This window comes from Mesitornis unicolor, unplaced genomic scaffold (genome assembly GCF_000695765.1).
Source record: "Mesitornis unicolor isolate BGI_N332 unplaced genomic scaffold, ASM69576v1 scaffold17796, whole genome shotgun sequence".
Lineage (NCBI taxonomy): Eukaryota > Metazoa > Chordata > Aves > Mesitornithiformes > Mesitornithidae > Mesitornis > Mesitornis unicolor.
This window is the reverse complement of record NW_010189075.1, coordinates 29,948-99,040: the sequence shown is the minus strand read 5'-3', so window position 1 is coordinate 99,040 and position 69,093 is coordinate 29,948. Positions and strand designations below refer to the sequence as shown.

At 37.7% G+C, this 69,093-nt stretch overlaps 1 protein-coding gene across 1 annotated transcript; it reads right to left on the bottom strand.

The window, feature by feature from the left end:
* Positions 1 to 32,599: 32,599 nt before the first annotated feature.
* On the bottom strand, positions 32,600 to 58,156 carry LCLAT1 (lysocardiolipin acyltransferase 1; the record flags this gene model as incomplete). The annotated part of the gene is made up of 4 exons (XM_010185956.1): positions 57,992 to 58,156; positions 55,198 to 55,396; positions 41,319 to 41,465; positions 32,600 to 32,716 (listed from the first exon to the last, which is right to left on the bottom strand). Coding segments are annotated over exons 1-4 (628 nt in total), but the record flags the coding sequence as incomplete, so codon positions are not given.
* Positions 58,157 to 69,093: the final 10,937 nt, after the last annotated feature.

Genomic DNA, 69,093 nt, shown 5'->3' with positions numbered 1-69,093 from the left:
GTTCTGTGATTCTGTGATTCTGTGAAATAACGTTGTAGGCAAGAGCCCCAAGATGGAAATGAATTGGCTACTGTCCAGCTGCCTTCGCTGACTTTCGGAAAACTTCTTCCTTGACACTAAGAGTGACAAAATAGGTACCAATGTGTTTTTAGACTCATTGGTAAATTATCTTACCTAATCTGAGATAGGAAACTGATGGAGATCTGGAAGGTTGTCTACTGCATTCACATCCATAAAGCTATTTTGGCTACTTCTCAGTTACAACTACAGGGCACATTTCTGTTTCACTCCCTGAGCTACACACCTTCAAGGGAAGTACCAGAGATGTACATGGTAGTGGCCTGATGCAGCTGCATCTACTGCTTTCCCAGCAGTTCCAGGGCAGACATGAGGCCAAATTAACTACCTGTTCCTAGTTATTTACCAGGAGCATCCTCCTGGGGCTAGCTGCAGGAAAATTCTGCTGGGATTCCCAGAGGGAAAACTTTAGATGTATCCAGTGCTTAGGAAAAAAAACTCCTTTATTTGCTGGATTGGAACTCGGTGGTCTTTGTCACCTCCAGCCAGGTTAACATCAGGCAGGGTACATACATTATCCAGGGTCCTTCACAGAAAGGCCTTGGTACCACCTGATCAGAGGGATTTGTACAGAACCTAAAGTGACAGTATCTGTCAGGGCAGAGCGAGAAGACCTAATGCTGACTCTTGTCAGTGGCCCAGACCCACAGGTGTCATCAGAGCCACCCGGCTGAGCACAGCACTCCTGAGTCAGGCAGCTTCAACAACAGTGGGTCCTGAGAAGGCCAGACCCTGAAATCTGGTTTTACCATATGCAATAGAGTATACATTACACCCATCTATAGATAGCATAGGCATACTAAAACATAACTAGAGTTTATAGAGCAGCTTGAAAAATACACTATAGTACTGAGTCTTAAAAAGATTTGTATACAGTAAAACAGGACAAGACTAGATGAACAATTACCTTCTTCTGTTTTCCTGTACTGAAGACACATTTCTACTACCAATGGTTGAACTTGATCTATGATGTACAATTTTGAAATATGCTATAAAACCAAAAACGTATTCCCTAAAGCAAGATGAAGATGACTAAATGCTGACGAAGTACATATTATCAAGGAAGGATTCTATAATTTATGAAAAGTCCATAATTTTGTCCTGACATCACCAGGACCTCAACTAAAAATGTTCATGCTACAGCTGAACTATGTAGCTGCTCCTCATTTACTACACATGATGCTTTTCCTTCATAATCTACTCTCTGAAAATGCTAGCCAGTAACAATACCTGTCTTCATTTTTGAATACTGAAAAAGGGAACAGCAGAGCAAAATATCACTAAATGCATGATGCCTTGAATTCCTGATTCTTAAGTATACATTCTCAAAGGGCTGTTTTAAGAAAATATTTACTTTTTGGTTGTTATGGTGATCATCCTCTCACAGCAGTTTATACAAATAGGAATGGCTAAAAATAAAAATCCAAAGGAACCTAAGGCACTAAAAAAGGAATATGGCATGCAGATCTTTCTGCTTCAGAATACATCTGCATATACTGTCCTGCAGCAGCACATTTTACAAAGGGAATTAAGCCATGAAATTAACATTTTAATGAAGTAGAAAGACCACTGACGTCAGGACTACTCACTGATTGTTGCTTCCAGGTGGCCTAATGAGATGAAAATGAAGTTTATATCTTCAGCTAGTCTAAGCCAGGCTTGTTTTGTGACTGTGATTGAATTTAAATGAGAAGATACTGCTGTGTGCAAACATGCCTAGGCTGGTAAGTAGCCTTATCAAATCGAGGCATAATAAATGCTTGATTTTAAATATTTTATGTGAAGAAAAGAGGTTTCAGCCTTCCTTTCACAATTCAACATAAATGCAAAGCCAAAGTTTTATCATTAATTGTATAGCATGCCACAGCTTTTGTACTGGTTGCTCCAGGAATTCCCACATAAAATTTTTACTGCAAGGTGTGCTCATTTATCTATCAAGACACAGAAAACATTCTGGATTGCAAAGGTGAAGTAGGAAATCGTAAATCCAGTGTAGCCTGTGAATAACCCACAGTGTGATGTTTTGGCACCAGACGCATGTCAGACATTAAGGTACAGTGATGGAAATGTGACACCACAATATACTGTGAAACACCATACACAATAAACAAGGAACTGCAGCATAACATAAATTCCATATTCTCGAATGCCACTGAGAAAGCTGCATTTCATTTTCTGTCTGCCCTATACATAGTGAATAGGTATCTAAAAATATTCTTCATTATTTCTTATTAGAGGTATGAATCAATATTGGTTTTGCCTTAAATACCATATTTCTATCTAGAGAATGAGACAACCATCATGCTGGTTACATACCCTCAGAACTCCTGTGAATAAGTTTAGTACTGTTTCACTTTCTACCCCCTGTTACAATATAAAGAAAATAAAATAAAAAAAACCAAACAACAAAGCCAGGCTCAGTTCATAACACTATACATATTATTTAAGTCTAATTCTCACTTCATTCCTGGGTTCACACATCTGTGAAGTAGTCTTCCACAAGCCTAATTTCTCACTTCATAGAATGCCCTGACAGGCAATCTGCTGCTGCTGTTATAATTGATCAACACTAGAGATGGGAGCAGAGCTGGAGAAATACAGAAAATAAACTGACTGACCCTCCAACTCAGCTCTTCTCTTGAGTCTGTAATCTAAAGAACAGCAATGACAGGATTTGCTTTAGATATTGTCTGTTTTGTTCATTATAATTTACAAAATTTTAGGTCTATAACAAGAAAAAAGGTAGCCCATCAACAACTCTTTCCTCTCTAAAAACTTCACAGGAAACCACTGCTATGGAAAACCTCTTGTTTCTCTGCAAGATGAGGCCACTACTGTTTACTATCTTCAGCAGACTGCTTGAAAGCCCTTTATAGACATCAGCTTTCCAGGCAAAATGCATCTCTGGATACAATATCTTTTACTTTTTTCTTTTTTTCTTGTTCCTTTGGTCAAGGGCTTTTGCACATGGATTACATTTGAGGATTCAGTAACTAGGTTTAAAGAATGTCCACATTGGTAATGTAACAGAAATACCACGCTTGAAGCTATCCCCGACTCCTTCACAGCATGGTCAAGAGATCTTCTTGGCTGTTGAGGTGGAGGTTTCCAGAAACCTCTTTCTGTTTGAGATCTTACTAGGTATGAGGTACAGGGAGATTGCTTGGAAGGACTTCATGAAACATGCACCATGCCCTGCCATGGGAACTCAGACACAGGGAAAGCGAGTGGTCAAAGCAGGAGGAACAGCTGGCAGACGTATTCGAGATGCTCTTGTAACATCTGCAGAACAACCCACGTTCTCACAGGAAAATAATCATGTCTGAACTCAGGACTGCTCTCTGGCCCCTGGTACTACACTGAATATGGAGCCTTCTGATCCAGTGCTTTCACTAAAACAGTTGAAAGAACTGTCCTGGACAGAAGGCTAGTTATTAATGTGACTGTTTGGTATGCTACCAAAACAGAAATGTAGCCTGTTCACTGTGAGAGCAATCAGCTTTCTCTTCAAAAGGAGGTTTTAAGCCACTTCTATTCTTAGGATGCAGGTGACATAGCTAACCCAATCCAGAAATAACCCACCTTTGAAAGGAGTGATCTTGCTGTCTCCTGCCCCACACTGGATGCTCCCTTTGCTCCCCCTGATCCTGCAGCAGCAGATGGGGCCAGCAGAAGCTAACCCTGCCAAAGAGCCGTGCTGGTACTGGGGCTGCTGGGGAGCCTGAACCCCTGATGATTGATGGAAGTGAGACACAGGTTCCCATTGCCAGCTCATAGATTCAAGAAAGTTTGTCAGGCTGGACTGGATGCTACATGCACAGTATGTTTTCTTAGTAGAAACCTTTTCCTTCACCCACCAAAGAGGATAAGCACTCCCCATTTCCCCCACCCACCCAAGGTGTGGGTGCAGGCTTGTCTTCTCACGGCAGAGGACCCAACCTGCAGCTCACATCTGTTGTGCTGGTAAGATGCAAAAACAAGATTACACAGAACACAGTGTCCTCCTGTAATTCATACAAATTCTGGGCCAAGTGCTGGAACATTTTTTTCTTCATTATTCTACCATTGCCTAGAGTAGCATTTTCCTTTATTAGTTGCTATTGCCTAGAACAGCATCTGGAACAAGTTAGGTAGCCTGAGGAGAGCAACAGCCATGAGCTCAGTGTGTTCCCAAGACCTGATTTTAAGAGATACAACACACCTGCAGGTTTCAGCAAATTCATTACTGAGTTAGAGGGCTCAAAGCTATCTGAAAGATTCAAGTCCATGCTGATTAAATCCACTCAAGAAGCATGCTACTGCTTTCTACACACCAGCTAAATGCTCTAGAGGCTTATGAACATTTGCTCCAAGTATGGATTGCAGTATTTCAGCCGGGGAGGTGACAAAGACATGAATAACCTCAGCAAGATCCACATCCAAAAAGGATGTTCACAAATTCCTGGCTAGCAACAGATGGAAAAAACAAAGGCATGGAACCACAGCTGTTCCTTTTCTTAAATGGCAAAGGACCCCAAGAGGACCTCCAAGCTACAAACTCCAACACAAGCAAGTGGCACATCCTCCCACCTCCTCCCGGAAGTGTAGGCACGTACTCCATTCCCGCAGACAAACGCCCTCTGCCATTAGCTAGACATGACACTGCCGTTCAGACCCAAATTTTTTCACCACGGGCAAAACACAAAAGTATTTTGATTCCAGAATAGGAACATGCCTTGCATGCTTTATCAGAAGCATCTTCAAGCTAGGTGAGAAGAAAATAGCAATGTCGTACCCAAGTTGTGATAAAACTGTGGCTTCTAGCACTTTTGAATCCCTCTCCCTTATGCATTCCTTTATCTAGAGCAGCAACAGCTTCGGCAGATTCCTGAAATTAAAAATTTCCAGGGAGGAAGAAATCCCTACTAAATGTCAGCCTCTGCCATCAGTCAGCACTCAGCTCTGACACCTTCACACATACAAAACGCTTCCCGTTGTCAACAGGAGATACTCAAGAAAGGGTCAGTGCCTCATGGGAAGAACAGAACAAAGACATAGCCCTAAGCTCCTGATATCTGAATTTTGCAGAGCCCATCTGTAAAGTAAAAAAGACAAAACAAGTGGAATAGTTTCTTGGGTTTTTCATTCCTCTCAACTAGCAGACAAAAGTCATAACTGACTTCAGTTTAAAATTTTGGGGTTGAGGGCTTTCTGTGTTTCAGTACAGCAATTCCTACAAGGTGTTTCCTGCCTCCCATCAGTCACCCAGCTCTTTCATGATGATTTTAACTGCAGGGGGATTGACAAAACATGTATCTTCCTCATTCCAGGGTAAGATGCTTAAAGCTACTTATATGACATATGAAACTGATATTGTCTTTAGTAAACAGCACATTTCAGGCTTTCAGTGCTTTTCAGTTTCAAAATAAGAACTTCTACTGAATGCTTAATACATACATTTGTAAACTGACAGATCAAATAGTGCTAACACTTGATGCAACATAATTACTCCCGTTACAGAAAACACTGTTGAAAACAAGTAAACACATTTTTGAAAAAAATAAAATAACCCACAGTACATCAAATCTTGCACCTAAGACAAAACCCCAGCTTTGCCTCATCTTGCTTCCATGACTTTATACTGCCTTAAAATGGCAGAGTGCTTGACCAAAGAATTAATTGCAGAGACAGAAACAGTAACTTTGAATCCCACCTAGAGTTGTTTATAAGCAACCATATGATGCATGCACTTATTCAATAATAAAACTCTGAGTAAACCACCCTGAAAAGAATGTGGTTCAGCCAAAGAAAAAGAGAGATTTGCAATCCAAGGGGCACGAAAATGACAACCCTGAACCAGAGGCAGGCGCCCTCTTCTATGACTTTTGTTACAGCTATGACAAAGTATTTATAAATGATGGTTAATGCATTTTCTCAAAACAAGGTTGTATTTTGAGCACTTAATATTTGGAATTTACTTTTTTTTTTACGAGACAGGAGGACTATTTTCTCCATATACAATGTGTACAAAAAACCATGCATGTTTAAGCCTGTCTAATTAGCTTTTCTGCCTTTATGAAATGCATCTAGAATTTCCATCCTAAATTACAGATAGGATTCTTTATTATAAATGATGTGACTCACCCATGTAAATGCAACCTGCCAAGAACTGCTTACTGTAGTCAACTGCGCAGCAGGCACATTACTGGAATTCACTGCACGTGAATTACCTCAGTTGCTCCTCTCCCACCTGCTACTCTCACCTCCAAAGTGATAAAGCTCAAAGATGTTTCATGCTTCATTTTGGGAATCCTCCTACCATGTGCAAAGTAAGCAAAATTCTGTATGTAAACAATTTTCTTTTAGGAAGCACTAATATCTTTGTGTGTGTTTATCATGTATTCACTATGTCTGGCAGATATGAATCAAACATTCTGGTCCTGGTTGGGACCTGCAGAAGGTTATTATAATGCAACTCATTACAACAACTTTCAGTTCTATGGACGGATCTCAAAACAATCCAGTGGGTTCCAGGGAGGCTCTTAACAGGCCAGAGGACATGATTTATCTTTAAAAATACCCAGGCCGGTTACTGAAAAGTTTGGTTCAGATTTTTTAATAGTTTCTGTGATGTTTCACTGCCTACTTCTGAAAATTAGCTTCTAAGTGCAGTAGATCCACCTTTACTCTGTTGCTTAACTAAAGTAATCAACACTTTAAGGATGCCTTATTCAAACAGAACTTGAGTTTGTACTTTTCCATTTCTTAAGTGGAAACACAATCACACAACTAAATGATATGTTCATTTCTCGTTTCATGCACAGAATTGTTAACCTCATGCATTTGGAGAGGATATCAACCAAGGCTTCATAAAAGTTATTTTTATATTCCACTACAAATAGAAATGAAAGGGGCTATTTGGAAAAAAAAATAATGCAGCCATTCTGAAATGAAGATGGCTGAGTTGTATTTGGTTAGATCAAAGTCTGCATTCCTTAACCACATCATAGCACTGAAAGTCCTGTGTGTGAAAAAGACCCCAACCCAGCTACTACAGAAAAAGGTGGCTGATTTTGGTTTAGAGAGAAAAGCAATGACAAATATAATCTACTTTGACATTCTGGAAACACTTTTTCCATATACCAAAACCTACTAAATTAGCCCAAAAAAGAATGCAACTTGACTTTCTAAAATTTATTATTAAAAATATAAGCTGGAAAACTACATATATACATATACTATAGATATCTATATGTGTATATATATACACACACATAGTATATATATAATACAGTATATGTGTGTATATATATTTTTTATATATATCTGTTTATCTACATGTCTTTAAAAAGCAAGCTGAAGACTTTATTCCTGTAGTTTTAGAGCAAAAAATGATTCAAATTGGACAGAAAGTGACTACTGTCTGCATTCTATTAAATGTACAAAATACATTTGGAGGAAAAACACAATAAAACAAAAATCAAGGATTTCTTTCTGTTGACAGAGTAACTAATAAAAATATATTGTGTTTCAACATGTTTGAAAGAAGATGCCTGCAGAAGGTGAATTACATAAAGAATGGTGTTTGGGTTTCATATAAATGGCTTTATTTTTATTTTCAGAAACCTAATGTACTAACAGTGCTAAAATCAGATGAGCATAGCTTGCTCTGTGTATTTGCACAGTCCCTTGACCACAAATGAAATTGCTAGATTAGGATCTAAAATTTAAAGAACCTTTTTTAACCTCTTGTACCTGCTTATTCATATGTACAGACACCAGTGCCTTGAACAGTTTACAGTCCCTCTGTGTATGCTTATTAGTTTTCCCTGTGACAGCTGTATCTTTCACTTCTCCTTATTTCCTGCACTCCACAAGCCGTATTCTGTGCAAGCAGAGGAAGCCATGAAGGGGCCAAATGTGATGGTTGAGACAGCCAGTTTATAAGAGAAGCACCGCATTATACAGCAGAGCATTCTATAATGTGTTACTCTCTCCTCACTCGCATTATTTGATTTTCTCGGTCACACAGTTATTGAATGAGGAATACAGATCCAATGTCACTTTTTGTTTGCACATGCAGTCACTGTAATAGGACACAGAACAGGTGAGTGCATACACATAAAGTCATTTTAGAAACTACATTTGCATACGTCTACCTACAGAGTTTGCTGTAACCCCACCTATCTTTAGTGCTACACTTTTTAAAACCAGCACTAAAGGTTATTTTGATAGAATTGGCTTAGCTCATGATTAAAAGTATTACCTCTAACATTTACCAAAAAAGACTCCTAGATCTTTGTTTTTAAAAATCTGCCTGCAATGCTAGGAAAACCTTCGCTTTTTTACAGTTCTGAAATGAAAGTTGGGGTTTTTTTAAATAACACTTTTTAAGTTGCATCTCGCAGACCCTTAGTCCTTACTAAAAAGTGTTTATATATTTCCAAGCTATTCTACATTGATTTACGCATCCTGAATTTTACTGACGGAATTTAGCGTGATGAAAATCCCAGTAGGGTATGCTGACACCACTCTACCTCCAGCTGGTCTTCTCCATCTGAAACGTTCTCTAGTCCATAAACAGAAAAAACTACTAAAAAGCCGACAGCATCATATGCTGCAGACACATGCATCCCTGCAAATGTGCAGTTCACAATACTAACAGCTGTATGAGGAAAATAAAAACCCAAACCAAAACAAAAAGGAACATTTCATAAAAAGATTTCAAAAAAACCCCTTAACAATTAAGCAGTTTTTGGTTGAGGAGCTGAAGGTGGTTACAAATATCCACATATAAAAGTACCAGATTGCCCAGATGCAAAAACAAAGATAATACAGAAAGACAGATGTCACTCTGAAGATGGTGATGCATGCAAAAATGTCCATTTTTACATCTACCAAAACACAACAGAGGATGTGCAGGAGGTGTCATTCTTCTGCCAAATGGACAGAGGAGAAAAAGAATTTCAATATGGGATGTGTCCAGAGATAGAGGTCAGAGAGAAGAGAAAGGAGAAAAGGTCACATTCAAGCTTTTAATAGGCAATAACATTTTTTGGAGGATATAATTCCAAAACTATTTGGCAAAACTTCAGGACATCCATCAGCACAAGCAAAATGGGGGTCAGTTGGCTATTCTGTGAAATATTGAGCATTTTATGAGTCATAAATTTAATAAAATGTGGATGTGCTAAATTTACTTCACTCTCAAGTCACACCCTTTTTTGGTAACCTCTGTCCATGATATTCTTCAATGCATCAATAATGGGAACCCTCCAAAAAAACTAAACTCAAAGGAATTAAAACTGAATAAAAACAGACAATACATGAATACTGAAGTCCCATTTAAGGTAACAAAAGAATACAGCAAAAACTCCAGACACACAGAAAGGCAGATATGTAATTTTTGCTACAGGGTTGTAATTACCAATGGGAGAACCAACTTTTCATGAGACTCCCATAATTAAAGTATCTGGATCTTGTGAATAGTTTCGCTAGCCCCTGATAGACATTCCTCAGCTATTTTACTACAAACATCAATTGTTAAGTTGAGCTATTTCTCCACATACTCAGTACATAACACTACAGGGCTGCAGAATGTGTCCCTCCAGTCTATCTGCCCACAAACTCACTGCCACAGCTCAAAAGAGCAAATTTTGCTAAACACAGATCTGTAACATGTACAAATCTATGTCACTCTCTGTAGCAAACCAGTATTTATCTAGGCAGCTTATAGCAGCAGACTCCAAGCATTTAATTTTTTATATGTTTCGTAGTTTGGCTGGTTATCCCACAATTAATTTCTTGCATCTCTTCCTGTAGCAGCTGCTGAAGGAGTTTGGATACCCAGTGCACTGACCGTTGGATTTTGTCTAAGGAGTTACTTTCCTTTAAAAGACCCTCACCACTACTCTGCAGTGCCTTCTCAAATCCCATACTTTGCTTGGACTTCTGTATAAACCACAATTTCAGCAGTCAGTGCTCTGGTTGCCCAAGTCTACAGAGGGAGCAGAAGAGACTTGCTGTTACCACATCCCTTTACGCTCCTCTGCCTAATGTCCTTTGTCTTTTTATTTTGACTGTAAGCTCATCAGTTCAGTATTTAAAATTACAGTGGAATGGAGAAAGAACTACTGCCATATAAAAAAACCCAGAGTAATTTCCCCAAAATGAGCCAGACTTTTCATGAGTTACTAAGAGGTGGAATGTGAAGACCCAGCCCCAGTTTGCAGAGGGCCTCACAGATGCCTTCCATTAGAGTTTTAAATCACTCCTGGCAGAAAGTCAGTAGTGGCAAAGGGAGAATCTGTAGATCCCAATACTTTTACTATCGACAAATTAGCATGAGTCATGAAGAAAAAGCTGAGTGGAATGGGAGAGCAGGGGAAGCAAGATCTAACTCAAGAAACCACCAAATACGAGCTTAAACTCAACCAAACACTTCTATGTTCCCTTCTCAGGAAAACAAGGGAGACAAGAGGATGAGAGGTTAAACAGAACTGAAACTAGAGAAAAGTCAGTTTTCCAAACAAATCTTTATGTAATAAACTGTATCAAAACCTCTGCTGGATTAATGGACCTGTAAAGACAGTATTTTAAGCAAAACCTTCCCTGGCTGAGGCTTCGAATTTAAAGATCCAGCCAAGAAAGAAAAACAAAAAAGTGGAAATTCTTTTCTTTTTTTTTGGAAATTCAGAGGAAAATAAAGGTTATCGCTATTTTACAAGGATGACCTAGCCTGGCTGTTGTTGTCTTTCAAAACCACTTTTTTTTGTATATTCACTTACTACAACTGAATGCATATTTCCTCAGGAGTTTCAACTCATCAGATGATCTCAGCGAAGCTACAGCAGTCAGCACAAAATGAACGGATTTCTTAAATTTCTAGAACAACAATCACCACAGGTGAAAGACCTTGTGTTACAGATACTCTTTAAATCTTAAAAACAAACAATCCTCTGAAAATACTTCCTAGCTAAACTCTGGGGATGGTTGAGAAGAAAGGCACTTGCTCCTAAGACCATGCCTGCAGAGAGGTGGGCACCCAGTGTCCCTGTGAACTTGGCTGCATCCAGAGGTTCAGCTTTTGTAGTGTCCATTACACAAGCTCTTGGATAAACACCACTAAAACTGCAACTGCTGGTAAGGCTACCAAACAATCTCATTAAAGGACAAAAAGTTATTTTTTTTCTGTCTAAGGGGTTTTGTTTGTCTGGAGTGAGGAGGATGTTTCATCATTTTAGAATGATCCAGTCTCGCAGGAAGTCCAGCAGGCCATAAACCGTGTCATGATTTTACAAAAACCATTTCTTTATTATGGTCATTACAACATGCAAACCACTGCTAGCTTATTAATTTTAAATTAAGTAGTTTTAAATAGAGGATAACAGCTACATTTAGTTCCTTTTGTTCTGACTCCTGTCCTTTAAAAAGCAAAACAGGAATTAAATCATACAATATCTGTAATATTTGTATATGAAAGAGCACATACATAAAAGAAAAACAACTGATGAAGCTCTATAAATGCCAGTAAATCTCTTTTCTCTTTTAGTATTACTAACACATTCATTTTCAAAGAGAGACTAATCTGGAAGTGGAGACTACCAGTATTTTACTGAATTTTATTTATACCAAGCATACTGCTTTTGTTAAGCTTTAAAAACAAAACCAAAAACAACCCCCCAAAAAAACCTAAAAGATATCTTACAAAAGAAAAAATGTTTAAGTGGTCCTTGTTAAATATTTGTAATGAATTGTATCAACAAGACACAAGCAATTTAAAAACAGCACTGTCTGACTCCTAATATTCAACTTCTAATGAATTTGTGTTTTTTCCTCAATCAATACAAATAAACCATTAAACTCTCAGCAACTTCTGCCAACATACAGGAGGAGACAGCAAATACCAAATTTTAGGAGATGTTGGTCAACTGGAGAAAGAAAGAACCATATCACAGAAAATGGACAGCATGCCAGATTTACCAGTTTATTTTGTAGCCCAATGAACGCAGAAGTGCAAGGAGGAGGTTTTTGGAGACCTGGAATTGTCAGGTGCCCACCTCCTATGAAAGTAAAAAAGTTCAATATCCCATGGTCTTTTCAGATGCATTAAACTGAGTCAGGTGCCTATTTATATCAGTAAGAATCAATTATTTCCTTTTGCCAACTGGTCTGATTGCTCTGCTGCTTTAAGCTAAGCTGTGGCACTTGAGCTGGCATTGTCATCAAAATAAAACAGCTTCATCCACATCCCTTGCCCTCTGACTTTGGCTTCATTCCTTCCCCTCACGACCACTGCTATGACACAAGGATTTGCAGGCCAGATGGTGAATCACATAAGAAAAATTCTCCTGTTGAAAAACAATCTTTTTCCTGTATTTTCCCCCAGTGGCAGTTGCTGGTTTAATACATACACATACAATTTTCGGTTACAAAGCTTTTGGTGGACTAATAATCCCCCCATCCCCTCCGCCCCAGTTGTGCAACTTGTTGAGGAGCAAAGGAACTTAAGAACCGCTTCCTGGTTTATTTTTACTAAAGTTCAGCCAGGAAATAAAAACCTGAACTTTCAAGTGCAAACTCAAACATTCTAGTTAGAAGAAATGCAAACACTTGACTGGATGTACAGCGGCAAAGCTGTATATATTTCAACAGAGCTAAACCGATTCACCCCAGCTAAGGGTCCAGCAGAAAACCAGCAGATCCTCACTGAAATCGGTGAGAGCTGCATTCATCTTGGAAGGGAGCAAAATAACTTTACCCATAAAGGGTAAGACGTTATTAGTAACAAAATTCTTTGCATTCTTTTCAAGAAAAGACATTTCATGTTGCAGGAAGATATCCTAACAAACTAGCCTTAGATGGCTGGATTGAGTCTGCCAACAGATCATACATTCTCCTGATCAAGCAAAAAATCAAATTAGGACAAGTTGTCCAGTCCAGATTGGGTTATTTGGTCTAAAAATAAAGTTCCTGAAAACCAATTTTATGCCAGTATGAAACAACTCAGATGACAACAGTCAATTTCTTTTACTATAAAGCAGGCTTAGTACCTCCACATTATAATTTCCCAGCTCTTTCATTACAAGACCCTGCTGTAATTGCTATGTACAATGTCAAGTTTAAACCACTTGGACTGAAGCAGTTTAAATTTCCAGGCTCTTTCAGCCTCAGATTCTTTTTTTTTAAAAAGGAAGGAGCACCACAATCTCAGCTAAAGCAATTCAGCTATATGAAAGACTGAGGCTATGGAAAAAATGTTTTTGTTACTTAAAAGGTCACAAAAAAACTTCAGATGGTTTCTTCTTTGGAAAGGACTAACATCCCCAAGTCTTGGAACTGGGACTTGAAGTTTGGCAGGAAATAGTATTCGTATCAGTAATGTGCCTTTTGCCAACTTCCAAGAAAACATCCCAAATTTGGCCAACAACTATGAGCCTTTGAAGAATTTTAATTTTGCACATGCTCAGCAAACATTTTATAGAGTTTACAGCTGAAATTTAAGAAGAAACTGTCCTTATTGAGTATTTTCAACTTCTAGACTTCAGTTCATGCACCATCCCCTGTGAACAGAAGACCATGCTATGTCCCCTCAGCGCTCCAGCATGTGACCACCCATGCAGCATGGGGAAGGAAGCTGCCTGATTCAAATGCAAAGGGGACAACTATTTAACAGCTCTGGAAGAGACTTTGGCAACCAAAGCAGAAAACCAGCCTGGGAGGGATGGCGGCAGTATCTGTTGTGTGATCGGCTGCTGATTTAGTGTTTAAAAATATTCAGAATAACAAAACACATCAGTAGTAAAGAACATTAGGTTGTAAAGTTCAATACTCAGATGTGGGGAAATGCTAGATCTAAGGCTGCCTCTGCCTATATAATGGATATTATCTTTAGTTCCATGATGATATACTACTTTGCCCCAGGACCTGAACTTGCAGTGAATCAGGGTTGTGTAACAACAGAGTGTAGGAGCTTTGCTTCATTTGCTGCAGGACCAGAGAGGTCTGCAAGCAACAAAACAGAGTGAGGGGGGATGAAACAGGACAAGTTCAACTCTCAAACCAATCTTTATGCTAAATAAAACCCAAGAGAACTGTATGCTATTTCTGCCTATTTCATAAACAGACTTTAATTTCTCATCTTCTGGTTTGGCTGACTGGAAGTTCCTAGGGTCAGTTTTACAGCGCTGCTGAGCATCCCTTGCTGCAAGCTGCATGGAAGGTGCAGCAACTGAAAAATAAGCTCATAGATGTCTAAAGCCAGGCAGGAGACCTGACCTTCGTCTTGCTGCACTTCTGTTTCCCACATGCATGAGAAAAATAGAGACAGAGAGAAAATAAATTCTTACAAAATCAGGAAGCACTCTAGTACTAGGGCAGCAAGCAGCAGAGATGCTTATATGGAAATACCATTTTCAGAGAAGCGCTTGAAGAGTGCAGCGTAAGCCCTGGGGCTACATACTGAAGATGAGGAGAAAACAAAATATTTAAAAGTTGCTCCTTCAGTGAGTGCTCAATGAGGCAGAGGATGTGCGTGTGGGGAGAATGGCATGCAATCATTCAGCTAAAGACCAGATCATCTTATATATACATGTAAGAAAGCCAAATTGAGATTCCACAAACAGCTTTGTGATGTTTGCTGTCTTCCGAGTGTCAAATTTTCCAAGCATTATGGTTTTTTTACCTCTTTTTATTTTTGCCTTCATTGTTGGTTTCATCCAAATAAAATCACCAGTCCCCAACAAATGGAATAAACCTGTCCTTTAAGATTTAATGAGATTGGATGCTGAAAGGTGATAAAGAAATCTGGCTTCACCCTTAAGGAATACATTAGGCCTTCAAATATTCAGTTTGCATCAGCTTTTAAATTCCAAGCCCAAACCTGATCTGTGAAGGAAGATTCAAATTTTGTAACGTCAAGCACCAAGTCTTAGAGCTTTCCTTCTTTATAAAAGAAGTGCTCATTAGCAACTATAAAGCTAATTCACCATGATTTTTCTGATTCTGTTTCTCAGATATTTATAAAATAAGATTATTCATTCATTTCAGACTTGAACTGCATGTGAAAGTTGTAGATTTGGAAACAAGCTAAGGAAAAAAAATAGCATTTTGTCATTTTGAATTGCAGCTCAAGTGTTAAAGCCTCATCTCTAAACTTTGCACATGTAAACTGTTCACAATAAGAGTATATTCTTATTTTGGACATTATAATACAAACTCAGTTGATGCTGCTATTTTTTTCTTTTTTTACCTTTTTTTTTTAAATATCCCTAACATAAACACTTGTCCTCAGCCATTCCCAAGATACCCAAACCTTTGTAATACATGGCACTGTATAACATAGAGGTAAAAGATTGTGCCCTGCATAGCTCTGGTGGTACTTCTACCACAGATGAGGGATTCCTGTCTTACATGAAGCTGAGTGGTGGCTCAACTAATCAAATTCAGCAGTAGATTAGAAAGAAGGAATAGGACTGAATTTGCAGCTCCAAGCTGAACTCTGTCATGACAAACTATTTGACAGGCACTGATCTAAATACTTTGGGATCTGTATTTCAGAATTGAATAGCCATATGTTTACCACTGAAACATGCCAAAAGCATCTGTTCTTCAACAGTTTCTGAAGTTTATTTACCAGTGCATGTTAATATACATTTAATAATTGCTTTAATACCCTCCTCTCTCAATCTCAAAGACTAACAGCTCCAAGAGAGTTTTAACATAATCTAGATCTCAACTTTTTATGTAGCTATGAACAATGCTGGAATGAAGTAATACAAGCAACATAAACAAACCATGCCCAGAGTGTCAGGATTTGTCATCTATCAAGCAATCAGCAGCAGAAGACTAAAGATTAATGCTTCTTGTTTTCCAGCTTTTTCCTTCTCCTCACTCCTCCTCAGTTTTTCTTCTGCACTCAGTTTCAAGTGAGTTTCCTGTCTTCCAGCTAACAGGATGCCTCTCACCTGAAGTCATGCCTGCACTTAGAGCATCCTCACCTTTGTCAGGCCAGTCCACACCTGACATTATCACGCCCTGGTAGGGAGCACTTGCTTTTTGTTACTTCCAGGAAGTTTGGGAAATAAGCTAGTCCTTACACAATCTTGGCATTAACTATGCCTGCTTATCACCCTGATTCAACACTAGTCCCTTTAATCATTAAAAGAGGTAATGTAGACATGACACTCATTGAAGAATTAAATTTGCTTTTAAAAGGCTAACTTGTCTGATTGTTTCTAGACAAGACGATACCTATGAAGGCCACGTTTTTACTGTGAATAAAGCATACATAAAAATATATACCCAGGAAAAGACAAATTAAGAAGAAAGGCTCTATTTCAACTGTGAATATGCTGCTTTGTTCTATTCACATGCACAACAGTGTTGTTGCTTATTATATTGCCACTTTCAGTGTTGCTTAATTTACATAAAAATTAACTAGACTCTTCTTTCGCATACATCAAGTATTCATGGTTAGCTATCTATGTATATTTAATATATTTCCATGTCATCATCCACTGCTAGATAATTAGTTCCTGGAATACTTACTGTGTTTCAAATGGTGAAACATAAGGAGGTCTTATTTAACATCAAGTTTCCATTCAACAGATGAGTAGCAATTTCCCACTCATCTTCACCTCCTCTCTGTTTTGATACCTTTTTCCTGATGTTTTACACTTAAATGGAATGCACATTTCAGTTACTGAAGAGACACCTCATAGGTATCAAGACTAAGCAAGTAAAATAAGCATTCACTACAGACAGTCACATGCTGACCTTCTTTCACCTCCTTTTTAATATCTTTTCTCAAAGTCATACTACCTGTCCCAGCATACTGACATTGACAGTTATGTAGTGGAAGCCTGACTAAAACCTCACTGAGATTCTGAATAATCACATCAATATCTATTTGAAACACTGGGATTTAAAACATTTTTTGTATATAAACATTATAAAGTTTTTGTCTTGTGCAACAACACATCCAACCATCTTTCCAGTACATTCGGTATGAATTTTTCTACCAGATTCAACAAGTGAGGGATTCTGCCAGAGATCTGAAGGCCAAAACGGACACTTAAAGTTATCTTAACCTAACCCTGCACTAAAAGCCATTGAAATTCCTGCCAAGGAACTTCTACCTTGTTATGAAATAAGACAAAACTGTTATTTTTAAGAAAAAACTTGTAAGACATTTCTGTTCTCACAGTACACTAAGACTGGGCAATACTGAGCGAGGCATTGCAATAGCTAGGGCACAGGTTTGATAAAAACAACTTTGCCATTTCCCTCCCTGTTAAGCTACTTAAAGCAGTTTGCAGTTCTGGGATTAAGTTATGCTCACATCTGCTACCCTTAGGCGAGACACTTTGGACCAAATTTCGTCTTTGGTTAACAAGATGACTATCTGCTGTTTATTTGCTAGTAGGGGCTTATTCACTCTTCCTTTCCAGACTTGTTATTACAGTCATTTATTTTCAAACTCAGACAAAAATGCACAGAAAAGCCACAGCTGGACACCTGAGCCCAGGTCTCTGCACTCTGCCCAGCACACCATTGGAGGTTCTGGTATGGACCTTCGTGTCCTTCACTGAGTTGTACTCACACATCCTCTAGCAGCTTTACTCAACATGGATCTGCCTTCAAACCTGATAAAGATGATCATTCAAGCACATAACCCACTTGAAGCAAACTCCTTTGAGAGCGACCAGCTGGCCAGCTGTCATCCAGATGCAAGTTTGGCAGGGGAGAACTTATTATTCACGACTGTTTATAAAACAGAGAGCAGCAACCTGAAATTGCCTCTATTGTGTGACCTCCACCAGTCTCTGTAGGTAAACAAAGGGAAACTACTCAACTCCAACAATCTTAACTCATATTCCTGATAACTGAATTTCACTCAAAATATCTTATTTGGGGTGCATTATTTCTACTGGACAATGAGAGGGTAAAAAAAAAAATGAGCCAAAACTATCTGGTATGATAGTAAACTACTGTGGAGAGCAGCTGGGTAGGGAAGCTCTCAGAAACGCTGAGTTGGAAATGTTACTATCACAAGTGTCTGCTGTGTGGCAAGAACTCTGATCCATCTTACACTGGATCAAACATCATCATACTGGGCAACTGCCAGGCATCAGCACAAATAGGCTGTTGGAGGTACACAGAGCAGAAACCTCACAGAAGCTCCAGAAGGGTCCTACTGACAAGTATCTGACATGGAGGGACTTTGCTGAGGGAAGTCAGCAAAGCATCATATCTTTCATCATTGAGAGAGGTCCAAATTTTGGCTTCTTTTGAGAGGAGAACAACCCAAGCATAATACACAGAAACAGCTAGTAATTAATTGCACCATAGTCAGTGCTGGAGCAAGACCGTGGTGGAGTGTGCACAGAGAGAAGAAAGAAGAAATGTCCAAAAGACAAAAATTAGGAAGGCTTGAGTTTTCTCAATTCCTTTCACCTTCAGAGTTGCCAGAACTTCTTCCCTCTGCTCTCAGAGTGACATAAGAGAGAAGGAACCTCAAAGAAATAACTCTCTCTTCTGCAGAACTGGTCAGGCTACTTATGATAAACCCTCAGGCCTGAGGCACAGGTATTAGGACATGCACAGGAGAGAACCGCAATAACTCGGTGAAGGAGGATTACATGAAAGTGTATTTGGAGTGTTTACTGCAGGGAGGTCTAGATCCTTCAAAAAATCCTGATAGCATTCTAACCAAGTATGTGGAAAAAGACTAAGAATTTGGATGAGCTATTGTGTAATAGTGCGCACAGTAATTCACCTAAAAGTATTACTGGCTGATAAATATGTAGCAGGGCATCAGGCTAAAAGCTAAGCACATCATTCAGGATGGGCTACACCGGCAAAGGCAGCAAATTCCAAAGTTGCTGTAGGCTACCATATGGTCACTTCCCCTTTAGCAGAATTGCAACTGTTTTGAAGGCTGGATTCATTTGATCATTCTGACAAACACAAGAGCTTTGTGGTCTGCGGTGACAACAGTTATAAGCTGCTTCCTTGTCTGTCCTTTCTTTGTCATCAACCTGCATCCGATGGCTTTCAATTATTCTCACTCAGCTCCAAGGTTCTGCTGATAAGCATCAGCATCAGTCTCATTTTACCTTGGTTAATAAATCCGAACACTTGTAAGCTTCATCTAAATTTGCCCACAAATATAGTAGTTATTGCTCTTTGTTTTTAACCAAAGTAGATTATTATGGAAAAACAACAGAAAGAATAATTTATCTCATCTATGTCAGCGTTTTATTTCTCTTATAACTTTAAGTAGCTCCTTTGGTTTATTCCTATTTAGCCAGGCTCCCTAGTGTATTTATCTGGTTCTGAACATTCTTTTGTATAATAAACACTGCTGAAAATAACATCTCATGAATTACAATAACAGCCTGAGAAAGATACTTTATCCCTGCACTATACCAAAACCAGTTTCTGATAATAGTTGTATTTAGATACACTCCAAAATTCACCAGACAATTTCAAACACAAAATTTGCTTCCTCAAACCTTTTTTTCCAATGAGTAAGAATACCTAGTTCTCAGAGTTCATTGTAATGCTAATGAAAACCTTTTTTTTCATACTGACTAAGTTGAAGGATATCCTGTCCTTCTGCTGCATTATTAATACCGCCAAACCACTGGAAAACTAAGTGCAAATGCCAATTCACTTAGTGCTATCATTCAGCTCCACAGAATTTTCCATTTTAGCTCGTGTGTGCTAAGTAGCAGACAAAATATATATTACATGCAGTTCTCAATAGCCTTTGTTTACCCTGTGACAAAAGCCTGACCAGCATATTGCTCATGTTCTTATTTGTTTATAATTGGTTTCTTAGTGCCGTTGTTTTTTTTTCAGAGAAAGATTTTTGTCAGTTATCATACCTCTAGGATTAAAACTACGCTGGTATTCTTTTTCAAGATTATGGCTTTTGATTTTCATCCATACCGGATATACACACCAAATTCCATGGAGGCAACATGACATTTTTGTTCCATAAAGTAGAAATCCAATTTAATAATAAAAGTCAGCAAAGAAACGTATCATGTGAAAATTAGAAAAAAAACCCTTTGCATTTTGTTTGGTGTTGTTTGTTTATTTTTAGAGATTGAAATCTGACAGCTAGAAGATGCTTATTATGCAACCATGTTCAAATATCCCGTTTGATATGGCACCATTTCCTAAAGTGTACTCTGGGTTATTCACAGCAATAAAACACATTACTGTATTTATAAGATACATATTTGAGAATCTGCTGTCAGTATACATCTTCAAACCCATCTTACTTCTTTCAGCTACCGCCACTACTTACATCCTTTCTTATTTGCCGCAACTCTTCTACTGAGTAAAGAAATCATTTTAGGAACATGTTTCTGGATGGCAAAATATTTTGGGAAAACAACATAAAGACAACTGTAAAAGAATTTTTGAAAAATTTGAAAACTTTTGAAAATGAAAGCAAAACTTCTGGAATTATAACCCAATACTCCCAAGTTCCAGTTTTCTCATAGGAAGAAACTCAGTTAATTTCCTCAGGTTCACCCCTCTTGGGCTCTTCCAGAGTGTTGCAGATTATTGAACTTGCTTTATTCCTTCATAGCTTTGTGTATAACAGAACACCCTCAGAGCCCTGCCAGTAAAAGCTCTCTGTTCTGACATGTTTTTCTTTCACTTGAAAGGAAAAAGCATGAAATATACTGTTAAAAGTTTGTCATTCTAAGCAAAGGAATTATCAGACTGGCAAAACATAGGTGTTCTCTCGCTAGAAAGCATACACCACAAGAGGGCTGCATTCAATCTCACTTTTTGAAATTCCTATTTCTCAGCATTTAGTTATGCAGTCTGAATGTTCAACACTTCTTCTGTTTTACTTTGAGAAGATGGAGTGCCTGATGAGGCTATTTGAGCTGTATTTGACAGAGCATCTCGCCAGTGGATCCTGGAATGTTTTCCAAGTGACATGAACCTACTCTGCTGAGTTCCTCCTCTCAACCAGCTAAGAAGTGGTAATGGACCTCTAGCAAGAAGCCCATGAAACCATTCTGAACACCACCACTACCACACTGGCTTGGGGATGCCCCAGAACATTTTGCAGACTGAGTGAGGTCACTTTGCTCATATGCTGGAGTAGCTGAAACCTGTGTTGGCTTCGTTACTGCAGGCACTTCAGTTTGGGTGTGAAGCGGCCCTAGTCTGGCCATGGCGCTTTCAAAGGTAGCTCAGAGGGAGTGGTAGAGTAAATCATTCTGCTTGTAAAAAATCACGGGAGATACATCCTTGCTGCATTAATTCAAAGGCTAAGTAAGATTTGTTTTCTCTAGCTGTATTAACAAGGTTTTAGAATATGATGCTTATCCCAGACGTTTTCCCAATAAGACAGAAATCAGCCACCAAAACTCTTCTGCATATACACAGCTTAATATATACACAATATACCATACTTTACAGGACAAAACCCACCATGCAAGTTGTAGCCTCATTATATTCCATCAGCATTTGGCTATTTGATTTTAATGAATTCTGTGCTGTCCACTGCTATCCAAACAAGAAGATGTGAAAAAGAATATGCTGCTGGTTGATTACAACATGTACTAGAATACAGAAAAGCACAAGACTGAAATTCAAGAGAATTTATCCCTTCAAGGAGGAGAATAATCCTTTGAAAATGTCCTCTCCTAACGTACAACATTGCTGTTATAAATCAGAAGTTATGTATATATTCTAAACTTAAGTGCATGCTTATGTGCGTGTCTCAGTGTGTAATGTCAACTGAATTCGTTAGCACCACAGGTAGCATAAATCCTGATGAATCTCCACAACCTCTCAGTATGGTTTGGAATGTATTATTAACAGGTTTATTAAATATCTGCAATGCTCTGGACGTGCAGAGTGCGCTATTTGAGACAGCTTCAGCTTAACTGCTACCTCCTTCAACAATGCTAATATACCAGCGAGATGGTTGTTTCAGACGTACAAAAACAAAATATCAGCCTCAAAAAGACACAGTCCTAGCAGATGGTATGTGAAGAATGGAAAGGAAAGAAGGAGTCATATAGCTGCTGAGTGTATGTTTCATTTAGCTCCCTGATCCATGCTAAAAGAGCAGCAAAGCAAAGGGCTGATTCCTGAGGAAGCCAGGAAGCTTTCAGGTCTTATGGAAGGAACATTTCTTTGGGTAAGTGAAGGCAGAAGTAGGACTGGTTAAATCACAGTGGTGCTGCTGACAGGATGAACCTGGAGAGCACTCAGGCAAAGAATCCTTTTGAGGGATGATTTTTCAGAAGCATTCAAGCAGATTTAAAGAACACTAATTCTTACAGGATTTTAAATGGGACTTATGTCCCCAAGGTTTGCCCTCTGTGTGTTTGGCTTTCAACATCAGTACCCATAGCAACTTCCAGGCAACGCAAACGTGCCATTGCTCACAAATTCCAAAGTCTCTGAAGTGTTTTTGAAATGTCTCTCCTTTTTATTTATTGTGCATGTTATGCTTTTCTCCTAATAGATGTCCTTATTGTCTGTGCAATGGTAGAAACCATCAGCACGGGCTGGCTTCTTTCAGAGCAGCACAGTGAAGGACCAGTGGCTGGAATAAGCCAGCCAGAAGGGTGCTCAGCTCCTCGCTTCTGGATCTGTTTGATAATTGTCAACAGCACTCAGTTTTAGTGTTATACTGCAAAGTCAATAATGCAAACAAAATCACAGCTTTGCATAAGTCTAAATATAGATAATATGCATTTCAGAGATACTTATTTTAAGATATTATTAGCTTTTAACAGTATGAAATGAGATTAGGGAGAGACACTATCATATTGAATGTATATTAAAAAGTTTTTCAAGTCTTAACTGGTAGCCATCCCATAGAGAAATTAATTTATGGGAAAATAGATTCAAACTTTACATCTGTAACATACTTCATTACAACGGTTAATTCACATCGTTCCATGCATCAAATAACTAGCATGATAAATAGGCAGTAAAGGGAAACCCTTCCTATATCTACCCATGTTTGGTGAGAACATTGAGAGCCAAGACCTTATTTCCTGCCCTCCAGAATCCTGCAGTTCAGGAAAAGGTTGTCAAAATAAGTCTCAAAGACAGCAGTATTTCAGGTTACATAAAAGGTGATGAATGAGGTGAAGAACTGAATTTATGTTGAAGTTCATGTTTTGATAAAAATCTATTTTAAAAAGCATTTATACTCTACTACAATTTTCCCAAGCTTCTCTGCCCTCTTATGTTTTTCGTTTTTCAGAATCAGTACCATAGCAACATCCAGGATTCATGAATGTGGCATTGCTCTCAGCATCTCTGGAGAAAAGTCTTCTAAATGATTGCCAAACCTGGAGATGTGAGTCAGCTTGGAAAAGTAGGATGCTGGGCTAATTCTTGTATACCCTGAAAATAATGGCAGGGGACTGGGAGGAGGGCAGAGGGAAGAAAGGCTGAAGCTGCAACAGCAGAAAGGAATGAAAGAAACAAACTACTTAAGGTTTAATAATATATAAGCAGTAGATTTTGCAAGTAGAGGAGACTGAAAGTTGCATTACTATCTCACAGAGTTGGGGGCTATATCTGAAAGTTTGAGGGTTCCAACATTTCCAGTAACTGAAATGATACTCCACAGACCATCTCCCCTGCCAGCTATTACTCATATAGAAAAGTTATATCAGGAATATACAAAACGCATTTGCAGCAACTTTAATGCAGCTGGAAAAGAAAACAGCTAGCATCTGCAAAAAGCGAAAGAGTGGGGAATCCATCAAACATGACTGCAACTCTCCTCTACAATGGGACTCTGATTTGGGATTAGCCTGTTGATGCTCCTATTTTTCTAATAAGACACATCAGGAAACATAATCTCCTAACTGAAACTAAAGCAGTATGGTGTCCTGGAAAAAGTATGTTTAGGCTCCTCTACCCAAGACTGCTTGAAGCAATTATCTGCCTTACCAATAAACAGAGCCAATAAATGGGTACGCTAAGTAGAGCATCTGGTAATGCCATGTGACATAAATAGCTATCAATACTATTCTTCTGTTTACAGGAATTAATTTCAACTTCAGCAATAGTTAAATACACTACTAATCCAATCTACATCACCTGCAAAATCATGGTTCATTGGCTGGCAAGAACGAGCAGCAAATAGTAAACTTGAACTTTACTCGAGTCTCACCTATTGTCTGTCCTGCAGCCATAAGTTTTTAAAAGCAACTACAAAGCTCAGTGCTCTGACACAAAAACCCAAATCCCCTTGACAATTCTTACAGTATTCAGTATACATTGTTAGCTTCAAGCCCGTCACAAGGAGGTTGCGAGGAAGCCCACAAAGTAGATGGTTTGGTGTTTTGTGCAGACTCAGAGAAGAACCAAGGGTATTGCAAGGCCCAGTGCTAAGCTTGCTGTGCTGCTGTGAGCAACACTGTAGGAACAAAACAAACCAAATAAATATTCCAGTCAGATGACTGACCTTTCAAAATGCACACCCACAGAGATGCCGACCACGTCTAGACCAGCAGACACCACCTTGTTGCACATGCTCTCAGTCCACCGCCTAGCCAAAGCACATGAACAACCAGAAAAACCTTTTAAAAACATATAGTGAAAATGAGAAAAACATTAAATTAAAAAAAAAACAACAAACAAACCAGGAACACATTTTCAATTCTGAAGAAAATAATTCTAGTTTTCACTGAGCAATCATTTTTCCTGAACTCATCTGTGGCCTAGCTTTATTTCTATGTATGCGATCTGATGAGCTAACATCGTTCCAGACCTCCAGTTGAAGCAATTAAAAAAGTCCACATTCGCCAAACATTACCACATTGTTACCACAGATACAGTGTATTCTGAGTTAAGTAAAAACAGTGGAAACCTCTTATACCACTGTGGGGTAACTGCTGGCAAATAATAACTTTTCAATATGGTTACCAGTGCGACTATTAATAACCTGTGAGGAGGTAAATGGAAAATGATCCACCACATGGTATATCTCCTTGTCGCAAGCCATGACTCACACATGACAGTGTAAGGAGATTATTTCAGTAGATGAACCTTGAGAGGCTCAAGAACGTAAAACATGAAATATTTCTGATGAGTACCATAGATGTGCAGGTGACAAACTACAACATGCAAACACTACAAGTGGTAGTGATAATTACACAAATCCACCATAACTTCTCCAGTGAAAGGCTGTGCTCCCTTCTCAAAAGCAGTGGAGGATGGAAAGTGGAAAAGATGGAGGATGAGAGAAGAGAGTGGTTCGGAAAAACGGCAAGCTTCAATTTAAATACCAATATTTCTATATCAAAGGCTATGCTATTTAATGCACAGGATCCAGTTCTCATAAAAGCACAAGTTACATTATAATGGCAACCAGTGAAGCTCTAATACTGTATTTGCAGCTAAAAAACTGCTCAAAGCTCTTTCACAATAGCTCTGTAATTTCTGAGTAGCAGCCTGCTTAGCAACATGACTCTGGGAGGCACAAATGCACAGAGAAAAAAATATTTGTGAAGAAAGTATTTTCTTGCATTGAGAAACAATGGTTTAAAGTTGCTGTTTAAACTCTGCAAATCCGATGGACATATGGGTGAAATCAGTTGATTGAGGACCTAAAGTTAAAGCTCATGTGGCCACTTACATTTTCTTATTTCCAACACAGACTGGTTTTGGTTTACACATGCACCGAGCAACCAGCACAAACAGGCGAGAGAGCTGCTCTGAGAGATGGCAGTGCCGGTCAGTGTGCAAGCTCTGGCCTCACCAAAACCCACAGAAATTTTGGCAGTGGCCCAGCATATCAGATTTCTGGGAGTCAGAAATCTGTTCAGTCACAAAGAAGGAGGCTAGCTTTCGTTAAAACAACAGACCTAACACTTACTGTCATTTGATGTAGGGCCTTTCTATGTCCTGTACCTCTGTTACACAGAGGACAAAGTAGGCACGATCCTGAAAACTGCGGAAGTCCTGGTTACATGGTTCAGTTTGAGTGCATAAAACCTCTGTGGTAATTCAGCAGACACTTCTGGGATCAAGACCTGCACGCCTCACACAATATTTATGTGAACAGGAAAGAAACTTCATGTATCAAAATAGAAAGCAGTATATTTAATACGTACACCCATTCATTCATACACACCGTCCACCATAGCCTGGGCATTTCAGTCAGTGAACAGAACTATTACAGATCTGAATTTTACACCTGCATCAATTTTCCCTTAAGAAAATGCCAAATGTAACACACTTAGAAAGTAGTACTACTAATTACTGTATCATCTACACCAGAAGACAAGCACTGGCACTATCGTGGTAGCACTCCTCATTGACAATTCATCCACTCATAAAAGCAGCCTCCTGCCTCTTCCTCTCTTTCAAAGTCAGAGTAAGAAAAAAGCTCTGAGAACTAATATATTCTGGCTGCTTCAGGTTGGAGGGTCTAATTAATGAGTTACTAAATCAAGAGTCTCAACTTTAAACACTGTTTACACACATATGTCAAATTTGAGCACCTTGGCTTATGTGACGACTGCAGGGCTCAAGACAGAACTCCTAAAGATGGTCCGTAAGCTATTGAAGGGTTTATACAGGAGCTTACTATATTCTCCCTGCATAGTGAGGACACTCAGATAACACCTACAAGGACCTGCTGCTTAACTCTGTGGCTGCTTCACACCGCAGCGAAGGTGAACCAAACTGTCAGCTTTCAAGACTGCTGATCATCATCTCCTGTTAACTGTCTTAGATCTATATTAATCTGCAAATTGCAAGCTGTCTCCTTAGATTAGCTTAAAAGTGCCATATAAGCACATTCTACCATAACCCAAATAAAGAGGATTGAGAGTTAAGTACATAAATATGCATACGTGGATACTACAGCTCCCAGAAAAGCACACGGAATCTACATAATAGTCAATAAGTATCACAGGATTAAAATATTTACATAAATATCTATAGAAATCCTGCACTGAAAACCTAAATACAATATTCCTACCCTAGAAATGAAACAGATTGGGATACCTGCAAACAATTACTGAAATGCCGTACAACTGTAAAACTCAAGTATAACCAGTAGAAGATACAGACAGGTTTCTGATTGTGTGTACATAAACATTTATTTTCAGGCAAAACTACCAATTTTGAACCAATCATGGAAACAGGATGAGAATCACAGCTTCTTTCCATCAGTAAAGATATGCAAAGGCAGGCATGTTAAATTTGTATCTTTTTTATTTTAGGATGCTGCAATTGGCAGCTGTTATGTGCAATATTTTTTTCAGTTGGCTAATTGTGAACCAGAAATAAATTTGAAGTTGAAATCCTCTAATAAGGCAAATAATTCTGACTATTCATCATACTGTAAAACCAGTAAAATATAAACCCCATAATAGGAACATCCAGTCCAATGCATCCAGATATTAAAGACTGTTGATGGATATAGAGGAAGTGTCAAAAAAAGGTCAGTTAAAATTTAATGTTGGCAGAAATGATTGTCTGCAAAAGCATGAATAATCTTCTAATGATGCTTTAAAACCTTAGCTCTGTCTTAACACTTACTCTTTATTTAGTCCTGAGAAAATACTTAAAAGCCCTGAAACAATTTTAAGGAAACATTTGTAAACAACTATTTTCTCTTGACAGACTATTTGGCTACAATTACAGATATTATGCCAAGATAATATATGTAATTCAGTGAATCCAGACAATATTGAATAAACTAGTATTATTTTCCATCTCGTTGAAACTGAACATTCAAGCTATCTGAACTTTCAATGTCATTTGACACTTCAGAAAAAACTCTATAAATACGACAAGGCCTGAAAACGTGTATTTAATTTCTGAGTAACCTCTTGACCTTTCATAGAAGATTCTCACAAACTAGATCTTCAAGAGCATTATATAAATCATAAGTGTTTTTAATTACCATTGTTAAAGGCATGCTTATATAAAAAATCTATTTAAATTTCTGCCATTTTCAGAGCCCCACCTTTTGTAAAAGGAGATGATTTGCCTTAACCCAAGTTCTGCCAAAAATGACTCCATATGTAACATCTATTCAAAGTTTCAGGCTTTTATAAAGGATTAAATATGATTTGAGGAGATAGATAAAGAGAAGTATGTGATGGTGATGGCAACTTTAAAAAAAAAAGTCATGGCCAATCTTCATTTTGGTCTAGAGTTCATTTTCTGTTGCTCATTCATGTGTTCTGACTCTGCCTTTCCAAAAATGTTCACCTTTGTTCCTCAAAGAAATACAGCATAAAGCCCTAATAATTTTTCACCAGGTCCTGACTGAAACCAAGATCCACAATAGCTGAGACAAGACAAACTATATACTTCATCAAGTGAACAGAATTAGGAAGAAGCAAATCAACTATTCTATTTCTCTTTGCTTTACTTTGGTAGCCAACTAACCAGCAGTGATAGTCCTTGGGATTGCAGTGGTCACTTTGGTCAACAAAGGTTTGGTCTTCCACAGGGTAATTCCTCAGGCTGCCCCAATAAGAGAACAAAGCGATTAAATGTGCTTCAGCACTGAGAAAATGTATAATTCATTGAGCTCACACACTTTAAGTATTTTGATAGACTAAGGCCAAAGTGTTGGCAAACTTTAAAGCATGCTAGGAAAAACTACCAGTGCTATTTTGAGTAACATGCATCAGTAAAGATTAATGAAGATCTCACAAACCTGCTTTATCTGTTGCAGAGACTGTCACAATTGACTAGAAATTCAATAATCACTGCAAAGGAGGATGATCTTCTTGCAGGGGTGAAAAATGCATACATTTTCTTAATCTATTTTTAGCCTAAGTATACTTAATACTTTTCCATCTTCATTAGTCCTTACTGAAATTTATGTTCGTCTCTTCCACATCTTCAGGTAACACTTTACACTGCGTATCATGTAGCAGGCTGACCTTGTCCAGTTACCATGCAGCCTTTCCCTCTTTGTGTTCTCATTTCTATACTGTATTTGCTCTTAACATGCACAAACAATGACATTCTGTTAAACCACCCTACTTAAAATTGTTATTGAGTCAAAGGAACACATTTGTTCAGAAATTGATGCCAAATCAAATTTATGTCTTTCTCTTGTTTAAAAAACAGCAACAACTGTAGTCCTTACTCTCCTGAGTATATTAGTAATTATACATCTAAAGCATGTTTATAGTTTGTGTTTAACCTTCTGTGATTCTAAGGCTTATTTGATTGAGAAAACAGTAATGTGATCATTTACAAGTAGAAAAATATTTTCACTGTCTTGGCACCTGAGCATAGTGAAAGGAAAAAAACAGTCAGCTTTTACCTAGGTTTCTGTTTAGAAAAGCCAGCTCAAGGGCTAAGAGTATCGCTTATCAAGAGCTAGAATGTGGGGAAACGGTAAGAGACTCAAGAGTCTCAAAAGTCAAGGATATGTACTACCTAACCGATTTTTATTGTTTGTTTGTTTTTTTTTCATGGAGGTTATATATATATATACATATATATATACATATTCTTAACTCCCATAATCTCAGCAATCACGTAGAAACCATCATAGCAGCATCTACAGGCAAGAGAGATAAAACAATTGAAATAATGACCCTACAACAGCATGAAGGCAGACAGAAGAATTTGAGCATTGGTCATGACTGGCAAAAATCCATTTACATGGTTCAAAAATTTTTGCCACCTATGGAAAGCAAAGGACAGATAACTGCTCAGATTATGCTGTCAGGGTGCAGACAGTGCTTCCTCTAGGAAGAAACTCTCCTGCAGAGATACAAGCAACATTTTACTAAAGATTATTTTTCCTTGATTCTTCATTTTCTATTCCTAGTAGTTATTTTTATGTAATAACAGGTAATTCTTTCATGCTACAACTTGTGATGCATATTAATCAGGGTTCTTGCCAAATTAAATTAGGTTTTTCAACATTCAAAAAGCAGTTAAACTTTTAGTGACATTTTCCCCCTCTCTTCATCAACCTATTTTTGGAGCAAAATAATGTACTCAGGCTTGAAGGAAAGACACTTGAGCCTCAGGAATGGAAAACAGCCATGAGCCAGAATGTATTAACAGAAGAGCTATAGGGCAACGAGGTTGTCATCTATGCACAAAAATACTTTCAAAGATGCAAACATGATGTTAAAATCCCCACCACTCCCCTCCTACACGTTAAAGTCACACACACTGCTTTGTGCTTGCGGCTATGAGGAAACAGGAAAAAAGATAAATAAGTCTATTTTTATGAATATTGCTACTACTGTAGCATTAGGGCAGTCCAGAAACAGGGACTCAGTGTTAACACCATATCCTTACCATATCTTTAACAATCCTGGTTTTCTTTATTACTGCTAGCATCAGAAAGTAGAACTCTAAAAAAGGTATTCTAATAGTATAAATAACAAGTCAAAACAGCTGTATGATAATGCTAGGTACCAACTGTGACAACAGTATCTGAAAATCTACCGTGATATCTATATTTTACAGATGAATGAATATATATATATGTAAAATATATATATACACACACACATACAAACAGATATACATATATATATATAGGCATATAATATACTGAAGTGTTTTAAAGTCAAGGAACTGCAGTTAGGTTATCCATAACAATAAAAATATTTCAATACAAATGGTCTGTATTTGGCACACTTGCAAACAATTGAAAACCAATACTTAGATTAGTAAGTAAAAACTTAGTATTTAAAAATGCTAGTTGAACTACCTTCTCACACATTATTTACTACATAATAGCATAGAGTCATAATATATATAGCTTATAATGGCTATCAAGGTACCCAATACCTAGTAAATTCAGTGTTAAAGGGACATTAATATTTCACACAGTATTTGCCTGCCTTAAATAAAAGTAGGACTTAAAAGCATTTGAAAGACTGGACAAAAATATATAGGAAAGTTTTTGGCTTTTCTCCAGCTTTGTACTGCATAAAATCAGTTAATTAGCTGCAAATATTATCCTTTTTATAACCCAATAGCCTAATTTGCATAGATCTCCCATACAGCAATAGGAGAGAAAAGTGTTTTTGTAAAATTAGAAAATGATTGTATAACCACAAAGCTCATTTCTGCAGCACACATACAGATTTGTTTGTTTTTTTTTTAAAGTTGATAATATTTCAAGTGGAAAACATTCCTTTGCCTGAAAATTTATTCCAGGCTAGTAATATTATTATGCACTAGGTGAACCTAGTGTCGAGAAGTTTTAAGTAAAACAAGCTTTTGAAATTGCGTATATGGTAATTTTTTTCACTATAGCAAACTGAATAATAAACATTCAAGACAGGTGAAAAATCTAAGATGTCCACCACTAAACGTCTGATAAAAACAGGGTCATATAGATACCTGGTCCAGCTAGGATTGTCCAGCTGGACAAAAGATCAAAGTATTTACAGTGAGTTTAGGATATCTGTCCAGTAGGAATCAGGCAAAATGCAAGTCAGCTCTGCTCCCAAAATACAACCAAGGATGCTGGTAAAGGGGAAAGAAACCTACTAGCAGGCCACTATTCTTTTTAATAATCTCAAACTTCTTCCTTTGACAGCCAAAATAACCAGCATCTGTTAAAGATCTAGAATCGCTTTTCCCTGAAGAACTAGCCTATAAATAAGTCACTTTGTATCTACTGTGCATGTTTATTTTCTTCAAACGTACATTTATATGACCTGCAAACGCTCACTCATCTGTATTTGTATCACCGTCACATCAGTATCATTTAAAGGTTAAACCATTATGCCCTTAAATCTCATCAAAATGCCCATTACCACAACAACTCACAGACATCTCAATTTAACAAGCAATCACATCTTTATACTCTGTTCCCCTGATAACAGGGACTTGATCTCTACGCCCGTATTAATACAGGGACAGAATAACATTTCTAGGTGAAGAGAAAGTACCACGCGTTCTCTTACCCACCACTCTTACAAACAGCACAACTATTTTTCACACAGCTTCTCCAAGTCACCATCACTTGAAAAAGCTGGCAGCACTGGGCAGCTGTCCTGCTGCATCTACATTCCCCTTGTCCATTTAACATAGCGACTTGTTCTCTCAGCTCTCAGATGCAAAACCAGCAGCTTTTTGGAGAGGGCGGTGTTATACACACCTGTGTGTTTAGTGTCAACCACCCAGTTGGGGTTAAGGACTGGTACAGACAATAAGGCTGAACTTCCTTGGGATCTTTTCCACTATTTTTCTGAGGTAGACTACTAAACAAGCTACAATTAAAAAAAAAAAGTGTGTTTTCATCCACAGCGTATCTCCTGATGATACTAGTATATATAGTATATATATACACTAGTATATATAGTATATATACTGTTACCAACTCTTCCAAATCTCTCCATGTTACAATCCTTTTAAGCAGGGTTGCAAACAGTGGCGCTTTTTTGTGACCAAGATACATAAAGTTTTTCTGACATTACTTCAAGTAGTTCCATGAACATCAACTTCTACAGCTTGGGTGAGATTCATTACCTTAAAGGAAAAAAATGAACATATAAATACAGAGCAGGATTACCTTCCCTTAGGCGCTCAACCACAAAAGTGAATCCAGTAGTTCGCGGATGCAAGACATACTCGTATTTCTGAAGTCCATTCTTTTCAGCGAATTCATTACTGCGGGCTTTGGTATTGGCTGAAGGAGAGAATAAAAAGCACCTTTTTCTATTAGTGCGCACGTAGATTAAGAACTAAATATAATTATTACACGATAGGAACAGTACAACAGCAGTTCACACAGTGCAAACGTGCAACAGCTATTCAGGTGGAGGCAGACTGCAGGTGTGCTTTCAGTTGGCTATAGTATGGTATGAGGAAGAGCAATGTGGATTGCAAGAAAAGCCTTTTTACCCTCTCAATTTAGAAAATAATCAGCAAACCTTCCATGTTAATCAAATGCAATATGAAATCTATAAATTAAAGTCTGTTTATAGTTCTCTGTAGGCTTCAATATCCATTTTACGGTAAAATGCATTAATTGGCTCAATTTTAGTTTTTTTAAACTCAAAAGGCACAACGTACAGTAATGTAGGTTTGATATTATGTACAGAAATACCTTGAAGTCAATGTTTAACCATGTTAAAACTTATTTCAGAAAGAAAACATCAAATGGAGGAAAACAGTTAATCTTCATTCTGAACTTGTTTTATTCATCAACCTGTGCTGCACATACATACCCCTTTTTACTTTTTGACCAGCTGCCTCAGTGTCGCAACACATGCTTGCTACCGCACACAGCATACATGCCAGGCATCTGGAAAGCAGCGTGGCTGAACCCCTGACAAATATGTTTCAAACCTTTGGCAAAAAGAAGTCTCTCACGAGCAAACTGAACAAAGGCTTTTCAGAGCCAGCTGCTATCAGAGCCCACTATGCAAGGAAGAAACGGGCGCTAAAGTGAAAACTTGTGAAGGCAGGCGGAGAAGAAGCAGTTTGTTTTCCAGTGATGTGCTCTTCCAAGCAGTCCCCATTAGCAGCTGGCTGCACTTAGTCTTTCCTTGTGGGTACTGCCATCCCTTCCCTGGGGCCAAAAGGCAATGGACACATGCAATGTTCCCTTGGCAACATGGAAGAAGTCCATTTGATCAACTAACTTATTTAATAACTCGTATTTATATAGTTTTACAGGTGCTTTAAAAGACAAAACCCCAGCAACAGATCTGTGGAACAAAATCATTGCCTAAGCACTACATCATATTTTTCAAACAGAAACAGCTTTTTTTTTTCCAAATGTCCACAGTTAACCTTAAGAGAGATGGGAGATAATGAAAAACACATCACTGCTTAACAATTCAACAGCATTCATACTTATAGGCAAATCCTTTCCCTTACAATCATCATAATTTTTCCTGTAAAGGAACAATAGCACAAGTGGACAAATCAACAGCAGTGAGAGATGTCCTTTTTGCAGTAATGCAACTTTCCTGCATCTCTCTTTTTTTTCCCAAATTGCATGAGCTCTTTGATTATCAAAAAATGTGAGTGTCTCTCCTAAAAGACCATCTACCTATTAATAAATGCTGTAGAGTATCAGTATACTATTTTTCCCTGTGACCTATTGTTTCCATGCATAGGAATACTGCTTTTCGCACATGCAACCCTTAAGACTTGGTGCACAGCTTTCCTGACCGTGTGATTGGGAGGAAAGAACTGTAGCACAGTAGCCAAGCAAGTGATTCAGCAAAGAGAGTCCAACAACTTAATTCTTGCCAAATTGCCAAAATGCGTAAATACTTGAAAATATGACATCTTCAAAAAGCATTGCTAAAATTACAGAATGTGTGAAATACTAAAATTATACTTGGCCATGTTACTTAAATGCATCTTTCCTTGAACATATGCATGTCTTTAACCATATGATCAGAATATGTATTTTTGTCTGCTAGACTACTACTCTATTTACTGTTGAAAAAGGACTATTCTGAATTGGTGAAGGAAATTTGCCTTTAGGAACCCTACCTCTGTGACGGCAAAACTTGCAAAGTGAGTCATGAGCAAGACTTGGAATGGCACAAAAGGCAAGAGTAATTTGGTCATTATTAAATGCTCCTCTGAAAAGCCAGATTCTACCTCTTAGACACAACTGTATCGCACTATTAGCTCAATAACTTAAACTCTATTTTCTAAGAAATACACTGATCACTAAGAATGTTCCTATAAAGTATATATATTAAGTATACAAGAGTTTTTTTCCAGATTCTGTGGCAATTCAAGTAAAATGCTTTAAATTAAGTTTTCATGAAGTTTTAAGCTAATGTATTGTTTCTTTCAAAGGACAGAAGAATTGTCATCTTCACTTTCTGCATATCTAAATTTGGGTATCACATTGGAACGTTCGCAATCTACAAATCAAGTCAATCAAGCATTTGAGACAAAGGTGCCATAAGTGACTACACAGAGCTAAGCTGTCAAAAAAAAAAAATCTAATCTTATGGATCTCAAACAGAACACAGTTAATGAGTACTCAGAAAAACACTCTCTGTATGTGTGCCCACTAGCACTTTGTTTCAGAGGGAGCATGAAAACTAATTGCTTGGTATTTGCAAAACACTACTACTTGCACCACAAGAAAACTAAAAAGTAAATGGGCAGTTTTGTTTTCTGATCAAGACCTAACTGATGCTGCAAAAAAAGGTTTGCGATCTGCACTGCTCATTGCCTTGAAGTAACCATCTCTTAGGGCACCTCCCTGCACTTGGAAAGAACTCACTGTAAACATCTGTAAAACATCTTCCAAATTTCCCTTTACTACAATACCTTTCTAAAAACATGTGAGCAGCTGGACACTGGCACACAGGCCAACACTATTCAGATATTTCCTGATATTTGTATCCCCGTCTTGCCTCCAGACTCTAAGTTTTATATAACATATATTGTTCTCTTCCCCTTTTGCATGACCCTAGTGTAAAGGTATTTTAGACCTAGATTAATGCTCCCAGCTAATACAACGATCATTGTCATCTGGAAAAATCATCTCCTTCTTCTCTTCTTAACAACTACCAAACCACAGGTCTTTGTGCACTGAACAATATTTGTTACAGCAAGTCAGGAAGGTCAAAGGGTTTTGATGCTATCTAAAAGCAAGGGTATGATATGCCTTTGCTTTAAGGAAAATTAAGAATAATGCCCTTCCTCGCCCTCCTGTTACTCTCAGCATTTGAAGAAAACAGTTTCTTACTCTGCTATTACTTATGAACAAATTCACTGACTATTGTTTTATCCAACGTAAGCACCTTGGTGCCTACTGCTGTTTGGGATCCCTGTGCCAGACACTTGTGCCTAAACCTTCTAGGGGAAATTTTCTTGCTCCAAACTGGATTCAACAAAAGGCAGAAAATGGGATGTTCCCGTAGGTTAGAAAACTGATCTGGGAAATTAGAAACCCATTTTTATATCCTCTCCAACCTGAGGGAATTTGCACAACACACACCTCTTTAAAATCTCTTCATCAAAAAGCCAGGCTACACTGTCAGCACTGCAAAACTTAAGCAGATGTCTCACCATTCTGCAGCCCAGATTATAAATTCTTAGGTGAAAGAATGAAAAAAACCTGAAAGATGCCTTTGTAAGCCTGATAGTGAAAACACTTCCTTAAAAAGAGGAAACATATGTTCTCCTCTCTGCTTCCAACCAACACAAATTGCATAATGCAGCTCTTGAAGCAAAGACTGGAGACGAACTCAGTTTGGGTCTCCTCAGTCCCCAAAGGTCGCTCACATCATTTGGCTAAGGGTAATGCCATCTCTTGTTTACTCTTTCTGAAAAATATGAGTAGCATTGCTTTCTAGAAACAAGTATTTTATTTCTCACACTGTATTTAAGCCAAAGTAAATGCACCCCCACACTTTTCGCTTATCATTCCTATGAGGTGTATTTTGCATTTTAACTCCTTGGGTCTATTTGCTCCTATGATAAAAAAGAGTAAATAGAACCATCTATTTTTATGGAAAGTAGCCAGTTTATTAATAGAGGGTGATGTGGGACTGCTTCATGCTCTGTCTCCTCTGGTCTCCCACTGACTTGCCTCTCCTTCCCTGTCTGCTTCGGTTAATACATGCTGCCTCTCAGAGGGTATGTTCTTTGGGGTGGTGACAAGTACAAGAAACCAAATTCATTTGAGTCTTTAGACACTACTGCAGAGCAATTGTCAAGCTACACAAAAGGATAAGAATTTAAGAATTCTGACCATAACCTCTTACAACTTTTTTGCTCCTGTGCTGCCTCTGGTACATCATTTGACTACATTTTTTCCCATTTATCACAAAACTATGTGGGCAAATCCCATTTATCATATTTTTAAATAACGGGAAAGCTCAGAACGTCAGCACTTTCTAGAAGCACTGTGCTTCAGAATTTCATTTAAAGTAACTGGGGCAAGAAATTATGCTAATACATTTTCTTGACTTTTGAGTTACAGATTTTTACAGAAGTGAAATTGCTATTGCCCCTGAAAACCAGAGGATAAAGTGAACAAATTCAATTTTTTTCTAAGTCAAATCATATTTTTAATTTGTGAGCTAGTTTTGAATTAAAACAAAAATCTCTAGAATTTTACTTTGATGAAAGCCATAATGTAGTAACCAGCTTCATATGTGTGAGTCTGAAGAGTATTTGGAACTAAAACTCCAAGACCTGTACCCAATGAAAAGCTAAGTCTGTGCTCCCCATGAAATACATATGCAGTATTAGCTCCTCTCAAACAAACAACCTCAAATGCTTTTACAGATTCAACATTTTCCAGGCTGATGTGTTTTGCTGGACATCACCCAAAAGAATTATAAACTTCCCCCATCATCCTACTGGAAGGCTGATTCTGACAACTTTAACACAACTGTTTCTGATCAACTCTCAATTACCTTGTTTTTCTTTTTACTAGTACTTACGCAATGAGATTTGAATATTAGGTACTACCTTGTCCTTTAATCTGACTTGTGATAAAAACATGCATGTACTCCCAGGACTTCAAGTACTCTCAAATGATGTCAGTGTCAGACAGTGAAAGAATAAAAGAGTACTCAGAAAGTCTCTCTTTGAAAAAAACTAAAACATCATTTATTTATTAGAGATTTGCATAGCAAACATAAAATCTGTATGGGCTCACAGTATTTAAAGAAAAAATTAAGCAATTATTATTTGTGCTACTTTCAAACTATTACATGTTAAATCAACCTCTATCAGTGCTTTTGAACAATATATTTTTGTATCACCAAAGTATATAATATTTAATAAAAAGAAGGAGAAAAATCCAACTGCAGTTCATGGTTACCTTCTAGACAGAATATTGTATGTGATCCACATCACAACATTCCTGCCAAAATCTGGGCTCTAGCAAGCTTTCCTACTTGTTTTTTAGCTGTTCCTCAAGGGAAAAAGGTCTGTGCAATCACACTCTGTCCACCTGTTCCCCTTAACTTTTGAAGCTATTGCCACCTGCAAACAAAGTTTAACAGAGACAAGAGATTCAAAGATATTTAAGCCTCACAGGACTTTTAGAAAACACAGTGGGTGAGTAAAGCAGAGCCTCCAAGAGCAGAGACCTTATTAACGGGAAAAGCCAGGGCAAGCTCCACAGGTATTTAGTCCATCAGGGCTTTCAGCACAGCATGCAGCAGTCTGTCGGTGAACACAAGTACTGGTGAGGATGAGCCACAGTGCACGAAGCCTCTTGCTGAGACAGCAGCAAGAGATTTGTGGAGGAAATGTCACACGGGAGGAAACACAAGGAGAAAAGGGAAGTTGGAGTAAAGAAAAGACCATGAATAGGGAATGCAGACACAAATCCATAGGATATGAGGCTCTAACAGGCCCAGAGCAATACAGGAACATTTTGATGTTGTTGTTATTGCTTTCTGAAGAATTACTATGAAGACTCTTGTAAGGAACACCAAGAAAAACAAAAGAACAAGCAAAACGATGGGTTGTATTCCAGCTTTGCAGAAGCACTAGACTTATGGTTGCTTTGTTTTCTTCAGGGCTTCAGAAAGCCTGGCTATATGCTCATCTGCTGAGGGCTTCTTTTTAAGCAATTACAATAAAATACCTTTGATGCACTTAGCTTTAACCTTGCAGTACTCCAGAGTGAAAAGATGACCAACCTATCAGAAATAAGTATATAATTATTACCTCAGACCCTATGCATCCAGTCTGGACATACATTGTTCAGGGTTCATGACATTACTATTTTTTAAATGTAGTTACATAGCACCTTCCACTGCAAAGTACTTCACTAACTTGAAGTCAGACAGTGCCCATGTATAAATACACTCATACTTTACATTTCTTTGAAATCTTTCATTCTTGAATACTGAAAACATCATACAATTTCTTATAAAGAGGAGTAAATCTATCATTGCCATGCAGACATTGAGAGGATTAAAAAAAAATGATAGTAGCAGAAAGCTCCATAGTAAGTCTGCTTCTCATGGAAGTATATGTAGAATGTCATTTTTCATTTTAAGCATCAGAAGCATTTTGTTTACAGAAGTAATTAGCAGCTTTGGAACTTGGACAGAAAACAAGAGCCAGTGCCTCTACTTTTGCAAATTTAGGATACTGAGCGACTGTTCAGAACAAAACTGTGGTTTATTTCTTATTCTAAAAGATGGAGAATAAGATTGCAGTACATCCTAATATGTTAAGAGTATAACAGTTTTCTGAAAATATTTTTTCTAAACATTGCACAAAAGACATTATTATGTTCTATCATTCTCAAATGGCATAAACTTATTGCTTAGTCAGGATTAGCTTATCAAGGGACTTTGCCCTGTCTCTTCTAATATTTTAAAATATAAAAGCCAATGTTTCCTGTGAAGACCACCAGAGAGGGAGAGCTATTTACTTTCACAGAAAAAGCTCCAGGGTTTTGCCTGTCTCTATACATCTTATTATGCAGAAATATAATATCAAGGTGGTATTCATTACTGACGGCAAGTTAGTGCTAAACACTGGATGGTTTAAATTGTGAGAAGCCAGCACAGCTGCCCAAGGAAGCAGTGCCCTGTCGTCTTCCCTGCCCATCACTCCATCTTTCCTCCCTGGGCTGCTCAACAGACCAGGTGAAACGATCACCACCCATCTGCGGTGGCTTAAACTGACTTCACAAGAACAGCACAATTCTTCTTAGTGTGGATATCCACTTGGCACTGCAAAGTTACAGAGTACGTGTTACACACATATGAGGAAGGAAAAAAAAATTAATACTAAGTGAAGAATCTTGTCTGCATTAGTTTCTCAGTGGATGGTATCAAAAGCATATACTTAAATTTAGTCTAAGTCAGTTACAACAGTTACAACAGCATGGAGAAAACCCTGTGTTTCCTTAAGCAACTTCACATTCAGGTGGGAGCATCCCCATCGGTGCCTTTGGGACTCCACAGCATAGGTGTTAACACACTGCGGCTGTCTCCATTCGCTGCTAATCCTTCTTGTTTAAAACTGCACTATGGAACTTCCTCACTTGTTTAAAATCTGTTGTCTCTGAGGAACATTGGGAGGGATTAGAAGTTATATATAATTTATGAACTAAATTACAAACAAGAGAGTGTGAGCAACCCAAGGAGGAGTCTTCTGACTTCATAAATAAGACTGAGATTTCATCTCATAATTCAGAGTTAGGAGGGGAGAGGTTTCATTAATTCCAAGGAAAAAAAAATAAAATGAGATAATTTCCATCCTTCTTCTTAACTTTAGATACAAAATAACTAATTCAACAAGCAATATCACGTGAAGCAGTCCAAGAATGTACAATGAATTTATCCTCTTTCAGGAAGACTGATCAAGTGAAGACAATTCCCTACAGCGTGACAGAATCTGAATACTACATATATCTATTTTTAAGAACATCAGGAAAACAAAAGAAAAAATAACAGTATGCATTAGTTATTTTTACACTGTGTCTACTACTTACAGATCTGGCATTGCAATAAATATGGTTTGAGAAGATCTGCAATGGGAAGTATATAAAAGTCTTTAAAATAAGCTAAAAGGTAGAAGTTTACTTGTAATTGATTTTCTATTTAAAGATAATGCTTATCAAATCATGCTGCAGGCATGAACCGCCACAGAACATTCATACAATGTTTTTTCTTATTGGCAGTTCAGTCATCTTCAACAGTCTTCAGCAGCTTGCTACTGTAAGATACCTGTATTAAGGTAGATATTTTATTAAGAATTACTACTGCAGGATCAAACTCATTTAATTGACTCTTCTGATGATGTCAACATTTGTTTTAGGAAGATATTTTTCTTAGAGAGGCAGACACAGACTCCTTACATGGCCTAGGGAACAAGTATCTCCATTTTCTCCTCTTAAAACATTACTCAAGAAATCTAACAGAATCATTAGTTTTCCTCTTCAATCTCTCTTTCATAGGTCTGAAATTATTTTGCACTGTTTCCCCCTGTAACATGGGAAATAGGAACACGCAAGTGATTTATTCCAGTTCCTGAAACCTACTTTTACTAATGCAATGCATATACAGTACTGACCAATAAAAAGCCATTTCAATCATCAGATGCTTTGAAATGTAACTGTTATTTCAGGAAGACTGGCAAAGCCTCTTAGTGGAACTACTACCTTTGTGCCTCGCAAATGTGTTAGCACATATGATCATTAACTATATCTTCTACTGTCCATGAGAACCCAGTCTTGCTCTTGCCTTGGACTTTTAAAAACTATTTCCATAAACAACAAAGAATTTCCACTTTGATCATTCCACAAGATGACAAATGCAGCCTACCTGTGAGATCAGTTCCTTCCGGAAAGATGAGGAGTTGTAGTGGCTCATGAATGTCACAGAAATAATCCAGCATTTTTTCAAAGTGACTCTTGTCATCTTCCCACTTTCTTTGAATGAAAACAAAGGCAGCAACCTGCATTGCCCAGCCTAAAATTTAAAAAAATACATTTTCAATAATATTTCTCTCTGAAACTTCCATGTCTCTTATTTAAAAATATTTTATAAATTGTGTTAGACACAACATTTTATTCGCTGCTTACCTGTCCTCACCTCTCATTAAGAACACTTAGTTACATTGTTAAAGGAGTTTTGGATAAGAAGTAAAAGAATGCATAATCTAAATAAATTTGGAATGGCTATGGTTTTGCAAAACTCAAGTTACCAGAGTTAGAAAAAATTTCCAGAGAGCAAGAATAGGATCAATGCTGTCATGAAAGGACGTTGTGGTGAGGTGCGCGTCTGTCTCTTCTCCCGAGTAACAAGTGATAGGTCAAGAGCAAATGGCAATGGCCTCAAGTTGCACTGGGGGGTTTGGCGGAAGGTGGTGGTTACATTGGATATTAGGAAAACTTTCTTCACTGAAAGGGTTGTCAAGCATTGGAACAGGCTGCCCAGGGAAGTAGTAAAGTCACCATCCCTAGAAGTATTTAAAAGACAGATGTGCCACTTGGGGACATGGTTTAGTGATGGACTTGGTAGTGTTAGGTTAACAGTTGGACTTGATGATCATAAAGGTATTTTCCAACCCAAACAATTCCATGATTCTATTAAGTGAACTATGTAAAACCATGACCCACACTACAATATCCTTGATCACTGTAACACTGATTTGCTCAAGGGAAGGCACTGACCCTATGGACAAAGATCTCAGCAATGCACTGCTGAATGAAAGAAAGCTGCATTATATAGAGGTATTTACCCTTAGTAGTGCATGCTTTGAGGGCTTTATTACATATACATTGTTTTATTTTTCATTACCATCAGAAGAAAATACAAAGTTGTTCTTCGTATTTGATTACAGATGAACTTGATGTATATACATTTGGTTATATTAATAAACAAGACAACTGTGAAGATTTACAGCCTGACATAAAACTGACAACGTAATGCAGTTAAATAAATGAAACTGCTGCTGAGCCTGCAGCTCAGAGGTCACACCCCATTATCTTCAATAAACATTCTCGGCTTTTTTGGCACACCTTACTATACAGTATATCACATAATATTAGAAATTCTGTCTACTAGTTCAGATAGCATGATGAAAAAAATCAGGGTTCTAGTTCCACCACATGCCCATGGTGCTCCCTTCTTAGACAGGGTTCAGAGTAACATGACATTGCTGTACTTGGCCAGCTTGCATCTCATCAGAAAACCTGTAGATAGATATTCCACATCAAAGAGAAAATATGACAGCTTCCCATACTCCTCTTTGTCCACCGTGGTTCTCAAAGTCAGTTTTTGCTTTGCTGGTGACTTACAGCATGTTATTCTTGTACTTTATTTCAGCTCCTCTTTTCAGGAATTTCTTTCTATTCTGTTTGTGTCAATATCTTACAAAGATCATATGCCAGAAAATCACCTACTAAAGTCACCAATTTTTAAATCAACTTCATAAGTCAGTCAGCCTGTATAATGCATTAACCAAGTTGCATAATCTCTTCTGTACTGGTTAGGAATGTTAATTGTATTGTTAAAGATTTGTAAAGTGTATCATGGGGTAGTAGATACTTTTTATTTTTAAATCAACTAAACAGATGGAGCATGCATAAGTAACATGCCTTCTGCAATCTGGACCTAGTGAGTCTCAGATATTCAGATGATGAATGATATCCATTGTCCTGGTTTGAGCTAACTAGAACTAATTTTCTACTTAGTGATTTTACTTTTCAGCTCAGTCTCTTTTAAGTAGCTGAACTTGCTGAAAACTAGCAGAATGTTTTTCCCAAAACTGACCAACGAGGTATTCCATCCCACATACGTCATACTCGGTATAAAACCGAGGGATCACAAGGGTCTTGACCCTTCTTCCATCTTGGAGCCCTTCCATCTTGGACCCTTCCGTCTGTCTCAATCCTGCAGAGGCTGAGGTCTGAGCAGAACCCTGCTGGTTCATCTGCCGCTGATCCTGATTTGTGTGTTCTGCATCCTGCTCCTACCTGCTGCTGAGTCCAGTCTGGGACTTTTCCAGTGCCCTGCTCCACAGAGCCTCTGGTGACGTATTTGTCATTGGGGGGAGGGTGGAGGAAAGATTTTATATTGGTTTTATATGTATTTGTACATATCTGTATATATTTCACTATTTTCCTATTTACAATATTATCCTGTAGTATTAGTATTATTGTTTCATTAAATCTGTTTATTTTTCCAACCCATAAAGTCTCTCTCCCTTATTCTCTTTTCTCTTCCCTTCTTGGGGGCGGGAAAGGGGTTAATAGAGAGCATCTGTCCAGGATTTAGTGGCCAGCCCAGCCCTAAACCACGACATCCATACAACTGAGTACTGGAAATGGTTATATGAATTAAGAAAAGAAATGCCCAGAATGCAGTCTCAGCAAATCTTTTCAAATTTGTACCCTGTACTTGTTAAAAACCCTCTGTAAACAAAACTAAACTTTGACCACCATATTTTATGTGCATCTATGCATATATCACTTTCCCATATCTGAAGTGTCAAGAAGTATCAGTATAGCTTTATTAATAGAGGCTATCCATGTTTAAACAAATCATTTGCAGGAAAAATAAAGGTCAATTTTAGTAACTGAAAAATAACTTACGTAATTTAACTATGATTTCTGCTGGCATTTAATCATCTTCTACTGCTACAGTGCATTTCACTACAATGGTGCAAACCCATTATTTTAAATTGAACTAATCGGGGCTTCATTTTTACATTTGTCACTGTGTTATATAAGGAGGACATCTTTTCATACCAAATGTTGCCAAATACCAAATGGTACCAAAGCATTCAGTTCCTCTAGAAGATACATGGAAATGGTACGAAGCTGCATCAGGGGAAGTTCAGATTGGACACTGAAAAAGGCTCTTCACTGAGAGGGTGGTCAGGCACTGGAACAGGCTGCCCAGGGAACTGGTCACAGCACCAAGCCTGAGAGAGTTCAAGGAGCATCTGAATGACACTCTCAGTCATATGGTTCAGTTTTAGATAGTCCTGCAAAGAGCAGGGATTTGGACGTGATGATCCTTATGGGTCCCTTCCAATTTGAGATATTCTATGATACCTCATCTGAAATAAAATTCATAAAAATGGGCACAGCATAGGAAAAAAAGCCCTCTAAGCAGAAACAGAGCACCTCATACCATACCATTTATAACTTTGAGGATGTAAATGCTCCCTGAGACAGAGTAAAAATACACAGAGATTAGGGAAGTTGTGCTGTAGTTTTGGCATTTTCCAATCATTCTTACCTCTCAGCCCAGATGTTTTGTATGTTTTATGTACCCTAGACACTATGCATAAGTTAGTTTATGCAAAACCTATGTTGTGCTAAACCATTTTATTGTGTGGTATCACACATCAGGCCTAAATTATTCAGTCCTTGTGTTCTCATTGCAGCAGACTCTGTAGGTGGATAGAACGGAAACAAGAAGCAAAATAACTGCTCACTTGGGAAGCCTGCTGATTCTTTCCCAGGTCAGCAGATCCTTAGGAAGAGCGATTTTGGTTTGTAACAGAGAGAGTATGGAAAAAAACCTCACTGCCAGATCCCACCCTCTCCCTTACCTTTCTTCACGCAGCACAAGACTCTATACGGAAACTTGCATATAAGTTCTTTCTAGTGATCATTCTTTAACAGCACTGTGAACATCAAATTACAAATACCTTTCGCTACTGAGAAAGCTGTTGCTTGGGTGACTCATATTTTATCTGACCAAACTGCCTTAAAGCAGTGGATATAATGCAGTAGTTTCCCATTCCTGTCCTAAGTGGTGGTGTTAAATATGGGCTATGAAAAATTAAACAGTGACAGTAATGTAATGACAGTTTGAAGAAAGAAAGAGGAGGAAGAGAGTTGGGAGGCACCCAGTTTTTAAAATAAACAACAGGTTTGATTTTCTAACCTTTCCAATAGATAATATCCAGTGTTCTGGAAGAATTTTTCTATCTTTAAGCATGTATCTAATTCTATAAAACAGTCTTGCCTGCTCAAATAAGAACAGATTATCCAACAGTCTCATGACTAACAGTAAAGGACTCAGGTTTTCCTCCTCACTTAGCCCATCACAGCACACTGCATGGAGCTATTTTACCATCTACGCAAGTGGAAGACTCTTCTACATATGCTCAAGCTTTAAGGTCTCCAGTGAAAGGCAAAAGCAGCCTGAATTACCACCTTCAACCAAAACCCTGGGCCATGCACTGATGGGGAGGAACACCTGCTGTTTACGTGTCCCACCATCCCACTAGATTGAAGCGGGAGAGGAAACCCCGCACAGGCTTACAAACATATACCTTTGGACAAAGCAAAAGCCTTTCTCGCTTTGATTTCCATTCTACAGTGTGTCTGCTTTGTGCTGCTGGAAAAACAACACACAAGAAATCCGAGGCACGATGTGAGATCCAAATGGGAATGCACAGAGAAACAGGAGGAATTCAGCAAAGCTGTGGGCAAAATGAAAGGTGTTGCTAACCAGCAAGATGTATGAATAAGCAGCAGAAGGAAGCATCTTCTCTTGTGCAGTGAGACATACTATTCAGTTAATCATTGTTAAGTTTAGGTCAACATACTGTTCGACAGAAGTAATTATATTTTGCTCTTTTTGCACAGCATTTTTGGTTGTCGAAAAGCTCCTGGGCAACAGGAATTTTCTTAAAAAAGGCAGCATTTACCTGACTGGGGAAAAATGGTTGCCTTTTGATTTGAAAGTTCTTGAGAAATCATCGATTATGAAAACATGGGAGAGAAACAGTGAAGCTAAAGAAATCATAACAGTGCAACTCCATTTCTTTGCTAAAACAGTTTTCCTGTAAGAGCCAACATTTTGGATACCTAACATTGCTCGGATAAATACACAGAAAGCATCACAATGCACAGCTCTTGTTCAAAATCACAAAACAGCAGTGCAAAAACCTACTAGGTAGAATAGCCAGCCACACTGACCTTTGAAACAACTTTTCAGAGCTAAAAGAAAGAGGCAGCTTCAAATCTCAAGTAACACATACACATTAATGGTATGTATTCTATCAGGACATAATTCTACACAGAAAAAAACTACTGTTACAAAAAAGGGAAAGCCTGCTATTGAATCAGAGATATGTGCTCTATGCAAGAATTTCCTCACTGCCTTGGGGATAAAGCAAATCATAGGTCATGCAGGTTGAGAATTTGCAGCATTGTATTAAAAAATGCTAGCTGCAAGTATAAAGCTTTTTAAAATATAAGATGCCGCACTTCTATTTTCCCCACACTTTACAAGGAAATAGCACCTAAAGCTGAAATTTCTGAAGTGTGTTTTCATTGCAAAGCTAATTTGGGAGTAAGTAGATACTAGGAATGAAGGTGGCAATGAAAAAGAAAGAGGTGACTTGCACACAAAAAAAGTCTTTTTGGTTTTGTGTAACAATTTTATGTACGTTTCCGTAAGTATCTCAGAAATCAGATATCCCCAAAAATGTCATGTCTCTGTAAGAGGAATATTATGGCTGATATTGAAAGCAAACATATACGTATCATGAAAACAGTACATATGTATTCCCTACAGCAATTTAACAGAACAGATAATAATACTGGCCACCCCCCACCAAAAAAATTCAATAAATGATTCAAACCTATAGAAACAAGTAGGAAAGTAGAAGGCCTAACTATGGGATTTCATTATTGTATTCATTCATGCTCCCTCTTTTCTTCCACTGCATTATTCACTGGCTTCTCGTAGCATTATCTTGGTCAAAAATTAAAGTATTATTCAGTGTGCCTGTATTCAACAGGGGTCTGGTCCTGGGCAGGGCTTTTGAGGCAACAGGGAACCAGACTCTAGGCTTAATAAGGGAAATCACTTGGAAGTGCGTGAACTCACTGTATACAACTAATTGGGTCCATTAACAGTTTGTTATTCCAAGTGTTTTGCTGCATAAAATATCCACAAGGCAACAGCCAAGCAATTCTGGGCAGTTCACCTTATTTCAAAGATCTGTAGGTATTGAAAAGATGTTAGCACACAGAAAAATCACACAGGAAGGCAGGGCTTAAAGTTACTGTGTATATACGCTGTTAAGCCTTCATGAGTATAGACTGCTAAGCAGGTTTCAGCAAATTCAATTAGAATCAGCCATTTTACTGGGTTTGTTGGTTTTTTTTTCTAAATAGTTTTATATCTAATAGATCAAAGAAAATGAAAATATTTTTTAGATTTGATGTAATGGTTTGAATGCACAAACTTGGAAAATAAAGAAGCGCTTCTTGAAATAATCTTGTGAAGCACAATCTCTGCTCATGGCAAGTTGGGTTTTTTCAACCATGTTCATTAACAACACTGTAGTTAACAGGAGTATAATGTATTTAACTACTACCATCTGATTTGGTGAATTCTTTGAGCAAATTACAATACTACCTAAGAGATAAAATTCACAAATACAGATTCACAGTAGCACCCCTAATTTTATAGTGGAACATCTGATTCAATCTATGTATTCATTTGATTCAATCTATTTGCAAGGTATCTATTTAAACAGCATTGTACTTTTGCTATTGCCTTGCTCTGTCAGACTCTGAAGATTACTTTAATCTACATCTTTTTAAAAATTACTTTTATGGTCACATTCAGTTTATGTTCAGACTACATATTTCATACATGTATATAGCACCTAGTTTACTTTTTATTTGGACAGAATATAATCTCTTCCAATGGATGTGAAGCCTAAACATTTTCTTACTAAAACAAGTGAACAAACAGCAGTGATATAAACAGAGAATTTTAAGGTAACTGAGAAAAAGAACACTATTCTGGTTTTGCTCTGATCAGGCCTATCTTTGATTTCCCCATAGTTCTCATGCATTTGCTTCATTACCAAAATAGTCTAAATTTTTTATTTAAGTCACATTCAAATATTAATGCTTTCTGTATTTCCTTTGCCCTGCTTCATTCTCTTATGGGAGAATACAGCATGTGCCAGTAGAAACCTCTGCTTAACTGTATAATTTATAATACAATTAGAAGCTTCTTCAAAAAATGTTTACAGTACAACATTTCCTTGACAGGGCAATAACAACATTTTCAAAAAGCTTGCCAGATACAGCGGCCTATGTCTTAGTGGTCAAAATTTAACTGTGAAACCCTCTAGAAAGTATATTCAGTTGAAGAATTGATATCTCTGAACCAATACGCACACAAAAGAAGTGTGAATGTGTGTAGAAAAAAAAAGTCATTACGGCATTAGCAAGATATATATGTATACAAAGCACCCAGACAGAAGTATACCATGTTCTTGGAAAGTATTCTTTCAATATTCAATCCTGTAATCACAGATCAAAAAGATGCTATCTGGATACTTCATACTCAAATATTCCTTCTATTTCCTAAATTATGCCATTTTTCTAGAATATGGACAATCAGATTATTAACTCTACCATTGTTTTAGTGCTACTTACACTAGATCTTTGTGCTAAAATACTATAAACGTCATTAAGGAATATTAAACCTGTTCAGTTAAAATTTGAAGTGTTATTTTAGGATGGATATTGTATTTGATACACTGTGTAAAATCAGAATAATGTTAAGATAACTCAAAACTAAATCAAAATAAAGCAATGGCTTAAACCTCTAGAATAGCCATAAAGTTGCTTTTTGAAGGATCTAGAGCGTAAGTCATATTAGGAGCAGCTGAAGGAAATGGGGTTGTTTAGGCTGCAGAATAGGAGACTGAAGGGAGAGTTTATTGCTCCCTACAACTACCCGAAAGGTGTCAGTCTCTTCTCTCAAGTAGTAAGTGATAGGACGAGAGGAAATGACCCGAAGTTGTGCCAGAGAAGGTTTAGATTAGGTATTAGGAAAACTTTCTTCATCGAAAGGGTTTGCCAGGCATTGGAACAGGCTGACCAGGGAAGTGGTGGAGTCACTATCCCTGGAAGTATTTAAGAGGTGTAGATGTGGCACAAATGAACATGGTTGAATGGTGGACTTGGCAGTGTTAGGCTAACGGCTGGACTCTATGATCTTAAAGGTCTTTTCTGACCTAAATGATTCCATGATTCTAATGCATGTTAAAAATAAATCAATACAGTGAAACAGCACATGAAAACCTAAGTATTTAAAAAGATTAACCTTGCTCAATATGTATCTGGAGAAAAGACAGAAAGGAAACAGCTTTTGGCTTCTAGAACGCGGGGAAGAACAAACACGCCCTATCAAAGAGCATGAGTCTCTCCTAGGGATGGATCATCTTAACTGCAAGTCAGAAATTGTAAGAGCTTTTACAATTCAGTGCTTTTTCCATAGGCCTGCACCCTTGTCAGATGTTCCATCTCCTTATGGGAGGACTGCGAAAGTAACTCAGTCTGATGAGCTGATCCGTACAGATGCTGCATAACCCACTGATAACAGCAAAGGAATGTAAGTCGGGAAAACATGCGGTCCTAACTCTGCTGTTATTTGTTCTGTGAGCTTATACGAAATAACCATTCTCTTCATCACTTGTTGTTTATAAAATAGGGAGAACGAGAAAGATTAGCATGAGATCTTGCTCTTTTGATGTACATTTTGGAGAGTTAAAGGGGGTGGAGAGAAAATGCAAACCTTATTACATAGAAAGAATAAGGAAAACATTAATGGAAGACAAGCTGGGTTTTGTTCTGTTTTGGTTTTTCTCCTCCTGACAGAGTTGAGAGAATTTCTGCAGTATATTTCTGCAAATATTCCTATCATGCCTTTCCTGGAAGAGCCAAGCTGGGAAACAGGGACCTAAATCTTTTCTTCCCCACAAAAAATGCATGCAGAATTATAGCCAAATTAAGCTGCATTTTTGCTTCAAAGTAATAATCCTTCCCTCACACTTAAAACTTCTTCATGAGAGTCTTCAGCATGAAGAAGTGGTAGAATAACAATTGTGCTTTTCATTAGAGAGCAAACTTTACAACTTCTACTTTAAAAATCACATAGGATAACAACTCTAAGGTAATTAAGTCTGGCAGCTCATAATTGAATTGCTGGAAGCCAAAATGTCACAGCTTCTCAAAGCTCTAATTTCTTACTCTCAACATAACAAAGATACTTGAGACATGAGCTATGCAGGTTACACTTTTAATTTTTTAAACCAATATGCTCTATGGATAAGAATTTGAATGCAAACCCAGCTATAACCTGAACAAAGACACTTTATGCTGAAGTATTTATATCCCTACCTATGGAAGTAGCCGTGGCAGCCCAAACACTCCCATGCCAATATAAATGCATACAGATTCCCTGCAGCATGCTGCTTTAACTCCACTCCAATTGAGTTAAGTGCTAAAATTTTCTAGGCTTAGTGACACCAATATTTTACTTTACAGTAGCTGATCCATCATAGCTGTCGGTGTGCATGCTCTTAGCCCGTAGCAAAGGCAGGATAATTTGAGTTGTTTTGCCCTGCTTCATTGAAAACTAAGATGACTCAAATTACTTTGAATTTGCTTCAGGCAAAGCTCTCACACATGGACAGCTATAATGGATCAACTGACGGGCAGTAAAAGACTGGTGGGGCTAAGCCCAGTGCCGAAATAGAGCACAAGTCTTTTTTTTTTTCTTTTTTCTTTCCCCTGGCAGTTAACACAAGGGCCAAACCTATCTTGAGCCTTTGAGAGCTACAACACAAGTGACTGCATGTCTGAAAAAGAAGTAAAAAAAAATGCCTAACTCTTGCAGTTTCTTCAAGTTTGCCTGTGTTGCTTATTCTCCTCTTTTTACTTCATGACCTTGTCCTTTCCTTACCTGTTCTGCCCCACTGTGCTACAGCTGTAATACCGTGCTTTAGCAGTCTCAGTGACCCTTTTCAAAAGTGGTAAGTCTTCAAATGGTAAGTCCATCAATGGTGCCTGCAGCACCTGCATATTTTACATTTGTACACTGAATTATGGTGTTATCTTTTTCACTTACACTAAGCAAAACCAGGTTTAACATCTCACGTAGCAGCCATGCACTGATACAAACTTTGTAAGAGCGCTTAAATTAAATCTGAATTTTAATATATTTTTCATGCAGATGTTGAGGCACTTTTAGCCACTAAAATTCAAATATTACTGGAAGCCCACTCAACACGTGAATTGTCCGTATCACAACAAGAGTTTTACAAGTGAATCTATTTAGGAGGAGAAAAAATAAAGGTTCAACTAACTTCTAGTCATTATCTGATCATCTGCCATATGTGTGTATATGCTCTTTGGTTGAACCACATGAATTCCATAGCATATGATGAACACATCTGCATCATAATCAGTATCACTTCCAATGCTATTCCTTATTAATTGATAATAGGTGAGAATATAAATTGTCCATATCTATTACAAGTACTGTAGAGAAGCCCTCACTTATCAGAAAACTGTCAATGCCATTAGAAATTCTCCTTGAAAACTGACACTGCAGAATGTGTCAGTAGTTCCTGATGATGTCAATGAGAAACTGCAGCAACAGCTAAGAGCAGAGTAATGCTCCCTCGAGACGCCAACTTTGGCAAGTTGTACTTGAAACGCTGCAAGAATGTTTCTGAAATTGAGATTACTGAAATGTAATAGCTCTTTTTGAAAACTTTACTGCACACAATTTATCAAGCCAAAGCTACAGTTCCAGGAAGAAAGGACCATCTGTTTTTCTTTGGGCTTCTTTTTTTAAGGCTCACCTTTAATCAATTTAAAGTTTTTTTTCATACATTGGAATGCAAAGAATTAATAACTTAAGAACTAGATAAATGACTCAATGTTTCTCCTTGAAATACTGACTCCTCTGATTTTAATTATAATTAACTAGAAAATAAGCTCCTACTTGGAATACAGACTCATTAAATCTGATACCTTCACACTTTTAACCTACAAATGGGGCAACAAGGACTGGATCTGTTTCAATTCCAAGCTTTGCCCTTCGTCTACTGTATATACCACCTGGATGAGTATAATCTCTCATAGCCCTATTTTTACACCCTAAGTGGGAAAGTACTCGCGACAACAAAGATGCTATGCCTAATGCTCGTAAGTTTTCAGAAACATGGAAATGAAAGTGTTGCATTATAAACCTTATCTTACACAATTTTAAAATAAGTGCTTGTTATAAAAAGATAGGAAAAAAAACTGTGTTGAAAGCAATACAGTACATTCATTCAAATATTTCTCAAACTCAAAGCAATATTAACATTAGGTAAAGATTTATTAGAAGTTACATTTAGCCAATATATTAATACTTCCATAATCATATGCTTTTGATTATGTACAACTAGTTAATATAAATATATGAAAAGATGAAACTGAAAGACATCATGAAAGTAGCTGGCTTAATTTCCACAATTATATCTTAAATGATCAACATATAAAGTATCAATTATAGATGCAGTGCGCTGAAACTGTCCAGTTGATTTCCAAGTTACCTTCTCATTTTTACAAGCTCATAAAATAAACAAAACTTTTATGTAAAAAAACACAGACAATTTAAGAAACAAAACCAAGATCTGACAAACACCTATTAAAGGTCTATCGCATAACACAGCAGGGCCATTAGAGGTAAGTAGGAGAAATTCTGCTCTTAGTGATGAGATTTGGGGTTGTCCTCTTTAGACATCATTCTCTACTATATCACTACCCCACCAAACTTCATATGGATTCATTTTCTTCCATCACTCTTCATTTACTCCAAGAGTCTCACATTCCAACTGTTCCCTAATTACATGGCTATGGAGAATACTTTATTTTTGCAAGAATCTGCCACCTAAAACACAGCCTGACTGAACAGGTGATACGTATTTCTAAGGCCTCTTTTTAGATACACTATGGTAGAAGCCGATAATTCACAATTTTAGGTCATCAAATTATGGTTTGAGTGCAAGATGTAGTTTAGCTGAATTCCTCTCCTGTGATTAATAACACAACATTAACAGTTTATTAGATCATTTTTACATGATCTTTTGAAGATGATTAGATTATCTTTAAGATGTTCAGATGATCTTTAAGGTCCTTTCCAACACAAACCATTCTATGATTCTATGATGTTAAAAAAATAGCTATAATTCACAACACTGTAACCAAAGTACTCAAAGCCCCTATATTGTGGAGGGTACTTAGGGATCTGGCACATTAATAGTGGTTTATAATACTACAGATGCAGGTACCCACTTTGCTGCCAGAAAGTGTCATCCTGTAACCCAAACAACAGGTGTTAATGTCTGCCTGTGCCATCTCTACCATCACAGCCCACAAACTGGAGTATGAGCCCAGAATTTCATTATGGCTTAAGCTACTATGTCAGACTATGAACAAAGATGGTATCATGGTCTGCTAACATTGACCTGCCACAGCTCCATCTGCCTTAGCCTACTTATCGCATCTATTACATGTGCTCAGTTAATGCACAGAAGTGAGAGTTTTGGGGAAAAAATATTTATATGTATTTTAAAAAATCACCCTGTTAAGCAATTTCTAACACCCTTTCAGGAACAAAATTTTGCCAAGCATAACAGAGCATTCAAGCTCCTTAAGCTCACCTTCCAATTTTATGAAAGGCATTAACAAGCACACATACAAATATTTTGGTGCAAACAAAATACATGCTGCTTTTGAAGAGATAAACATATGAATCTTCCAGATTATACTCCTGATCCCATCTTCCATCATTGCTTTAGAAAGCTGCATACACAGCTGATTCCAGGATTTCAAAACATTTCTGCTGTATTATGAAGATAAAACATTAATCTAAAAATGTATTTTCTCTCTTCCTGTAATGTTAAAAAGAGGTGTCTTTTGCAAAGTAAAACTGACCTTAATGTTTGACTGTTGGAAAAAAAAAAAGTATGTTACCTAGTCGCAGCTCTTAAGAGGACTAAAGGCCCAGCAAGTGAATGGAATATTAGTGCAACAGTATGAGAGTTCCTCAGTATGGAATCCTGCCAAAATTATCTGTTCAGATAAATGGCCTGACAAAAGGGAACCATAAATAAGGTTACTCTTTCAACATCATAAAGTTGACGCATATCCTGCTCAAGCTAGTTTTGTATAAAACAGCAAATAAATCTAAGAGATAAATAAAATGGTGAGATGCTTTTATTTCAGGTAAGTCTGCCTATTTATTCAGAAATCGTTTGTGCAACAATTTTTGGCATATCTGAAATGATTTCTCTGTGTATGTGCAACTCAGATCTGTTTCCAGTCTACAGCAGTGTAAATACTGATTATTTCAAATCGTGTACAGCATATTTTGCGTAACCAAGTCCAATTTAAAACTACAGTTATTAGAATGAACTGTCAACTTTGCAACTGCCTACAGGGCTTTTTTTTTTCCTTTTAAATATTCTCAATAGTATAAATTGAATAATGAAGAAAGAAGCTTGATGAGAGCCTTTGCAATGTGGAGGGAAATAGCACCAAAAACAGTGTTGAAAGATACTCTGAAAAGACTCAAAATCTTTTTTGCATAATTTTGAAAAATGCTTTCACTACATAAAGCAAAAATATTTTTACTTATAAGCAACAGCAGCACATGTAGTATCTTTAAAAATAAATGCTTAAGCATGTAGTCCAGTCGTCCTCTGGGAGATTTACGATTTAATCACTCAATATGCCACATATTTTACAGAGTATTTTTTTAAAATACTGAAACGGAATTTTAACTTAGGTCATTTAACAGGGTATGAACAGTGCTGGGCAAAATTTAAACACATTTTCCTCTCAAACTAAACGGTTTAGTGACCTACCAAATCCCGGAATGCTTTTGAGACTGGATTTGAGACAGATTTTTTCAAGTCTGAGGTAGCTGTATCGCAGCAGGCAGTTCCACAGGAACATCCAGTCCATCCGTGTGCGATGGTTCATGATAATGACACTCCTTTCTCCAGGAACAAATCCGTCACCAGTGACAACCACTTTGGCACCAAACACCATTTCCAGCAGGGCCTAGAAATAATATCTCAATATTACGGCTTTACTCTCAGAATAAAAGCATCAGCCCATTAGCAATAAAAATTAATTTAAATTATACATTTCACTTACTTACATTATCACTACTAAACAAACTTCTGACTGTTTTCTAATAAAGCAGACAGCTTTTCCACAGTAGTGTCAGCTGCTTAATGGAAGAGGAAACAACAATTAAATAGCGCTTCTTAAAAAGCACTCTTTTACAATCAATGTCAACATTAAACTTACTTTTCCCTGTTTTTCCCAGAAAACTATTATGTAAGAATAAAATTAAGGGAGTCAGTATGGATTATTACTTGGTAGGTAATTTAAGGAGAGACCAGCTGCACAAATAATCTGTTGCACAACAGAAAGGTACAAAATCCCAAGAAACAGAGGCAGACAACAGATATTACCTAGCAGTATGACTTGAGGCCCTCAGGTCAGGGCCAGTGGCAGGACACTGTCCAACCCAGGTAGCACAAAAAAAGAAACCACCAGAACACGACTGGACATCTAGAGGAATAAAGTGAACATTTGGCCTTAGCATTAAAAAAAAAAAATTTGAACCACTTCAAATTACCTCCTTACCTTTTCTTCACCATCCTTCCTCTAGAAAAATATAGAAAAAGAGAAAAGTCTGGGAAATTAAACAGAGCTCTAGGAAGTACAGCAGCTTTCTGTTCTGTTCATATTCCTGTGCCACTGAACCTCAAAGAACACAAATTTCTCAATTTAAGTCACCTGTAAAACTGGACTGTTATTCTCACAGTTGCAAATGACTTGAGATCTCAGAATGAAAAGCATTATATGCACCAAATACTATTAATAACTCAGCTCACTGTACGTCTGACAAATGTGTTGCTATGAAGAGTAACTATGGACCACTGCAAAAGCAGAACAGGTTGTATAGCTCAGAATGATAAACAGTTACCTCCTTTCCAGAAAAAAGAAGCAGCCTTTTTTGATAGTTTAATAAGAACCTTATTACATATTTAACATCTACTGAAACAAAATAACGAACAGATGTCCCATTCTACATACCCTAATGCTAGTATAAGCCAAACTAAATTGAAGCAGTTGAGACCCTCCTCACTGTCCCATTCTGTTGACTCTGCTAGAAAGGAAATAATATGTGGCATAGGAGTGAGGTGGATGTCAGAGGACACAGAGGTCAGGTTCAGAGCTTCCCTGTTGGACTCCAACTGGTCCAACATTAGTTTATTGTTTGGAGACACAAACCCAAGTACCTGCTTCTCCAGACTAAGAGTGGAGTAAGTGGAAGGACAGAAAACTAATGCAGACAAGGTCTGAGCCCCAAAAAGGTTGGGTATAAAATCTTTTCTGAGACCCCTTTCCTGAATCTAAACCCTCCAGATTCTTACAAGACAGAATCTTTTTCACAAAAGTATTCAAATTATTTTGGTTTAGGTTCAGTGTGGGCAGAAATCAAACTTCTAGACTGCAAAAGTTAGAACTAGTTGTAATAATCCAGAATTACAAAGCCCAGGCAGCTAATCAAATAAAGGATCAGTATTTGATTTTGGAGTTAGCAATTTTAGAAAAATTAGGAGACAAACAGAGAAAGGATTGATTTTGTGACACTATCAGTACTCAGCTAAATTTCAGCATGACAAGAAATAACAATCCCTCTATTCCCTTTACTTGTAATTATTTCTTCTCTCCTGATTTCATCATATTTAGTAATGATGAAAAGAACAAAAGTTTTAGAACATTAAACAATTCCCATCCCTTTAAGACACGCAAGATAGAAACAGAGAAAGCAGAAACTTTCTGATACATAATAAACATAAAGAAAAATTTGTCACAAGATAAGTATTTCTGCACACCAATATAGCATTTTACTTCAGAAAAAGTTAAACAAATCTTTAAAGGCCTAGAGGAACAAAGTCCCTTGGTTTTTAGAAAACAGATGAAGAGACAGATCCCATTCATACTGCCTTTCCTCAACAACAATTCAGGGAAGAGCTTTGTTATTGATTTCCAGACTTGTATGGTTATAAAGTCAATGTATTATAAGTGAGGAAGACTTCACTTTTAGATGAAGAAGTTATTTTTCACCTGAAATAATTTCTCTCTAATTCAACTACAAGGACTAAATTCTAAGAGGATTAAGTAAGAGAACAGTGAAGGTCAGCAACAATGTACCAGACAGTGAATAATTTTCCTAATTAGATAGCTGGAGCACAGTCAAAAGGAAGAGTTTATAAGACAACTCATTTAGGAAGTTTGTAATTTGAAAAAATCCTCCTGCTTACTAGTGCTACTCTTCTCTTATCATCATCTGACACTGGATGGAGATGTCACAAAAAGGCCTTTTCAAGAGCATAATTAATATGTGGCAATAGCTTATATACAAATTAAACCGTGAAAGAAGAGAGGGACTGTAGACAGGCACACAATCTGCAACACTAGGCTAAAACCTAAACCTCCACAGATAGTAAGTCTGTTAAGGCCTCTTTTGACAAAAACCTTTTAAAAATTTAAAAATAAAATAAAATAAAAAGTATTGGTGAGCAAATTGTGAGACTACAAACAGTTACCTAAAACTTGGCTCAAACTGCAACTTACCACTGGGAGGGTGAGCCAAGTGGCCACAACACAGTCGGTGATCCAGCGATACCAGGCCGGCGAGATAAACATCAAAGGTAGAAAAGGACCGAGCATGAATATACTCCCAAAAAAACTTCCCAAGAATAGTGCAAGTACAAAGTATATCCCTTTCCATGACACCATGGCTCTGAAAAAGAAAGTTTGCATTATGTTAGGGAGATAAACTGAAAGTAACCACATAACACAAGTCCCTAAGTTCAGTTCGAGGTAATATTCCTCCTTTTTTTTTTCCCATGGCTAATACCACATGATGACAGTAAATGCAACCAAAATGTTCTACCTCACAAGCAGCAGTAAGAGAACAAATGTATACACACACAGTGATTTGTAAGGAGCATTTGGATATTAAAGGGGTCATAAAAGTATCAGCTACATCATCATTTCCTCCACTTAGTACAATATGCAGTTCTACTCTAAAACCTTCAGCAAACTATTTTTATTACCCAAAGGTGCAGAAGAGCTATATAAGAGAACATCTGTAATATTAAAACTTTTCAGCTGTTGTCTTTGCCATTAGCAAAGTACTAATGTTGGCATTTTCTGAAGACAGGGAACTTTGCTTTTCTATTTCTCCATTTTGTTTCTTCTTGCTAAACACAGCATTGCAGAAACTCATCTTCCCCACTTAACACAGGTCTACATGCAACTTCCTTCAGAAACCACTCAAACCTTGCAAGATTGATCAGCCATTTCAAACACCGCTCTCTTTTTGTCACAACAGGGCAGGCAAGCAGCAGCTGAAACATTCCAAATGAACCTGGCTTAGAGAATTTGTGACTTTTTGAAATCTAATGTACTTCAACTGTCTTTATCTGTTATTTTCCAACTTAGTCCACCAAAAAGCCAATAGCCTTTGGTTTTTAAGACAGTGGTCTAGACTTGAAATATTTCAGTGTCCGTGCTATCAGCCAGACTCTCTTATTATAAATTGAGATGTACAGTGCACAGAGCTTCTTAATGCATTACAGCAGGACACTCAGCAATCCTCCAAGCATTTTTAATAGCTACAAGCTTTCACAATTTAGCAACTACTACCAGCTATGACAAAGCAAATGTGGAAATATCAATTTTCTAAATTAGGGTCTAAAAATAGATTTTCATCTATTTAGGACTCAACCAACTGTTTATAAAATCAAAGGTTAAGTAGAAGTCACTTTTCAGTCACTTTACTGAATTCCATTTTTGACAAGCTATTTTAGAAATTATAAGAGCTCGGATAGACAGGACTTAAAGACAAGAAAAACAGGAAGCTGATGTTTTTAATTTTAAAATAAGCAATGGAAAAGTAATCCATTAAGCCCTGTGTACTGTAACATACATGATTTATCTTAAGTGTGCTTTGTGCAATGTCCATAGCAATAATGTTTGCACAGCAAAGTATTCAAAAGTCAAGACATGGCAACATCAGTGTTGCTAGTACATGAATTTGCTTCTGCTGCTTCATGCTGACAAGTAACAAGAAAGTAGCTCAATTTGGGGATACTTTTAGGTTTAAACAATTTCCTAAACTGTACATATTTGGAGGAAGGCCAAGAGAAGAGGTCATGCAAATTTATTAATGTAAGGGAGATACAGGAAGTTGTATTTAGCCCAACTTCTCCAGCATAGCAAAAAAAACCAAAAACCAAAAAACAAAAAAACAACACTAGATATAAATGTTTGCTGATAGCTCTATCAGAACCATTTTAAAACAATGACATTTGAATACAAACAAATGCACATTATTTACATCCTGGAGTACAGAGCCCTCTCTTTCCTGCCAAAAGCAGGAACTAAATAACCAGCTGCACATGCTATGTAGGATCAATTTTGACATATCAAGGAATCCTTAAAGAGCTGCACTGAAGAAACAAGGCTCCTTCTTGTATTTGGTACTGCAAAGAAATAAAGGTAACGGTGGACAAAAGATGAAACCCAGAAAAGGACAGAAACAACAGAAATGACAAAGAAAAGCATGAATTGCAGCAGGACTAGAAAAAAATGCCTCCTCCTGACGTACCAAGATTTGAAACCTACTGCAAAAGGCAGTAGAGAGGATTAAAATTTAGTGTGCTTGATTTAATCAAGCATTTTTTGAGGAATAAATACAGCAAAACAACTGACAACATCTAGGGACAGCTTTCAGACACATAAAACCCAGTACCAGACACAGAACAGGAGTTTGTTTAGCTTCAGCCAGCTGCTCCAGTCCTCTGCGAGGCTGCTCAGAGCCACCGGCCATCGAGCTGGATGCGATAACGCCCGCTACACAGACACCCTGGCTCCAAGCGGCTGCTGGACACCACCAAGGTACACATTTCAGTTCCAAATACTTGACTACTGCATGCAGGTAATCACAGAGTTAAGGAGAGAAGACACTGCTGTGTCATCCTCCTAGTCTGTTAGGAAAGCAATGTAAGTCACTTATTTACAGGCTGAGCTTTTCACAGTTTACACCGGTCCTCCCCTCAAATTATAGCACAAAGCCAAATATTTAAGCAAAAATATTTACTGTATTTTATGCAAAAACATAAAAAAGTTGTAAACACTTTTTTTTAATGAAGGTATCTGAACTATGGAAAAGACCTGAGAAAGTTCTGAAGTTTCTCTTCTTCAACCTGCACCCCAGCAGTATTTTCTTTAACATTACAGTATATACAGGTATAAGTTATTCTGCATTCCACTGCATTAAATACTGCAGTGTTTATTTCTAGACACAAAAGATACCAAGTGTGTTTCTAATCAGTATCATTTATCTCTCTTGCAGCCACATTTTTAAAGTGTGATACATACCATATTTTGCTTATTGCTTATATATAACACATTGTACATCATCACACATATATACATACATATATTTAGAATAATGGATAGACTTTGTCTCTGAATTACCTCCACTCCAATAAAGCACATACCATGCAAACAGGAATGAGAACAGAAAAACCATTCCCTCTTAATGAATTTGAGCAAAGCTGCAAAATGAGAAGCCTAAGATAAAGTGAAGAACTTACAGCAGAGAGTAACCATCCAGCTGGCCTTCTGAAAACAGTGCTCAGCAAGCTCATTTTGGTAACAAGGTGAAATTGTTTACACACTCAACTCATTTGTTTTCATTTGTGGGTTCACATGATGGAGTTACAGCCCTGACAATAGGTTACATTATTTAAAATGCACCTGCCTATACGTGTCAGTTGAGAAAGATTTACATGCACTCTCATTTTAGCCAACAGTCAAGGATGGGCATTCATCACACAAGCTGCTGGGCACATTGGCTGTCAACAGGACATGCCCTGGGCGAGTCAGCAAAAGTATTTCGCTGTATGTGTTTAGAGCAGGGAGGGCAGAGAGAAGGCTGAAGCCTCAGGCTGGATTTGACACAGTGGCCAGACCAGGTGCATGGCTGAAGCAATGGGCCCTCTCTAACTCAAGCAGTGCCACACAGAGCCAGCTCCAGCACCTCCTCGGATATGAGCACGGTGCATGCATTTGTAAATTGTACAGAGTCAGCCCTGGTCAGAAAAAAATAATTAGTCACAACTTTGTGTCCTACTAACGCTTCAGTACAGTTTGGGAAGTGCCCTGTCTCTGAAGTAGTATAGTCATGTTCACACAGTGCTGCAACTTGCCTAGCAAACCCTCCTTTGCCTGTATTTGCTCTCCTCTGTATCTTTGCCTTTTCCCCTTCCTAAAAGGAACACCTCTCCCAGCCCCTCATCCCACATCTCCATCCCGATGCAGCAATACCCTCCCCCTCCCATACACACCCCATTTCACCCCACCTTGCAAAGCCAGCTTGTTTGGGCAGGTGAAGAGCAGCACTCTCCAAGTGGCCACACAGCCATAATGCTGAGGGACCACAAGGCTGGCACACAGGCTCCACTGTCAAGTCCTGCCAGGCCAGGCCTGGCCCTGCTCACTGGTGTCACTCTGTGCTGGCACTACAAGGGCTGCTGTACCCTGCTCACCATTGTGTCACCTCAGGAATTCCCAGATGCCTATTACCAAAGACAACAGGGAATCGACTCTTTGATCATCTTTTTGCATCTCCCAGCCCCTTAAACACCTAGCTTAGAATCAAAGTATCTTTATAGACACATCAGACAAATCTCACATACGCATTCAACAAGAAAACTAACAGCTACAAATCAATGCAAAATATATGCCTGCAACTTCAAAACATGATTAAAAAAAACACAACGAAATAATCTCCAAGGGAAAGGAATACTTAATGAGGACTTGTAAAATTATCTAAAACAAATGTGAAAAATCTCAAAACAAAGAAAATCAGAGCTGATTCATGTCTGAGATGAGACACCCAAGAATTGAATCTAAGGATTCAACAGGAAGTCTGAATAACAGAACCCAAGCATTTTCAAATACAGAAGTGCTGTGCTGCTGCTGACAACTATCTCTTCCTAACACAGTAATAACTCTCAACACTGGATTTTGCACATATTGTGGCCTTTATTCATCTTAAAGCCATTTCCCATTTGCTGTGCGGATTAGAGCTGTGAGGAGACAGTCAAAATCATGTTAAGATTTAGGCTGAAAGCTGCGAACAGTGAGAAAGGCAGCACCCTCACACTGGGCTTGTAGTTCTTCATCCATTTTGTGGCAGAACTCCAAGTTATTGGGGTACTGTACTTCACATGTTCTCGTTGCCATAGCAGAAGGAAAACATGCTGTCTCCAGGTAACAGGAAACAGTAATTCTTAAAATACAATTTTTGTTTTACATTTCAGTTAATTTTAAAAATTCTTGGCTACGATGGGACAAACTACTTTCCAAAACAGTTGCATTTTTGTAAACTTAATCCTTGTTAGAATATTTTCTTGAAATTATTTCAATATTCTATGCAAACAAAGTGTTTGCCAAGTGTTTGCATAGTAACATCAAGCAGAGGCATCCTCCTGTGATTGGATTTTGGCTTGTTTTGCTTATCATCTACAGGCTTTTATTCAAGGTACAGCTGGAATGACAGACAAACCATAGCTTGTTATTGACGATTATTTCAAAAGGTTTCAAACAGCCTGTTCTCTAAAACAAAACTGTATTTTCTTCACAACTGTTTCTATGGTTTGTAAGTGGGCAAAGGATGCAAAGTAAATTTATCTGGTAAGAAAAAGTTCTAAAATTAAAGGTCTAGAAGTTTCACAGCAGTCAATACTCACCGCACACTTCACATTTCATTAACAGTTCCTGGCTGATTCAGAGTTCTTGTATCAACAGGTTAATTAATCTTCCAGGTTCACCATAAAACAAGATATAACCTACTGTATGGAATTAAGCAATATTACCTGACAGAGCCAGCTGCCTGATAACTAGAGAGATTTTTAAGCACTCGGTATTATGCAGTCAGTGAATCCGGTTTTATTACACTACTGAAAAGATTAAAAAATGCTCTTTAGTGCCAATAAAACATTGTATTATTACTGGTCAGCATGCTTCCATTCAACCAGCACAGGCAATAAAACTGTTCATTAGTCTTCAGGAACTGAATGAGGAATACTAGCCATTGGGTTTAATTCCTCTTTCAGTCAATTACTTTCAGTCAGTGGAAAAGGTAAATGTTATCTTCAATTAAAATCAAGCAGAACCACAAAGACAACCAGCAAGGCCTTTTCTCTAACAGTTCTGCAAAGAAAGCCAGCAGTTAACTGCAAACTGATTTAATTTAGTTCTCCATTTTCTCTAAGGACAGCAAATGAAAGAGGTAAACTGGAAATTCCAGCTCCCATACTCAACTCTGCATTCTGAAACCTAATATCCAAGTCAGAAGATACAATTTGCATAACCATTTTTACAACTTTTCACCTGGGTGAAGAGAATTGGACCTAAGGAGGTGGGCAAGAGGGGAACAAAGATTGCCAGCTTCCCAGCTGTTCATTAAACAAGCCATCAAAAAATGACCCAAACTTTTACTTGCTCACTAGTTTTTAAGGTTACTAAATAAAGCCACCTAGACAGGAGAGCAGGCAGCTGGATAACCCTTCCTAGCTTGGCAAGGCAAATAACACAGGGGTCTCAGCAACTACTGAGAAGGAGGCCAAGTGACAACACATCAGCCAGGCAGGCAAAGTTTCAGTGGAAACAACACATCCTAGCAGGTTTCGAGACCAACAAATGACCAGGCTTTTCTGTTCGAGCATTTTATGTTGGGTTTTGTTTTCTTTCTTTCTCCATAACATTTTAAAGGAAATTTTTACAAATTCTTGCACTTCAAGCAAGAAATTGGTTTCTATGTAGTACCACATTTTTAAAAGAAAATTGCTTACAGTAAGCTCTTGTAGATGTGACTCAACTGTATTTCCAGATCTACAACTTGCCCCATCTCTTTGACCATGCAACTTCTCACTTGTGCCTCAGTTAAAAGAGCCACAGATACAGCAGAGGTTATACGGGATGCAATGACAGGAAGAAGCTGAATTATTTAATGCACAGATATCCACGCTGCTCAGTAGCCCACACAATACAGGCAAGAAGCTCCGTCAGGCTCTACAGACCTCTTTATGAGCTACATTTTAATTCTGATCCTTCTTTTGCGCACTTCAGTATTTTAAGGAACACACAAATATGGCACAGATCACTATCACAGAAAAAAACGTGAAGAAACAGGGACTTAACCATTAAAATTACTGCTTTTTTATTAAGTTCTTGGATTTAAAAACCTTTAAGCAATTTAACATGTGTATCATAAAACAAATTAAAATAAGGCAATAAAAGATAATTATCATCACAAACCACATCCCAGACCCCAACAGTATAGCAGCTATTAGCTTAGACATGCACAAAATAAAAAGTACAATATTTAATGAGTAATTTCCGTAAATATTACCAATAAGATATGATTATTGCTGCATCTCACAATTTATTATCTCTTTTATTTGCCAAGGCTTAATCTGACTATTATAATTCAATAAAAAATTTAATAGAATATTTAATTTGCTCTTCCAAGTAACTGTCTTTCCAAATGCAAAAAACCTGGCTGAGATTCTTTGCAATACAGCCTTTAGATACTGTAAGGAGGTAATTCAGTCAGGGTACAGACATCAAATCAGTTGGATGCTTTTTCACTCTTGTTTACCTGTACTCTCTCAGCTGTTGCTCCAGACAACCATTAGACCAATAAAGCTTGAATGAGAGCATGAGCTAAGGTATTTAAAATCATTCGTAAGAGGGTATCAGGCAACAGCTACAGACGCTTCCTGAAAAAAATAGAATGATTTATGGAAAAGTAGCTTGCTTTTATTCCTTATTATATTCAGAAAATTTAGATGAATAGACAAATTTGAGCTGCTGTAGGAAGAACTGCAGAAGAGCTTTTTCTAACAAAAGCTACCTAATTTTTCATTATCCATGCTGCACTGATACAAATAATTTTGATTTACTTCTTCATGGCTTTCCATGCGTATTGGTTGTTCTCTGTACTATCCTTCAAGTTCCTGTAGCCTCACAAGCCTGCAATAAACAGCAACCAATATAAAAAAAGTGCCCTGCCTGAGAAGTCATCAAAAATAGGTTTGGCAGATGAAGAACAGGTGTTGTTTTCCTCCTATACCTTTCAACTCATGTCTTTAAATAAAACAAAAAAAACAATCCATAACCTTGCAACAACCATGGAGTAGTTGTCAGTTCTGGAGTTTTATTAAGTACATTATGTAAAACTTGTAGGTCAGCTCTAGGCCCAGTCTACTTTACAGAAAAGCTACTTGTGGTCATCAGCTGGCAAATCTAAGTCCTCTGGCTTTAGAAGTCTACAACAAACTAAAAAGCCGACCAACTTTGATTTATAGATAACAAATCCAAGTGAAAACTATGAAAAACAGATAAAACATTCCACTTTGTAATTGGAAAAGTTACAAACAAACCAATAAATCAGGAGGTATTTTCCCCATCATAAGATCACCCTAACATTTTAGCTCACAGCTATTCTTGGCAGGGAGGGATGGCATTTATAATTTCAGAAGTTCGTATTTAACAATAATATCCTCAGCTGGGGAAGGGAAATCAAGGACTCCATGCTGAAAAACAGTCTCTCAAAGACAAACCTAGCAGAGTGTTCCATGGAGTATCTAAAAATCTCTGCCACTGGCATTGAACCAAAATCACTCCCTGAGAACAGTGAGAGCTCTTCAGCTTACTGATGTGCACTGCAAAAGATCCTGAACATACCATTTTAAAAAAATGTTGAATTTCTAAGGTTCTTAAACATTTGCTGTGTTCATCATTTCCAAGATAAACTCTTTTCTCAGCCTACTTACAGAACAGTAACTCACAACTCCCTTCTGTATAAGGATACATCCATTAAGCTTCTAATGGCTTGCCTACCCTCACCAAAACAGGATTTTTCTCATTGGGTTAACAACTCAAAAGAAATACAGGAGACATGTATGAACAAAATTCAAAGAGCCTGTTCAACTGAAGCCAGTGAGTCTCCAAGTAGAATCAATTGCAAGATCAATATTATAGGTTTTATCTACTCTCATCATCGTTTGAAGGCTGAAAAGAAAAACTAGAGACTTATCTTCATTTGCCTACCACCTAAGTAATTCTCGCTAAATAGTACTTACACAAGAGATGGAGAACAGTACCTACAGAAAAAGTTATGTCACTATTTTTTTCAATAATAAAGATAAATTGCTATTATCAATTGCATATAACTCTGCCAAGCCTTTGAGTCTGTACGACTCCCTCAGGTTTTTAAAAATATATTTTCAAGACAAATACAAAAAAATTGCAAATAACATTTAAAAAGTTCTTTAAAGAACTGGAAATTTTGTAGGGCTGCCTTTGTATCAGGAATGCAAGGCACTCTGAAGCATACTTACACACTAGCAAACATCACGTGTTTATAACAACTTTAAAAGCCACATAAATTATAGTTTTCTAGCGAGTTATGCTTACAGGCTGGCTGCTTTCCAAGGTAAGCATGGTAGAAACAATATATCTGTTACCTGGCAGTCTTTGAAGCAAAAGAGTAAAAATGGAGTAGTACTGCAGAAAATTTATAAATGTTTCATTCCTACTAGAAGCAGCAGAAACAGTTTATTTGCATTTGTTCCATTTCTGGCCATGAAATCCTCTTCTCAATCTGTTTTGTTTTGCTGAAGATGGAACACCCAAAGCGATAGAGTCAAAAACCACACACTGCCAAACTACTGTAGCACTACTAACTAATAACATTTCTGCTTCAAGACGATAAAGTAAGAGATGAAGTTCTGCTGTGCTTTTCAGAGCCTTCTAAAAACAGTCTTCAAATTTCATTTGCATAGCCCACCAACAAGATCAGGCAACAGCATATCTAGATATTTCTAAAATTACATTACAAACCACTGTTAAGAACTGCAACTTTAACTCCATCTTCAGCTCTGCAATTCTTTCATTTCACCAGCTACAAAGGGCAGCTTCTCTTTGACATAACTCCAAAGGGACGTCCTCAGGGTTTCAAGTCGATTCAGGTCTTCAAAGCCATTTCTAACAGAGCAGGGGTAAACCCTTCATGTATCTGTGTGCATAGTGGTGCTGTGCATAGATGCAAACTTTGCCTGGGAAGATGCAGAGCTGAGTTAGATGATCTATACTTGAGCTAATAAAGCTCTGTGGCTCAGCAGGGACTCTCAGCCCATGCACAGCAGCAGGCTGATGTAGATACGTTGCTTCTCGTTCCAGGGCTACTCAATCTGATTCTATAAAGCACACATTTTTCTTCAAACTTTAAGTGTTCTCAAAGCCAGAAAACAATTTGCCAGTATAGTATAACAAAGCAACTCATATTTGTTGTTAAAGGTGAATGGCTTTGGTTCCTCAAACACACAGGAAGACACGAGTGACCGTCTGATTCTTACTTGTAAAGTGTTTTGCGTTTAGAGGCAAAGGGCTCAGTGCTATTGAAAAATTAATAACGAGATGTTTTGCATGAATATTTAGCAAGGTCACTTTATAATATAACAAATAACCACTACAAGAAGCTAAATAAAAAAATTCAATGCTGAAACAACCAGGGAAGTTATCTACCAGTGCTTGTGCAATACCTTAGTAAGCTGCCAGAAGATAAATGGAAAAAAGCAACATCCAAGACTGAGATTTTTAGTTCTGTATTACAAAAAAATAATAGCTCATTTGAAAACAAATCTCAGCTTCTAATAAGTTTGCCAGACCTGAAAGGAGGTTATAAAAAAAGAATTAGAAGTGTTGTATTTCCTATTACAAAGACCAAGTCAATGTTACAGTAGGACTGAGTTTCAAGTCAGCTACAAATACATTTGGCAGTGGCAGACACATAGATGCTAGGCAAACCAAGAATAAAGTATTCATGAAATAATTACAGAACAGCAAGTGACCTAGTCAGGGAAATAACCCACTCCAGCTATTCAGGAACTACTAGATTTTACAAATGCGAGCAACACTCTAGTTTAACAAGAGCTACTAGGGAAAAAAAGGGGAGGGAAGAAGGAAAGCCTTGCCTGAGCTATAGATAAAGAGCCTGCCACTCAACACACATTTGAGGCATTGCTACAGACCACTTCCAGTCTCTGACTCAGTACTGCTGATGTTGCTACAGAAGTGCCTTAAAAGCTGCAAAGCCACAGGGGGAAGGAACAAAAAGACAACAACTTCTTAAAAAATTATCACTGAAGCAAAAAAATTGGACAGTTAAGGAAACTACACTGCTCATACTTTGGGGATGGGAAGTCAGAAGATAAAGACCACCCTGACCTACACCAGGAACTATCATGTGGAAGATAAAGGAGACAAGTGAAACATAGGCATAGCCTAGAGAAAGTTATTTATTGGCATACCCTCTCCCCCTTAAAACAAATAATAATTAAAAAGGAATCTAAGAGGAAATGCAATGACTCACTCTGCATTCGATAAATCATATTGAAAGAAGGAAGTTATTGTCCAGATTTGGCTGTGCGCATCATGGTACCAGAAATATCTAAATCCAGAATCTTCTCATGGCAGTTTCTCTAGTCACAGAACATGTTTAATATCAGGTGTATCTAGACTTTTATTTAGGGCCAGACAGATTTAGAGCTAGTGATCTTGCAATTCATTGTAAGAACTTTTTTCCCCTTTTT